The sequence below is a fragment of the Salarias fasciatus genome, chromosome 2 (genome assembly GCF_902148845.1).
Source record: "Salarias fasciatus chromosome 2, fSalaFa1.1, whole genome shotgun sequence".
Classification (NCBI taxonomy): domain Eukaryota; kingdom Metazoa; phylum Chordata; class Actinopteri; order Blenniiformes; family Blenniidae; genus Salarias; species Salarias fasciatus.
Genome location: NC_043746.1, coordinates 16,219,813 through 16,278,032, shown reverse-complemented (window position 1 = coordinate 16,278,032; position 58,220 = coordinate 16,219,813). Strand labels below are relative to the sequence as shown.

At 44.0% G+C, this 58,220-nt stretch overlaps 6 protein-coding genes across 9 annotated transcripts; 2 read left to right on the top strand and 4 right to left on the bottom strand.

Moving 5' to 3' along the window:
- Positions 1 to 9,712: 9,712 nt before the first annotated feature.
- Positions 9,713 to 11,687, bottom strand: LOC115405066 (phospholipase A and acyltransferase 4-like). Its single transcript, XM_030114504.1, has 4 exons — positions 11,673 to 11,687; positions 11,348 to 11,456; positions 10,891 to 11,159; positions 9,713 to 9,916 (listed from the first exon to the last, which is right to left on the bottom strand). The coding sequence occupies exons 1-4, from the start codon at positions 11,685 to 11,687 to the stop codon at positions 9,713 to 9,715; spliced, it is 597 nt and encodes a 198-aa protein (XP_029970364.1).
- Positions 11,688 to 23,343: 11,656 nt separating this feature from the next.
- On the top strand, positions 23,344 to 24,602 carry LOC115405059 (uncharacterized). The gene is made up of 2 exons (XM_030114492.1): positions 23,344 to 24,466; positions 24,577 to 24,602. Exons 1-2 carry the CDS (start codon positions 23,344 to 23,346, stop codon positions 24,600 to 24,602), a joined length of 1,149 nt encoding a protein of 382 aa, XP_029970352.1.
- A 1,851-nt stretch (positions 24,603 to 26,453) lies between these two features.
- On the top strand, positions 26,454 to 41,787 carry LOC115403198 (uncharacterized). The gene is made up of 2 exons (XM_030112042.1): positions 26,454 to 26,465; positions 39,079 to 41,787. The coding sequence occupies exon 2, from the start codon at positions 40,407 to 40,409 to the stop codon at positions 41,184 to 41,186; it is 780 nt and encodes a 259-aa protein (XP_029967902.1). The 5' UTR covers positions 26,454 to 26,465; positions 39,079 to 40,406; the 3' UTR covers positions 41,187 to 41,787.
- LOC115403224 (phospholipase A and acyltransferase 3-like) lies at positions 27,379 to 34,351 on the bottom strand. Of its 4 annotated transcripts, none has more exons than XM_030112082.1 (6): positions 34,264 to 34,295; positions 33,326 to 33,486; positions 29,524 to 29,596; positions 29,235 to 29,340; positions 28,577 to 28,845; positions 27,379 to 27,858 (listed from the first exon to the last, which is right to left on the bottom strand). In XM_030112082.1, the coding sequence occupies exons 3-6, from the start codon at positions 29,536 to 29,538 to the stop codon at positions 27,733 to 27,735; spliced, it is 516 nt and encodes a 171-aa protein (XP_029967942.1). In that variant the 5' UTR covers positions 29,539 to 29,596; positions 33,326 to 33,486; positions 34,264 to 34,295; the 3' UTR covers positions 27,379 to 27,732. The 4 variants fall into 4 exon arrangements, with proteins under 4 accessions (XP_029967942.1, XP_029967950.1, XP_029967935.1 ...); XM_030112090.1 differs by having other exon boundaries at positions 33,379 to 33,486; positions 34,264 to 34,279; XM_030112075.1 differs by lacking the exon at positions 33,326 to 33,486 and having other exon boundaries at positions 34,264 to 34,351.
- Positions 41,788 to 45,757: 3,970 nt separating the features above from the next.
- On the bottom strand, positions 45,758 to 47,707 carry LOC115405051 (phospholipase A and acyltransferase 4-like). Its single transcript, XM_030114479.1, has 4 exons — positions 47,693 to 47,707; positions 47,379 to 47,487; positions 46,922 to 47,190; positions 45,758 to 45,961 (listed from the first exon to the last, which is right to left on the bottom strand). Exons 1-4 carry the CDS (start codon positions 47,705 to 47,707, stop codon positions 45,758 to 45,760), a joined length of 597 nt encoding a protein of 198 aa, XP_029970339.1.
- Positions 47,708 to 52,046: 4,339 nt separating this feature from the next.
- On the bottom strand, positions 52,047 to 53,953 carry LOC115405041 (phospholipase A and acyltransferase 4-like). Its single transcript, XM_030114468.1, has 4 exons — positions 53,939 to 53,953; positions 53,623 to 53,728; positions 52,892 to 53,151; positions 52,047 to 52,272 (listed from the first exon to the last, which is right to left on the bottom strand). The coding sequence occupies exons 1-4, from the start codon at positions 53,951 to 53,953 to the stop codon at positions 52,093 to 52,095; spliced, it is 561 nt and encodes a 186-aa protein (XP_029970328.1). The 3' UTR covers positions 52,047 to 52,092.
- Positions 53,954 to 58,220: the final 4,267 nt, after the last annotated feature.

Below are 58,220 nucleotides of genomic sequence, written 5' to 3'. Positions count from 1 at the left end.
TGGTCTGGGTTAAGGTTTCAGTTAAGAGTTAGGGGTTAGATATGAATGGAAATCAATGGTAGGTCCCCACAAGGTGGGGAAGAGCAGGGAAGGGGATGGGGACGGGAGGGTTTTGGCGGTTGTGACACCCTGGATCTTGGGGTGCATGGCTGGAATGCTGGGGAGGGTGCTGGCCTGGGGCATGTAGCTGCCCGTGTGGTCCGGTTCTCCTGGGTATGGTCATAGCACCTCTGTCTGAGTGGGTGAGGTTGGCTCTTGGGCCTTGGGCTCTTGACTCTGCCCGGCCTGGGCGTCCAGTGCCTCGGGGGGGCGGGACCTGCCGGTCTTGGCTCCCTGGGGCCCGGGTCCCATGGCCGCCGAGGGCTCCGGCTGGGGCCTTCCTTTGCCCCCTTCTGGACCGGTGCATGGGCCTCTGCCTGTAGGAGTGGCTTGGATCCAGGCTCTGGGATGGCCACCAAAGGGCCCTGCTGAGGGCCTCTCTTGCCTGCTTCTGGTCTTCTCAGGGGACAGAGGTCGTATATGCATGATCACTGTCACATTTGCATGATCACATTGATTTTTAATCCTTTTCATATTCTGCATGTGGACTTGTTTACTTGGTTACCTTGTTTTCTTGTGGTGGGTCAGATTAATGGCTATCTGTGGTAGGCCTCTCCTGATGTTCTTGTGTAATTTCATACCTGGATTCTCAGTTTGCACACCCTAGTTCACCACCAGCTATATTCTCCAACAAATGTCAGTAGGATGCTGACATATCTTTACGCAGGTGCAGTCGCCGGTCGTCTAGAGCAAGGGTCAGCAACCTTTTTGTCATAGACTGCCAGTTTAAAATTTTCTCATCAATGTGTGTGCCATTATCTACTAAAACGCAAGTTAACACAAAATACAAAAAGATTTCCAACATACCTGGAAATTTATTCCATTTTGATAAAGCACATACAATCATATCTTTAAAGATTTTTCTGTTATTAACTCCAAAAGTGCTTTCATAAACTTTGTGCTTTGTGCTCTGCCTGCTGATGTTTCAAATTGACTGGTGCCCGTGTTAACTTGTGACCAATAGATGGCTGAGACTTGTGGTCGTTCTGGCGAACGTCGGTTATTGACAGTTACAGTGAATGTATACGTTTAGAGTCTTTTGTGAGTCTTACTTTAACAACTGGTGTTGTCAACATGCATTTACACAGAATTCCGCCGTCACTCGTTAACACGGGAACCAGTTAACGCATAACACCGGCGGCGCGATTGCTCGTATTCTGCTATGGAGCTCTTTGAACAACTCGCTTTTGTGCGATTTGCTTCCATCTCGCCTCTCTGGTGTTTTTTCTCTCGGGGTTTTTATTTAAAAAAGTGTTTTTCAACTCACCTTCGTGTTCTTCTACTTGACTGTCCTGCTTCCCGTTTACTGCATACGTCATCACGTCACTACGTACGAGGGAACGCATGCGGAGCAAATAATCCCCCGGTTTTTTCTGCTCCGCTGTTAGGCGGCGTTTATGTGAGACATGGAGCGGATTATCAATCATGTACAGCACCTCGTACAATTGGCTCCAAAATACAATCCGCTTCGAGTGAAACCGATCCATTCGGGTGTTTATGACACATCCGTTCCCCCTATCAGTCATTATATGGGGCGCATGTACACGTACCGAGTGTAAATGCCAGGCGTGCCACCCGTGGCACGCGTGCCAAGGGTTGCCGACCCCTGGTCCAGAGTGTCAATATTAATTAAAAGACCATCATATCTTTGCACTTTCTTCCTTCTCTTCACTCCTTTTTTTTTTTTTTTTTTGTTGCTGTTTGCTTTTCTGCTCACTTGTTTGTTTCTTTCATTTTCTGTTTATTCACCTGTTTTTCTGTCCCCCTGTCAGGTCCAGCAATATCACGCATCAGTAGTCAAAATCAATAAAATAATTTAACAAAGCATGTTAACAAGAGGAGTGTACTGGTCTCACCAGTGGATGGGTTACCCAGTTAATTAAACACAGGGCTCAATAACGCCAGGTAAGCCGGGACTTGTATTGGTGGTTTACTGAACTTCAGTGTGAAACTGTGACAAACATAAAAGCACATATACATGAGGTGAGTATACGCTATATACAGTGGCGTATTTAGCACTGGGCCCTCATGCAGAATTCTTACATGTGCCCCCAATGCCAGAAATTATACATTTTTCAGTCAAAGAAAAACACTCTCAGATGAAGGTAAAAAAAAAAAAAAACGCCAATAAAAGTCAAATATCTGTCAGTCATTACAAAATGCTCTTGTGTGGAAAAAAAAAGAGAAGAAAAAAGAAAAGACGATGAGCATTACAGCTCAGTTTCCTAACACAATGTGGTGACGGCACACCAGAGCAACAGATTAAAAGCTCTTTATCATTTAAATACACAACAGCTCTGCCTGTCTCTGCTTATCTTACAGCTGCACCTTCCTGGCTTTTATCTCTGCAAATTTGTTTGTCAGGGTCCGGGCGGCATGAGGCTGAGCCAGTGTCTGCCAATGACAATCTTGGTCTCTTGAGTACAGGAACTACTTGTGTTACTGTTGCTCCTCTGGGGTGTAGAGGGCAACGTGATGTGTGAACGACCCGGCTTTGTCTCAATCAATCTGTGATGAAGAAAAGAGATCGCACGCACAATGAAGCTGGGTTTAATTCACACAGGAATTAGTTCTTCCTCAACATACATCAGCAACAACAATGATCCAGATAACTGCTAAATGACCTTAAAGAGTCCAAAAGTCCATGTGGCCATAGCTTACAAAACTAGACTAAACATCATCAAAATACATTACAATTTCAAAACATATCATAACATCATGAACTTCAATACATTTTCTTTTAAACCACAATCATTTGATCATCAACAATTAATTACTCTTTTTAAACAGATTTTATATACAATGATTTTAAATTGTACAGTATTTATATTTTTAACAAATCAATGAAATCATATTTAACCAAAATCACCATGCTTCAATATCATGAACTAAGCATACGAGGCAGCAACAGCAGTCAATATTCAAATGGCTGTTCTGTATTTAATACAGTTTCAATAGCAGTACTGGTATTTTGCCATAAACCATAAAATATGCACATTCAGGGACATATAAAACCCAGTTACATGCGTATTGTATGAAAAAACTTCCATAAAATGTTCTCAAATAATGTTCTCATGTGGTTCTTTGCACCAATACTGGTCTGGAGTAACTTATCTCCATGTTGCAGATCCCTCATGCTTCACCAGTTAGCTTAGCAGGTTAGCTTCCAACACGGTTCATGTCACTCAAAACACTGACACTTCATTTTACTCTGCCTACTGAACACAATATTATCTCGAACATGTCACAAACCAGATAATATGCCTTATATGAGTGAACTTAGAGTATTTACCAACCTGTGATGAAGAAAAGAGATCGCACGCACAATGAAGCTGGGTTTAATTCACACAGGAATTAGTTCTTCCTCTGTGGTGCTTCCTCCTATCAACATCAGTGCGCGATACGCGCCATCTACTGGGTATCATGGGGATCGCATCTCACTCAACAGAGCTGAAATTTGAACCACTGAGTACATGAAATTAAACAAAAAGTTTTATGGGGTGTCTGCTTTTAACACACCTTTTTAGAGAACCATTTCCATCTTTGAACAAACTTACTTATTCTATCTTTTAACAACTATTTTCAAGCCTCTACATTACACCACTGTTGAAATGTAAGAAATAAAAAATTACAACCAAATTACGGTTTCATTTGGGTCCACCCTCGTATTCTTACAGACATTCCGTCTTAACAAACCATGAAGGTGGACAGAGAAAGGAAAAAAACACAAAAAAACATTTCCTCCACAGCATAACTGTGTATACTGCATTCAAGTCAGGTGACACGGTGACACTTAGATCAGCAAGAGTCGATCTGAATCGTGCCATCAGGGTAGCAAAGCGCACCCACAGCCAGAAGATCCAGGGCTTCTTCCATGACCCCAGTAACACCAGACAGCTGTGGCAGGGCATCAGGACTGTCACTGACTACAAAACAGCAACTCCCCCTCTACAAGGGGCATTGGCTTCCTCAATGAGCTCAATAACTTCTTCGGAAGGCTTGAAGCCCTCAATCACACCCCTGCGAGGAAAGCCATCCCCCTCTCCAATGAGCAGGCACTGAGACTTGAATTCCAGGCTGTTTTGATAACCCTGGGGAAAGTGAAAGTGCGAAAAGCGGCAGGCCCTGATAACATCCCTGGACGAGTGGTCAGGGGAATGTGCTGATCAGCTGGCCCGGGTACTCACTGACATCTTCAACACCTCACTGGACCAGGCTGTTGTCCCCCCATGTTTCAAGTCTTCCACCATCAACCCAGTGCCAAAGAAGCCTGCTGTCTCCTGTCTGAACGACTTTCGCCCCGTTGCACTCACTTCCATCTTCATGAAGTGCTTTGAAAGGGTGATTAAGGACTTCATCATTTCTAAACTCCCTCCATCATTTGACCCGTTCCAGTTTGCATACCGGCCTAACCGCTCCACAGAGGATGCCATCTCCTCTGCCTTCCACGTCAGCCTGGAGCAACTGAAGAAGAGAAACACTCATGGGCGAATGCTATTCCTGGACTTCAGTTCAGCATTCTACACCATCATCCCCCAGCGTCTGGTTCACAAACGGGCTCCCCTGGACTTTAGAACCCCCCTGTGTAACCGGCTGCTGGACTTCCTCACCAACAGAACCCAGTCTGTACGGGTGGGCAGCAACATCTTCAATGTCATCTCCTTGAGCACTGGCTCCCCACAGGACTGCGTCCTGAGCTCCCTGCTGTTCACCCTGATGCCTCATGACTGTCGTCCCAAATTCAGCACCAACCATATCCTGAAGTATGCGGACGACAGGGAGGAGGTGAGACACCTGGAGGACTGGTGCGAGGTGAACAACCTGTTTCTGAACATCAACAAAACAAAGGAGATCATTGTTGACTTCAGGAGATCTTGACCCAGCCACACACCACTACTCATCAACAACACAGCAGTGGAAGTTGTCGAGAACGTCAAGTTCCTGGGGGTGCACATCACAGACAACCTCAGCTGGTCTCTTCACATTACATCTCAGTCCAAGAAAGCACAGCAAAGCCTGCGCTTCCTGTGCCGACTAAGAGAGCCTCCCTCCCCTCTCCCATCCTCTCCACTTTCTACAGAGGGACCATTTAGAGACTGCTGACCAGCGGCATCTCCGTCTGGTCCGGGAGCTGAAGGCTGCAGACTGGAAATCTCTGCAGAGAGTGGTGAGGACGGCAGAGAAGATCATCGGCTCACCACTCCCCTCCATTCAGGACATTTCACACAGACGCTGCTTAGCCAGAGCGCATCGGATCTCCTCGGAATCCTCCCACCCTCACCATGGACTGTTCTCCCTGCTGGCGTACGGCAGAAGACAACCAGATTTATCAATAGCTTCTTCCCCCTGGCCATCAGACTGGACACTGTTGGTGCAACATTCATGTAATAGCCTATTTGTGCCACTCATATCACCTCTTCCCTGGGCTCTGTGCAATATTTCATTGTTTTTAGTTAAAGACTGATCTTTCTCATTTAACAGAGCAATATTGTTTACTTTTTGTAAAAATTTCATTAACTAGTCATAGATAATTTTTAACTGATAGTGTTAATCAATCATGTGCATATCCCTGTCTTCATACCTGTTTTCGACTCTATTTATTTTTTGAAACTAAAGCATTCTCTATTTTTATTTATCTAGTGTTGTTAAAAACTGAGGAAGCCAAATGCAACAAAATGTTATTCCTCAGTGTACTGCTGTGTAGTGTGAAATGACAAATAAAGGAAGTCTAAGTCTAAGTCCTTAACTGTCATTTGGTCTCCGTGTTACAGTCACTTCTGTTCTCAACGATGTAATGGCGTGGCGTAATGCTGAGACCGAAAAAGCAACCCCACCGCAATAAGCTCCTCTTGGAGGAGCAAATCTGTTTGTCACACAACAGCAGCCAGACCTCCATTCTGCTGCTTCGATGCTGGACAGGACAGGTTAAAGAAAATAAATAAATAAATTACTAAATTAATTTCAAAAATAAATAAATAAATGGATCATCAATAGAGCACCTGGTGAATCATGCAGGAAAGGAAAAAGAATGAGCAGTTCAGAGTCATAAAACAATGAGAAAGTGTAAAAAGACTAGTTCACAGAAATATTTTCTTAAATCGAAAGACAGTTTTGTAAATTCAGAAGGCACAAAATAAAAAAAAAAATAAAAAGGCCGGTGGGTCACCGTAGACTTACAGCAACTTTTTATTTATACTTCATATGTATGTTTATTACATGAAGGTTTTACATATCGAAAAGTTTTTTCACAATCTGAAATACATTATCAGCCACCATCTGAATTTCAAACTCAAAGATTTCAACTTGCCACTTTCACAGAAAACACTATTTGTCAGTCTCACTTTGTGCTCTGAGAATGGAAGGACTTTGTCCCAAATCACCCAGTTAAAGACAAATGAAGGTAAACATGACAATATTTGTGCTGGATTGTAGATAGTTGGAAATTATTCAAACAGTGTCATAAGTGACATTTTGCTGATGATCTGGTAGTTCATCTTCTCTGAGGAGGTGACGCTGAGCTTTGGATCAGTGTGTGGTTTGATCCTCTTTTTTGCTTTTTCTTGACACAGAGCTAGCCACATTCAGGCTGACCACAGCGGTGACACCCAGAGCAGCAGCACCGTAAATCGACAATCCTAACGGGCTTATGAAGAGCACCAATGTGATTACGACTGCCTTCAGTACCTGCACAGAGAAACAGCCATATTTCAGTCACCAACCAGGACATCATGGAGAACTCACTTTACATTCAGAGATTTGTGTCATTATGTACCGTATTTTCCACACTATAAGGCTCACCTTATTATTAGCCGCACCGTCAATGAATGTCTTTTTTAAAAACTTTTTTCATATGTAGGGGGCACTACATTATAAGGCATATAGAATAGACAACCCAGTCTCACGGAAATTCGTGCTATGAGCCACGTACATTAATCTATTGAATTGCGTCGCGTCCAGGTGCAACGCTTTGCACAGTTTTTTCGTGTCCCACGCCTCTCTTTTTAAACTAATACATTTCAATGAGAGTCACCTGGTCATGCCTCCCTCACATTAAACAATGTATATACTAGAGGTGTCCCCGACTAAGAATTTCCATAGTCGAATCTGATTCGTCTGATTCTGCCAACAGTCGACTGATAGTCGAATCTATCATCTTGTTTGGCGGAGCGGGGGGAGCCGCAGGGGCCGCGGAGCATGCCTACACAGGGCGTCGGAGCAGTGCAGCACAGTGCAGAGCAGTGCTCACAAGGTACGAAGAATAATAAAAAAAATAAATAAATAAATAAATAAAAAAAAAAGCAGTGCAGCCAGGTAAAACAACACTTATTTTTTTCCCTACACACTGAAACACAGACTGGAACAAAGTGTCGGTGACTCTAAACATCAAACAAATGAAGTATAGTTCAAATGACCAGAACCAAACCCACTTCTAACAAACGGGCTAAAGCATGTCATTTATTTATATCTAAAATCTCTGCAGATAAGCTCACATTTTTTGACTAAACAATTTCTCACATTATCTGCTCAAATTAAATGAAATAGGCTTAACTGCACTGTGTCGGTCCGTTTCGCAGCGCAACATCCATGCAAAAACAAACACTAAATTAAATAGAATTAGCCTTTTAGATAAATAAAAATAATAATATAATAATAACCTAAAATGTTACAATTAAACGAAATAAAAGCATCAGCATTAAAAATGAGAATTGAGTAACAGAACCGTCTTTTATTAGCCCAATTATCTGGCTACTTACCCGTTTAAGGTGGAAAGCCATGTTGTTGTGAAGTGATATGAAAGGACACAATCTGCATTTGACTATTTTTGGATCATTTTTGACTTGGTCTGAAGTTCTGTTTTTTTCTGACATTTTGAGCCTTTTAAAGTTCAGCCAAATCACCACCGAGATGCTTCTCTGTGACGGAGCTCTGCGCAAAATCGGATTGTGCCACTCACCATGGTGGTTCATCCACAAACAGTGAATAGATAGAGTATTGAATAAAAGTACAAGTTAAGTAAATTTTTCCACAGTGTATTTGATAGGCTAACATGTATATCAAATAGGCTTTATATCATGTTTATTTGGAAAAAACAAGCAATTCTATGTAAAATCAGTCATTCAGCACCCCCATACAGCTGTGATGGAATGGTCCTCGTTTAATAACCGCATTTTTTCGATGCTTCGACTGCGTGATTGGTAGTCGAATCAGGCCCCTTTGAACAATCATCGAATCGTCGACTATCTGAGGACAACCCTCGTATATACTATTGTTTCTTTTATTCAAGACACTCAGATAATAGCCAGTTTTACTGTCCACACTAACGGTGTGTTTCCACCGAACGCGACGCGAATTTTTCGCGCGATGAGATTACATACAAGGTCAATGTATTGACGTAATTGTCGCTCAATCTCGAGCGAGCGGCCGGCAGTGAGCGTTTCCAGCAAAGAATACACTCGCCCGTAGACTTGCACTGACACTCGCACACTCGGGTTGAAAAAAAAGAACCCAACCTGTTGGGTTAAATAACCCAAAAAAGGGGTTCGTCCTTTTCTGAACCAGCAGTTGGGTTAAACTGGGTTATTTTTTAACCCAACTGTTTTTAGTGTGCAAGGCAAGCGGCAAGCGGCGAGCGGCGTACCCGATTTCATTTGTTCACCGCTTCTAATGGAAACATGGCGTCAGCCTGAAGTAGCACTGGAACCGGTCGTCCGGACGCAGCTCCTGCAGAAGACGGTGGAACTCACCGAGTTCAGACCGCCTCCGTAGGGCAGCATGCATCCAGAAGCGATGCAGGCCCCCCGGCCGCAGCTGGAGCTGACTTCCCCATGCTAAAAACAGAGCAGCGATGGTGGTGGGCGGAGCCATCTCAATCTCAATTTGTAAAAGCACTTCTCATATTCATAAAAGTAACGCAAAGTGCTGAACAGTAAAAACAGTCATAAAAACAAAAAAGAACAAAAACTGCACCATCGATCTGTATGCGCGTGCGCGCACACACACACACACACACACACACACACACAAACACACACACACACACACACACACACACGCAGACAGCCGGGTGCACACATGGGACAAACATCAGAAGACTCCTGTCCACTGCTGCTGTGCAAGAGACGGTGAAGAGGAGGGTTGTGATGTTTCTGCAGCGGCAGCGAGTGGCAGTGCAAGTCGACGGGCGCGCGGATTTTTCGCTGGAAACGCTCGCCGCCGGCCACCCCCCCGCGTCATCGCTCGCCGTCCACCGCCCACCACTCAAGATTGAGCGACAATCACGTCACTGCATTGATTTTGTATGTAATCTCATCGCACAAAAAATTTGCGTCCGGTGGAAACACACCGTAAAGGTAACTTGAAAGATGTGTGCAGCCACACCATAGATATATATACAAACACTGGATGGCTCATGCGCACTGTAACCCAATGGGGACTAACATCATCACATGGCGGCCATCTTGGTACAGGGCCGCTCACTCACTCATCACATTAATGTCAATGGAGCGTCAACTTTGAAATAGCTATAGATTGCTCAATTTTCAATCGATTTTCAAACGACTTACAACGACGAACATGCAGCGCAGTACGGCCACGACTGGTGTAACACACTTGATCACCGGGGTCCAGCCAGCTGCTTCATCTCCTGAGTGAAGTCCCCCACCGACAGCTCAGCCGCGGCCGGCCAGCCGCTCCCCGCTTCGGAGCGGGTGGGCTGCCGGTCTGCCGGCTGGCCGCTCCCCACGTCAGGCGGCTGCTTGTAAAGGAGCTTCTGCTGGCTGGGCTGTGCAGCCACGCACCGTGCTCCCCAGTTGGGAGACTGGAGGATAAATTGTGTGATTATGGTGACTGACAGGTTAGAGGTGGAGAATGTGTCTGAAGGTTCGTGTTTGCCGTTTTGTTTGAACTAGCTAGCTTAGCTACAAGCCAGCAGGGCTTGTTCGCTCATGTGATCAGGCCACAAGAATTATGGGAACTGTAGTCAAACAACACAACTGACAACCGGGTGATCTTTATTGCCGTATTTCCCTCAAAAAAGGCGCACCAGATTATAAGGCGCAATGTTGGTTTTTGAGAAAATTAGAGGCTTTTAGGTGCGCCTTATAGTGCGGAAAATGCAGTATATGTATGTATGTAATGTATGTATGCATACAGTCTGAAAGACACACAACATCCTGATGATATTGAAGGTTTCACATCAGCCAAATGTGTTACTTCACATGAAATGTTGAGTTTTTCTTCCATCCATTATCAACTGCATATCCAGGGCTCTGCGACACGGCCCCAGCACTGTGAGCAGGGATGTCCAGTCTTCCCTGTCCCAGGACGCTTCTTGTAGCTCTTCTAGTTGGATCGTGAAGCGTTCCCAGGCCAGCCGAGACCCGAGGTCTTCCCCGGAGCCTCCTGCCGGTGGGGCCCCCCAGGGAGGTGTCCAGGAGACGTCCTAAAAAGATGCCCGAGCCACCACAGCTGACTCCTCTCGATGTGGAGAAGTAGCAGCTCTACTCCCAGCTCCTCAAGTTATCTCTAAGCCCAGCCACCTTCCCAAGGAAGCTCATCTGGGGTGCAGTATGGATTTTTGTGGCAGCCGTCGGCAGAATACCCAGCAACCCGATCCCCAGACACAGAGACTGGCTCTTGGGAGGAGTTTCACATTTAAAGCAATATATCATTTTCAGCAAGTTCAACAAGGTATATTTCTTCTGGAAAAAGAAATTATCCCTCCACTCAGACAACCCAGCTCCACCAGGCCAATCTGTATCCAACATAAATAACCATTTCATGATTTCCTACCTGCCGGGACTTTGGCTTGCCGTAGCGCAGCCCAGTGGCAAAATGTTCACAGTTGCTACTGGAGACGTCGTACGTCACCTTTTTGCCCACCAGAGCACAGGCATCTTTCACAATGTCATCCACCGGCCGGGGTCTGTATTTATTGTCCAGGATGTTGTTGACTCTCCACTTGTTGGTTCCAACTACGTCCTGCAGCTTCTCTTTGTAAACCAGGCCGTTCTTATTCGGAACAGACGACAAATTCTTGGAACTGGAACCCGGGACATCAGCTGAGGATAAATATGATGGAAAGACTGAATAAAAAAATGCTTTATCCTTCTATTGATTAAACACTGAGGGATACTTTGCATTTTGAGCAGTTTAGGATGACAAATTATGGAAAGGTACATGCGCTGTCAGTAAATAAGGACTGTGAGACAGATAGTTTTTTGTTCCAGATTCTGGATTTGGGACTCACAGGCTGCTGTCAAGTGAACAACGTAGCCATCACCAACATACACGGCCCAGTGCTCATAGGGGCCGCGAAAGATCTCAATCAGGTCCCCAGGCTCTGGTTTCTGATTGTACTTGGAATGGAAGACAAAACAGACTGTTTGACTTTGCAACAGACTTTGTTTGGTGCCACCTTCTACATATTTAATCTACTCAGACCATCTGATGTCGTCTAGACAAAGACAATGAAATATACCAGGAGCTTTTTTACTGATTATATAATCAATTACAGCTCCAAAGTGCAAAAAAACAACAAAGTTAATAGATAGAAAAAAGAGAGACCTCCTCACCAGTGTTGGGGCCATGTTTTTCTTTATTTCGTTCTGGAAACTTTATATTCGACTGACTCTGTGACTTTCAGTCCCTACAAAAACAAATATTAGGACACAGCAATATTTCATCTTTGAAATTAATATTTTCATCATTTTTGAACAACTTTAATTAACAAAACTTAGTATTTAAAGAGTGATGTATATTCTGTCGTCAGTGTGCACTGTTTGCATGGAGGTAACAGAAACAAGTCCAGCACCTCGTGTCGGGTCACTGCTGTGGATCGCTGAGCCCGAAATGCTCCGGCTGCGTCAGGAAGGACACCTGAGGTAAAAGATGATAATCATCAAATCTTTTGGTCACGTGTTTATTCGCACTCATTGTAATATTCTCACTACGGTCCAGTAGTTCTGTAATGAATAATGAATGTGAGGCAGTCACTGTTTGGCCCTGCCCCCATTTGGATCGTTCTGCCGTAGCAACCCGGACCTGTACATTTTGTAATACACCACCAACATTGGTGTTGTCTGGTTGTCAGCCAGCTTACACATTATGTCAGTTGATTCTCTTAATTTCCTCACATATCTAAAAAAAAATAGTGTGCAAAAATGAATCATTGTGTTCATGCATTCTAAAGAGAGAGGGATTGTGTCAAACTCTTTTCTCAGAATGAAATGATTTCCTGTCATGTAATGTTTATCCCAACCCTCCTTAAACACTGATGCCCCTGAAGAATTCAGAGGCAGGTCAGGGCTTGGTATAACACACATTGATGTTAGAAGCCAGTTAACCAAGTTAGATCAAATCAAAAAATTGGATTCAGTCCACAAACATGAGCTGTGGTTACATGGACCAAAATTATTCATGTTAAGTGCAGACCTGATTAAATTTGCACCATATAAACACTTCAGTCTGATCACATTTGCACCATCCAATTGAAACCTTGATCAGAAAGGATGGGTGGTGTAGCTGGGGTTTGATCTCATCGTAGCTTATGTAAACAGCACATGGGGTTATTTCCTGCAGTCAGAGCTTTGTGCACGTCCGTCACATTGGCTCACCTGACGTCATGACTTAACTGCGTGCACACACAAAATAGCGTCCCGTACTTGTCACTTCCTGATTATACTTTGCACTAAGAGAAGGTATCTTGAATGTTGCACTTTCAAAAATAATGCAAAAAGGACAGAATTTTTTATTCTGGTGGGTTCCAGGGGAAAGCTGATTGTGAGATTTTGTGCTCATGCACAAACATCACAGTGCAAGGCATTATGGGACTGATCCACTGAAATCAATTGAGCCATGTCTAGGTCCATTTAAATTGGCACGCCAGCTGTCATATAGAGGAAAAGCTCTGGTTGCCCATAACTTTTTTGTCGCCTCTGCTCTTTGGCACTGGTTCAACTGTTTTGATTCCACCAAGGAGCCTGGTAGAGGACATTCACAGGGTCATTGCGGACTTCTTCTTGTCACGGAAACACTGAGTTTGGGCTGCAGTCTTCTATCTGCCTGTGGCTGAAGGAGGACAGGGGCTCCTTGACATCCAGTCAAAGATGGCCTCTTTTCAACTGCAGGCTAACCCTGGCCCGATTAATACAGCTTGTCTGCTGCTGAGGAGAGCTGAACGCCTGGGATACAACAAACAGCTGTTCCTGCCACAGCGTGATGCAGACCTCGCTGGGCTGGCACTGTTCTATAGCTCCATGATAGAGGCATGGAGGATTTTCAAGGCCCAGTGTACCCTGGATTAAAGTTCTGGTATGTGGGTGTTTGAAGAACAACTTTCTACAGATTCAGACATCTCAATCTGACAGTCTGAAAAAATTATAAAAATAGGAATGACAGCATGAAAAAAAAATGTGTCAACAAATAAATACATGAAAAAAGGTCAGGTGAAAATACAATACAGAAACATATAATTTGGAAAAAAGAAAAAGTAAACTAAAACAATACAGAAATAAATGTAGGCATCAAAATTAATGGGGAAAGAAATAAAAAAAAATCACCAAATAAATAAATACACTGAAGTGAAAATGACAAAATAAATATATTTTTTCAGTCACATTTTATAGAATTTCTCATAAAAAAAAAACTATTTTGTATGATTTGTTGGCACATACATTTATATACTCACCCATTTGAATATTTCTGTATTTATCTTTAATTATGGCAGTTTCGATCCTCCACATCCAATGTGGTTTTCTTTAAAAAATACAATCAGCTATGCTCCTTTTCATTTTCACAAATCCAAAGAAGGTTTCACAAATCAGGCACAGTGTTTTGATGAATGTTTAACATCTTTAGAATAATCAGATGTTGAAAGCCCAACGTCTGAAACCCACAGCTGTCCTGGAGAACACAGCTTCACCACATTCATCCACAGCAGAGTTTCAGAGTGTCTTACCTTTTGTGGGAGTCAGACCTTGTTGGAGGAGCGTGAGTCAGATCGTGTCTGTATGATGCTGCACCCCAATATCGTGTCTTCAGCGGATGAGACAGCGCTTCAGGGCTCCACCCTGAGGACGGCGCTTTAGCGCCCCCTGTTGAGCCATAGTTGAATAACCGGAGACCGCACCATCAGGACCGCTCGGTGAGGGCCATGCTTTTTATAAATAGTAAGACAACTAAATAATATGTAATACATATATGTGTAACATATCAAAGTTATTTTTTAAAAAAAATTAAATGAAGTTATTTTTACCAAAATGTCTTGTTCACTTGGTTTCTAAGACTGCCATTTGAAGAAACTATGTAAATCATATACGTGTCATTAACAGCTAAAATGTTAATTGCATCATATGTTGTCATCTGTACATTTCAAACAAGGTAGTTTAAACAACTGAAAAGAGGTGGGTGATAATAGTAGTCTGCATGTGGTGGGGGGCAAAGGAAGTTGAAACTGAGAGCTTCTTTTCAACTTTGCTTGCCTTTCTCATCGCCTTGGATTCACTTTCTTACTTAAAGGGGAACGGTCGTTTTTACAATCTGGACCTTATTTCACATTCATAACAACAACATTTACACACCCGTTTGACTTTCGTGTGAATTGCAGTTGGTTCGGAGATAATTAGATGCTCCCATATCCATATAACGGCAGCGGGCGGGGCACCGACATGCAGCCGTTACAGACGCTCTTTTCTCTTATGTTTGCTGTGGTGTGGTAGATACATGTAAATTTGTTAAGTCGGCATCACTTAACGCTATTGGGAAGTCTGTAAACCGGCTAGATTGAGCAACTCTCCGGGAACTCTGAAGTGATGATGTCATCACACTGCGCCGTGGCGCACATTCACTCTGCTTGTTTACATGGGAGTAGCGTCTCTGCTCTGCAGTCAGACCACGGCATCTCCATCGGCTTTTTTAGGCAGTCAGAGTTTATTTTCAGCTGGTTGTAACTGTGGTACAATGGTCCGAGTGTGCATATATCCTGGTTGTGAAAGTAAAATGACCAGCTGGACGTCACTGAGCTCACAGGCTCCCACTGCGTGACCGGGATTTATTGAAGCTATGGCTAATAGCGCTCAACATGGACCCCAGCATCAAAGTTCAAACTTTTCGACGTTTGGATTATCGGGTGTGTAGTGCCCACTTCACATCTGTGGACTTCTTCCCAGTTCAGGAAAGAAATGAAGGCCAGAAGATCCAGAGAATGAACCTCAAAAAGAATGCCATTCCAGCGGCTGCAGGAGGAGAGCAGGTCGAGGTAACAAGACGCTAATGCTATTCATTTTTTTCTTTACTAATGTCTAGAGGCTGGGATGTTTACTGTTTAGTTCATTTGAGCAACAACAAAGGATGATACAAGTATATCTGTCAATGACAAGAGTTGTACATAAAAAGTACAATATTATGTACACTGTTGCTCAAAAGGAGTAGGGACAAGTTAATAACACTCTAGCCAATTCTAGACATTAGTAAAGAAAAAAATGAATAGCCTTAGCATCACGTTACCTCGACCTGTTCTCCTCCTGCAGCCGCTGGAATGGCATTGTTTTTGAGGTTCATTCTCTGGATCTTCTGGTCTTCATTTCTTTCCTGAACTGGGAAGAAGTCCACAGATGTGAAGTGGGCACTACACACCCGATAATCCAAACGTCGTAAAGTTTGAACTTTGATGCTGGGGTCCATGTTGAGCGCTATTAGCCATAGCTTCAATAAATCCCGTCACGAAGTGGGAGCCTGTGAGCTCAGTGACGTCCAGCTTGTCATTTTACTTTCAGAACCAGGATATATGCACACTCGGACCATTGTACCAAAGTTACAACCAGCTGAAAATAATCTCTGACTGCCTAAAAAAGCCGATCGAGATGCCGTGGTCTGACTGCAGTGCAGAGACGCTACTCCCATGTAAACAAACACAGTGCGCCACGGCGCAGTGTGATGACATCATCACTTCAGAGCTCCCGGAGATTTGCTCAATCTAGACGGTTTACAGATTTCCCAATAGCGCTAAGTGATGCCGACTTAATAAATTTACATGTATCTACCACACCACAGCAAACATAAGAGAAAAGAGCGTCTGTAACGGCTGCATTTCGGTGCCCCGCCCGCTGCCGTTATATGGATATGGGAGCATCTAATTATCTCCGAACCCACTGCAAATCACACGAAAGTCAAACGGGTGAGTAAATGTTGTTGTTATGAATGTGAAATAAGGTTCAGATTGTAAAAACGACCGTTCCCCTTTAAATTCCAACAAATTTGAGGGAAAACGTGTGAATTGTGGGTTGTTGCTTGGGGGAGGTTTGGTTCAGAAGGTCGCTGGTTCGATCCCAGCTGACACCATTAGAGTTTTTCACGATTGTCAACACGTTTCTCAATACAATAACGGCTTTCTCAATGCTGCACACACAAAACTGAAAACTCCACACACAAAACGCTAAACCTGACACTCCCTTTGCAAGAACACTCTTGCCATCAAATCTCTACATTGTGTTCATAAAATGGAACTCATGTTTTCATTTGCTACACACAGTCATATTTTCCAGTGACACGTACCATTCATTGAGCACACACAACTAAGCTTTTGCTGCACACTACCAAGCATTTACAGCACATTGTAGTGCAAAATTGGGAAATAAGATATTTCTCCTTTTGTAAAAATGACTCTGTGTAGCCTATAGTTTTTTTCATAAAAAAATATTAAAACTTAAAACAGCACACAAATATGCAGCCAATAACTAGGGCTGCACAATTAATTGAATTTTGATCATGATCACGATTTTGGCTGCTGCGATTAAATTTAGATGATCGTCGCGATTTTTAAATTGAGAAAAACGGACTCTGTTGCGTGTCAAATCAAGCACTTTTTTAATCCAACAATCAGCCAACCACCAGGGGGCGACCTGAGCCGTGTAGCTCCTGCTGCCTTCAGGGACACTCCGTAAAAGTAGCTGCTGATGGACGCCACTGCAGTGTCTCAGTCAGCTGTTAGCTTAGTTGTTAGCCACTAGCTGGCTTTGAACGATTCCTTCATGCTCAAACATCAGTCGATGGAACGCATCTCAACTTCTGTACCGGTGGAAAGAAGATGTAAACGCTGAGCGTCTCGGACAGAACGGGAAAAGCTGTTATTGACGGACAGTTCAGGATGTGAGCGGCGTAGCAGCGGCTTGGAGAGAAAGAGGGAATCATTGTTCTGGTAGGTTTCATTTCTGGGTTTAGCGTGGCTGTTTACTGTTCTCTTGTTGTTTTATCTTCATCTTGTTGTTCAGTGGTCATCGTGTTGCTCTCAGGGGTTAGATAGAATGCAGCAAGTGACGGTCGTTCAGCTGTGAGGCGTTCAGGTTCCAAAGTCATAATCCGGCTCTTTTCAGAACAGAGGTCCGGTCAAACGTTTGTAAAAACTCACAGTCGGCGCGTCTGTATGTTCGTTTCTAAGGGAAAGCGATCGTTCACAACATTGACATGGTTCTAAATAGTTGTTTAGATTCTAATTAAAACATCTTCTATTGTGTGCGCATGCACACCAGACTTCACTGAAGTGCTGAAGACGCACATCTTCAATTCGACACTTGTTTGTTTAAAAAAAAAAGTGCAATAAAAAGGTATGTTTTACATAACATAATGAATAATCGTGATGAATAATCGTGATTACAATATTGACAAAAATAATCGTGATTATCATTTTGGCCATAATCGTGCAGCCCTACCAATAACGTTTTATTTTTGTACATGATTGAGGAATCATGCCTTCGGTTTCTGTCAGGCCAGAGGGCTTCGTCCACATCACAGGCGATGTTCTCCCTATCGAGACATCTCTGGAAGAACCGCCTTGACTGGCGCATGAATCCCTGAATGGAGTCGAGGCTGACGTTAAGGCTCCTTCCATGGCCTGGACCAGTGGGACCTGGTTCTGGGGGTTTTGCTCATACACCTTCCACCTCCAAGCAGAGAAGAACTGCTTTATGGGGTTGAGGAATGGAGAGTACAGCGAAAGGAGTACAGTAACACCGTAAAGTGTGGCTGGTCCTGGAACCACTGACGTACAAGCAGAGCCTGGTGGAAACTCACACTGTCCCCGATGACAACATCCTTACAGTTTTTTCAATTGCTAAAACACGTTTTTCATATCTGTATGTTTTTTTCAAAACTGCACACACAAAACTCCAAACATCACACACAAGATGCTAAACCCTTACATCCCCTTGCAAAACAACTCTGCTGTCAAATCTCTTAACATGTTCACAAAATGGAACTCGTGTTTTCATTTGGCAAGTGCAGTCATTTTTTCACATGACACACACGAACCATTCAATGAATAAACACAACTAAGCTTTTGGCTTAACACTACCAAGCATGTGCAGAAAACTGGAGAGTAAAACTGAAAACACAATTACAGAAATGGAACAAACTGAATTGCGTAATGACAATGCCCCCTTCTCCCATAGAACAATAACATCTCACAAAACATCACAACTCAGGCCCACCGACAGGGGGGACAGACAGGTGTGTTGTCCCGGGCCCAGGGTTGGGGTGGGGGGCCCAGAATTAAAGGCGGGGGGCCCAGCCAGCACCCCCCCCCCCCCCCGATTCCCAATCCAATGGTCGTGACTAGGTCCAACTAACATTATGTTGTCCCGGGCCCAGGCAAAGCTGTCAGCTGGCCTGTCACAAATCTTCAGACAAAAGTTTTTATTTTTAAACGGTGGCAGCTGCCGCTCCTGCCAGCAGTTGCCAGTACTGTACTGACCTCTCCCGTTACGTCCAGCCAGTTCTGCTGGCAGCTGCCGCTCCCGCCAGTAGTTGCCAGTAATTTACTGACCTGCCTTCTTCCCTCATGCCAGTTTTGCTGTCCCCTCACCTCACAAGTCAGTACAGCCATAGACCGCCAGTGTTCAATTTTCCACCATATTGAAGCCCCCTGCAGGCAGAGGTCAGTAACTACAGGTCAGCTCCATTCAACCCTATGGGTAAGCAGCCGCTGAAGCCCCCTGTAGGCAGAGGTCAGTAACTACAGGTCAGCTCCATTCAACCCTATCGGTGAGCAGCCGCTGAAGCCCCCTGCAGGCAGAGGTCACTAACTACAGGTCAGGTCAGCTCCATTCAACCCCTATGGGTTACTCACTCACATCTTGAACCCTTAAACATATGGCCTCGGTCTTTAAACTGGCCAGGTGACAGCAACATTGCCTGTCACTGACTCAACAAACTCATTTTTTTCCACTGGTCGCTCATTTCGGCTATATTTTTTCATCCATTGCCAGTGTTATCATAAAGTCAGCTTGTCTACTGTCTTCAGGTGGGTCAGCTGACAGTTTTCGCTAACTTAGGCACAATTAGCTCAGATGGGAACGTCGCGGAGCTCTTCTCTCCAGCAGAGAGGCACTTTGGCTGGGCCTCGGCCGTCACGTCATGTGGGCGTCTGACTTCCAGGGCCGAGTTGGTCCGAGTCAGGGCTGAGGTGGGTAAATGGCCCGGAGCTTGCTCCACGGAGTCTCCGGAAGTCTCCAGGCCGGCCTGGCCTTGGTGCGCGCGGGAACCCGCCGTGTTCCGCCTGGATGTCTCTCCTCACCGAGGGTCTCCAGAGGTCTCCAGGCCGGCCTGGCCGCACTGTGTGTGGGCCGCAGTGCGCGCGGGGACCCGCTGCATTCCACCTGGATGTCTCTCCTCACCGAGACTTCCGGGTCCTCCCGGCGAGGGGAGAGACCCAGCCGTGCACGATGTGGCACATTCAGTCACTCTTTGTAGCAGAGAACAAATAAGTTTGAAGTAAGTTCATTTAAGCTGTGAAGGACAATGCATAAGTTCAAGTTGAATATAATCCCAGTTTAAATCAAAGAAAACCTAAGCTATCCCTAAAATGGCTGAATCTAAAGAAAGTCAGCAAGACATTACAGGAAACAAGGAAGTTATAGAGGTACAGCAGCAGTCTAAAACTCCTGATGAGGATACCTCAGATACAAGCTCAGATGAAGAGACTAAAGGTGCTGCAGAGGAAGTGGTTAGAAGAAGTCAAAGAAGTCGAAAGCTTACAGAAAAGGGTCAAGAGCTTCAAGATGATAAAGTTAAAAGGCTTCAGCAGCGCTTTGTAACTGCTTACAGTAAATGGAAATCTATCATTAAGGAAGCTAAAAAGGCACTTGTTGGAAGTTCATCTACTGAAGTTATAAAGGATCACATGGCCAAGATTAACACTGCTTCAACAGATGTTAAACAAATGTATGAAGACTTGAGAGCTGTGTTTGTTCCTGATGGAGAAACCCGTCGTCGTGTAGACACCTGTTTTGCTGTTACATAAAAGGTTTTGGTGCATGCTCGGAATCTTCATGAAGGTCAAGGGTCACAAGAGGAGACAAAGCAATAGCCCACGAATTCTTCTATGCTTTCATCTTCAGTGTCAAAATCCAACCGATACTCCAAAGCTCCAAAGTCTACTCGAGCGTCAAGTAAGTCAAGTAGATCAAGTGGATCTGCTGTTAAGAAACAAGAAGCAGCAGCAGAGTTAGCTGCAACGGAAGCTACAATGAAGGTTTTACAAGAAATGGAATGTGAGAAACAAGAACTTGAAGCACTCGAAGCTGAAGACAGAAAGAAGCTTGCACTACAAGAAGCAGAAGATGCAAGAAAAAAGGCGTTACAGGAGAAACTATGCAGATTGAGAAGTTGGAGACTCTTAAAAGGATGAAAGCTGCACAAGCAAAACTGCAGGTTTATGAACAAGAAGTCAGCTCTGATGACGAGATATCAGATATGTTACATAATAACGTGTCTGTACAGGAGACATCTGCACATAACACAAGAGGTTGTACAGCGAAGCAATCATCATTACAAAGAGTCACACATGTACACCCATCTGCTACTTCTCAAGAAGATAGCACTACAACTCTAGCAAGAGCAATAGCAGAGTCCATAAGTGCAAGTCGTCTTCCAGTACCCGAGCCTTCCGTTTTTAGTGGAGACCCACTGAAATATAAAGACTGGAAGATGTCCTTCCAAACACTGATAGATAGAAAGAACATTCCAGTAAATGAGAAAATCTACTATCTTCGCAAGTATGTCGGTGGACCTGCAAAGAAGGCCATTGAAGGTTACTTCCTGTTAGGAACAGGGGCAGCCTATTATGCAGCATGGGATATCTTGGAAGAAAGATATGGAAGGTCTTTTGTAGTTGCTAAAGCCTTCAGAGATAGACTTTCTTCATGGCCAAAGATAGGACCCAAAGACAGTCTTGAGTTAAGAGAGTTTGCAGACTTTCTGAAAGGTTGTGAAACAGCAATGTCAGAGATTACAAGTCTTGAAGTTCTCAATGACTGTGGCGAAAATCAAAAGATGCTTTCTAAGCTCCCTGATTGGTTAACGGCCAGATGGAACAGAAGGGTAATTGAAGTTGAAGAGGAAAGTCAATCATTCCCTAGCTTCAGTGAATTTGTACATTTTGTAACCAGAGAAGCCAAAATAGCGTGTAACCCTATTACCTCCTTTCATGCTCTGAAGTCTAGTGATAGTGGTGAAAGGATGAAGACACCGAAGAATCAGAAAGTTGGTGCACGAGTGCTGGCAAGCACTTCTGAAGAAAAGACAGATAGCAAAGTGTGCATGTTTTGTGAGAAGTCAAACCATAGCATTCACAACTGTCGAAGGTTTATGGAAAAGCCAACCCCTGAAAGAGTCAAGTTTGTACAAAGTAACAAACTATGTTTTGGATGTTTGAAGGCAGGACATCAGTCAAAGAACTGCATCAAGAGACATGTCTGTGATACATGTAAACGGAAGCACCCAACCTGTTTACACGAAGATCGTGCAAAGGAGGATGTAAAGAAGAAACAGGGAGATGACAAACAAAAGGAGAGTGTGAAACACCCAAAGGAAGGGGAAAGGTCGAAGGAAAACCCAGATCGTACAGAAGCTACTGACACCACAAAGGAAGCAACATCTAACAGCGCTGTACAGGAAATGAGCAACACTCACACCTCTACAGTTATTCCAGTGTGGTTGTCTACAACAAGCAATCCAGAGAATGAAATCCTGATGTATGCACTCTTGGATAACCAAAGTGACACTACTTTCATCTTGCGAGAAAAGACAGACATTCTGGACACACAGAAGGAGCCTGTACAGCTCAAACTCTCAACAATGACATCCAAAAGTACAGTTATTCCAAGCCGAAGGTTAAGTGGGTTACAAGTGAGAGGGTTTTATACCTCAAAGAAAATCCTTCTCCCAGTAACATACGAAAGAGAGTTCATTCCTGTGAATCCAAGTCACATCCCAACACCAAAGACAGCAAGAGCATGGCCTTATTTACAGCATCTTGCTGAAGAGATTGCTCCTTTAATCAAATGTGATGTTGGTCTGCTCATAGGGTACAACTGCTCGCAAGCACTTTTGCCACGAGAAGTTGTGTCAGGCAAGGATAATGAACCATTTGCTCAAAGAACAGACCTCGGCTGGAGTATAGTTGGCTGTGTAAATCCTTGTGTCGACTATGGTGATGCAATCGGAAGCAGTCACAAGATTGTTGTAAAAGGAGTGACACCTTCAAATCAGTCATCTGCTGATCTGCAAACTGAAGTTCGATACATATGTCGAACACAAGTGAAGGAGGTAATAATCACACCTCCCGATGTGTTAAAGAGGCTTGAATCTGATTTCAGCGAGAGAACAGCAGAGAATGATAATTTCTCCCAAGAAGATCTGCGGTTCCTATCAATAATGGAAAAGGGAATCAAAATCAATGAAAGTGGTCACTGTGAGATGCCACTGCCATTTAAGGAAGACAGACCGAGTCTGCCAGACAACAAGAAATGTGCAAGTCACCGTCTGAGATGTCTGAAGACGAAATTTGAAACGGATAAGCAATATAAAACAGACTACACACTGTTTATGTGTGAAACAATAAATCATGGAGACGCAGAAAAGGTTCCAGCCAACGAACTGGACAAGAAGCCCGTTTGGTATATTCCACACCATGGGGTGTATCACCCACAGAAACCGGGAAAAATACGGGTCGTGTTTGACTGCTCAGCAAAGTGTCAAGGTGAGTCCCTAAATGACCATCTGCTCACCGGGCCAGAGTTGACAAATTCTTTAATTAGAGTTCTTTGTCGGTTTCGCGAGGGTCCAATAGCAGTCATGTGTGACATTGAACGAATGTTTCATCAGTTTCATGTCAGAAAGGAAGATCAGGACTATTTAAGGTTTCTTTGGTGGGATAATGGAGATGTCCACGCTGAACCCTCAGTCTACAGGATGAAAGTTCACCTCTTCGGGGCAGCGTCATCGCCTGGCTGTGCAAACTACGGCCTCAAGCACATTGCCGCCCAAGGACAAGGTCACTTCAGTGAAGCAGCCATCGATTTCATTGAAAGAAATTTCTACGTAGATGATGGCTTAATAAGTGTGTCAACAGAAGAAGAAGCTATTCATTTAATCAGTGAGGCGAGACAGTTGTGCAGTACTGGCAAACTACGAATCCATAAGTTTGTTTCCAACTCCCAAAGAGTACTTGCATCGCTTCCTGAAGAAGAATGTGCAGAAACAGTAAGGAAGAAAGACTTAGACTTGGGTGAGCCACAGATCGAGAGAGCTCTGGGAGTCAAATGGTGCGTCACCTCAGATCAGTTCCAGTTCAGAGTAGTCGTAAGTGAACGTCCGGTCTCTAGAAGAGGAATCTTATCAACAGTGGCATCCATCATTGACCCTTTCGGCTTTGTGGCACCTTTCATTTTGCTTGGAAAGCAAATTCTCCGACAACTATGTCGAGAAAACATTGGATGGGACGAACCATTATCTGATGATCTTCGTTCTCGGTGGGAGTCATGGCTCTTGGATCTACAAAATCTGGCTGATGTCAAGATCCAGCGATGCTACATGCCAGAAGATTTCACAGAGGTTCAAAGACAAGAGCTTCATCACTTTTGTGATGCAAGTGTCACAGGGTATGGAGAATGCACCTACCTGAGAGCAATCAGTGTGACAGGACAAGTCCACGTTTCCCTAGTTATGGGTAAAGCCAGAGTTGCCCCCACAAAAGTCACTATAGTTCCAAGACTTGAACTGTCAGCAGCCGTCGTGGCAGTCCGCACAAGTGACTTGCTCAGGAAGGAGTTACAAATGGAAAATGTTCAAGAGTTCTTCTGGACAGACTCAAGTGTAGTTCTGTCTTACATTACCAATGAGGCCAGACGATTCCACATTTTTGTGGCAAATCGAGTCCAGCGCATCAAAGAAACCACTGATCCAAGTCAGTGGAGACATGTGACATCTGAAGAGAACCCTGCCGATCACGCCTCAAGGGGTCTTAAGGCAAAAGAGCTCATTGTGTCCAACTGGCTCAAGGGTCCAGAATTTCTATGGCAAGAGGAACTTCCAAGTAAAGAGACTATGGTGGGAGACCTTGCTGTGGATGACCCAGAAGTTTGCAAGGTTATTGTACACAAAATCTCCGCTACAAAGACCTCACTGCTTGATCGTTTCCTAAAGTTCTCCAGCTGGATGAAGCTAGTTAAAGCTATAGCCAGACTCATACGACGTGTCAAGGAACTTAAAGGTGTGGTCAGGGCCGGCCCGGGCTTCAGAGGCGCCCTAGGCGAGCCCGAGACGAGCGCCCCTTGGGAGCGTGTTTTTCGAGCGGTCCCGACATTTGTTGAGCGGGGGGGGGGGATGCGCTGAGGAGCGATGCCGAACAATACCGATCAGTGCCGGGCAGCGCCAAGGACGAGGAGCGCAGTGCGTCGGACCGCTGCACAGCGGGGCACACGGAACACAGAGCGTTGTGGCGCCCCTTGTACGACCGCGGCGCCCCCCTCGGGACGTGGCGCCCTAGGCGGCCGCCTAGTTCGCCTATGCCTAGAGCCGGCCCTGGGTGTGGTTCAAAGGAGCAATGAGGCTACAAGTCTTAAAGAAAGAACAGATGCTGAAATTCTCATCATAAGCATGGTCCAAAGGGAAGCCTTTGCTAAGGAGATCAAAGGTATTCAAGACAAGAAATCAATATCCAAAGACAAAGCAAGCAGGTTATACAGATTGGATCCTTTCCTGGATGACCAAGGAATCCTCAGGGTGGGAGGTCGTCTGCAGCACGCTGCTTTGCATAAACATGTCAAGCATCCAGCAATCTTACCAAGTACCAGCCATGTATCTCAGTTACTGATCAAGCACCATCATCAACAAATGGAACATCAAGGGCGTGGCATGACGATCAATGAGCTGCGATCAAATGGTATCTGGATACTTGGATGCAGTAATGCTGTGGCTTCATGTATCTACAAGTGTGTGAAGTGCAGGAAGTTTCGCAGGAGCACTGAAGATCAGAAAATGTCAGACCTGCCGTGTGAACGCATGGAAGCAACTCCTCCTTTTACCTATTGCGGGATGGATTGCTTTGGTCCATTTTTGGTCAAAGAGGGAAGAAAGGAGTTGAAGCGCTATGGTTTGTTATTTACATGCCTCTGCTCTCGTGCAGTTCATATTGAACTACTTGACGATTTAACAACAGATGCATTTATAAATGCTCTTCGTACTTTCATTGCCATCAGAGGAAAAGTCAGACAGCTTCGATCTGATCAGGGCACTAATTTTGTAGGTGCAAGACGTGAGTTCCTGCAGGCTTTGAAAGAAATGTATCAAGAATGCCTAAAGCAACTGGGCTGTGAATTTGTCTTGAACCCTCCATCTGCCAGCCATATGGGTGGAGTCTGGGAAAGACAGATCCGCACTATAAGAAGTGTGCTTACGTCCATTCTGGACCGGTCATCTCAAAGACTTGATAGTTCCTCTTTGCGAACTTACTTCTATGAAGTAATGGCAATCATAAACAGCAGGCCTTTAACAGCACACTTACTCAACGATCCAACTGGGCCGCAGCCTCTCACGCCAAATCACATACTTACGATGAAGTCATCAGTCGTGATGCCACCGCCTGGAGACTTTGTGAAAGCAGATGTTTATCTCCGCAAGAGATGGCGAAGAGTGCAATATCTGACCAATGAGTTCTGGTCTAGATGGAGAAGAGAGTATCTGTTGAACCTGCAACAGCAACAAAAGTGGCACAAAACACAGCGAAATGCAAGAATTGGTGACATTGTGATTGTGCAAGATGACAATGCACAAAGGAATGTGTGGAAGTTGGCTAAGGTCACTGATGTTTACCCAAGTCAAGATGGATGTGTGAGGACACTCCAACTGCTGATGAGTGACTCTACCCTTGATGACAAAGGAAAGCGCCTGACCAAACCAAACTATTTAGTAAGGCCTGTTCACAAGACTGTTACTTTGCTTGAAGCTGACTAATTTAAGTTGTTGTATAAATAACAGAGAGATTTAAGATGAAAGTTACTTCTGCATTTTAAGTTTATTAAGGGAAATCACCAGTGATTTGGTGGGAGTGTAACTGCCAGCAGAAGCAGTTTAATAAATACACAATTTCATAATTTCATTTCATAATTTGACAATGATTGAAGGTCAGTAATAAATAAATAGTTAGAATCTTATTTTAGGATTAATGTTAAAGAGTTCATTAAAATGTGGAACTAAAGTTCCTAGTTCCCAGTAGGAGGATTTATGTTGATGCTCATATGCAGAAGAGCATGCAGAAAAAGCATGAAGAAGAGCACCTAAGAGAGAGAAGAGAGGGATAGCTGTGGAGTTTGTTTCCTGATGATGCGGTTTCATGAAGGTTTTTTGATCCCCTCGACCGGGCCAATGAGGTAAAATGTTTTTCTTTGTGTGAAGTATTTTATTTTGTATAATGTTGCTGTTATTTCCTAATTGTGTTCATGTGATGGCTGCATGATCGTTTTTGAAGCCCATATTATACTTCTTGAGTGGCAAATATTGTAAATCAGTTATATATCTTGTTATGTGTTTTATTGTAGTTTTCACAGCTCAATAAACGCCCGTATACAGAATACCATTGAGCTCGTCTTTTCAACTCGAGGGGAGCAACACAATGAATGTAAATTATAGAGATGCAACCTGCTCATTAAAATGATTACAAATGCAACAATTTCAACTAAAACTATCTGTTGATCTTCCACTAACAGGGAATGTGAGACAGGCATGAGACAGGTTAGTTTTACACTTCTGATGTGTTGTTGAAACAGTAATGTTTCTGTAAAGCAGGGGGAAAACAGTAATAAAAGGATCATCAATACAGCACTCTGTAAGTCATTCAGGAAAGAGAAAAGAGTGAGCACAGTTCAGAGTCATGAAACAATGAGGAAGTGTAAAAAGACTGGTTCGCAAAAGACATTTCTGTAAATAAAGAATAAAAAGACTGGAGGGTCACCATGGAGCTACAGCAACTTTTTATTTATACTTTATATGTATGATTATTACATGAAGGTTTCATACATAGAAAAACTTTTCACAATCTAAATTACATTATTAGCCACCATCTGAAATTGAAACTCAAACATTTGAACGAGGTACTTTCATAGAAAAAAGTATTTGTCAATCTCACTTTGTTCTCTGAGAATAGAAGGACTTTGTCCCAAATCACCCAGCTAAAGACAGATGAAGGTAAACATGATAATATTTCTGCTGGATTATAGATACTTTTAAGTTATTCAAGCAGTGGTATCAGTGACACTTTGCTGATGTGCATCAGTGTGTGGCTTTGTCCTCTTTTAAGCTGTTTCATGACAACGAGCCACTCCACTTTAGGACACGGTAAGCTATGACACCCACAGTCATGACAGCGGCTCCGCCCCATCCCAACGGGCTTGCCGCAACGATTCCTATGGCACCGAAAGTCAGCAATGCCTGCACAGAGAATCAAGCATATTTCAGTCACCATGCAGGACGTCATGGAAAACTCACTTCACAACATTCAGAAATTAGTGTCATTATGCATAATACAGTCTGAAAAACTGTTGTTTTTTTTCCCCCACAAACATTTTGAGTTTTACTTCCATCCATCCATCCATTATCAACTGCTTATCCGGGGCTCTGCGACCCGGCCCCAGCAGTGTGAGCATTGATGTCCAGTCTTCCCTGTCCCCAGACACTTCTTCCAGCTCTTTCAGGTGGATCCTGAGGCGTTTCCAGACCAGCCGAGAGCCGAGGTCTTCCTGCCAGGAGGGCATACCCGGAACACCCCCCCCCCCCCCCCAGGGAGATGTCCAGGAGCCATTCTAAACATGCCTGAGCCACCTCAGCTGGCTCCTCTCGATGTGGAGGAGTAGTGGTTCTACTCTCAGCTCCTCAAGCTATCTCTAAGCCCAGCCACCCTCCCAAGGAAGCTCATCTAGGGTGCAGTGTTGATCGGGTGGCAGCTGACAGCAGGATACCCGGCAACCCGATCCCCGGACACAGAGACTGGTTCTTGGGAGGAATTTTACATCTAAAGCAATATTTTATTTTTAACAAGTTCAACAAGGTATATTTCTTCCGGAAAAAAATTTTATCTCTCCACTCAGACAAACCAGCTCCAACAGGCCAATCTGTGTCCAACATAAGTAACTGTTTCATCATTTCCTACCTGCAGGGACAGTGGTCTGCCGTAGCGCAGCTTAGTGGCAAAATGTTCACAGTTGCTCTTGGAGACGTGGTACGACATCTCTTTGCCCACCAGAGCACAGGCATCTTTCACAATGTCATCCACCGGCCGGGGCCTGGACGTCTTGTCCAGGATGTTGTTGACTGTCCAGTCGTCTGTTCCAGCTACGTCCTGCAGCTTCTCTTTCTTCACCAGGGCCTTCTTATTCGGAGCAGATGAAAAACTGTTGGAACTGGAACCCGGGCCATCAGCTGGGGACAAATATGATGGAAAGACTGAATTAAAAAATCGTTTATTCTTCTATTGAGGAAACACTGAGGGATATTTTGCATTTTGAGCAGTTTAAGATGACAAATCATGTAAAGGAAATTAAAGGGTGTGGACCCCCACACCAGAGGTAGAGGGCAGATGTTTTGCGTATGAAGTTATGTTTGGTGAAAAAACGTTTTGATCGTTGTAAAAGTGAAATTCATAGTTGTGTATAGTGAGTCATTTAGGGGAACTGGTGTGTGTGTGTGTGTGTGTGTGTGTGTGTGTGTGTGTGTGTGTGTGTGTGTGTGTGTGTGTGTGTGTGTGTGTTGCCAGTAAATGACTGTGTGATAGAGGGTCTTTTGTTCCACATTCTGGATTTGGGACTCACAGGCTCCTGTCAAGTGAACAACGTAACCACCGCCAACATACACGGCCCAGTGCTGATAGGCGATTCGAAAGAACTCAATCAGGTCCCCAGGCTGTGGATTCTGGTTCTGCTTGGAATGAAAGACAAAACAGATTGTTGGGCTTTGCAACACTTTGTTTGGCACCAACTTCTACATAGGACCAACATAGGAATACAGGAGTTTTTCACTGATTATAGAACCACTTACAGCTCCAAAGTGCAACAAAACAATGAAGTTATAAGATGTAAAAAATAAGAGTGATCTCCTCACCAGTGTTGGGGCCATTTTGTCTTTATTTTGTTCTGTAAACTTTATACTTGACTGACTCGATGACTTTCAGTCCCTGCAAAAACAAATATTAGATTATGTCAGTTGCTTCACTTAATTTCCTCAAATATTTTCCAAAAAAATTCAATGTGCAAAAATGAATTACTGTGTTCATACATTCTAAAGAGAGAGGGATTGTGTCAAAATCCTTTCTGAGAATGAAAAGTTTTCCTGTCACATAATATTGATCTCAACCCAGGGAACCTCCTTAACAACACTGATACCCCTGAAGAATTCAGAGGCAGGTCAGGGCTTGGTACACACTGAGCATTTTTTGGTCTAAAAGACATCTAAATGTTTCTTAGACGTCTAGTCTAAAATTGGTCTACCAGCAGTCTAAAAATTAAAGTTTTTTAGCCGTCTACGCTTAGACCAGTGTTGCCAACTTAGCGACTTTGTCGCCATATTTAGTGAGTTTTCAGACCCCTCTAGGGACTTTTTTTTCAAAAAGAAGCAACTAGCGACAAATTTAGAGACTTTTTCTGGTGCTCAGGACGTCTCGTTGCTGTCCTCAATGAGCAGCGGGTGCTGCCGTGAGCCCCTCCCCCGTCCCAAAGCACTCACAAGCGGTCAGTGTCACGCAGCGCTCCCTGCTGCAGTCAGAGCAGAGAGCAGACCCACACCGCTCCGCCTCCACACTTTAAATGAATAGAGTGTGCGCAAATCCGGCGCTGCTCCCATCCTGGGTCAGAGAGCGGAATGGACATGTTAAATGTTTCTTCACTGTCACACTTTTGTCAGTTCATTTGTATTCTAAACATATTGAGGGTGTTATTAGCTCACTTTTTGCTTCACCCACGATGTTATTCCTCTCTCCTACAGCATCCATTACAATTACATGCAAATTGCCAATTATGCACATTAGGTGATGATGTCATCTAGCGACTTCTGGCGACTTTTAGGACAGCCAATAGCGACTTTTCTTACTGGGCAGTTGGCAACACTGGCTCAGACGTCTTTTAGACGTCTAAGCATTAGCCGTCTTTTTGCCGTCTGCGTCTGTACGCCTCGTCTCATCTTAGATGTTTAAATAACCATTAATATACGTCAATTTGTAGACGTCTAAACTTAGACATTTATCAGACGTTCATTTATACACCAAATGTATATGCCTCTTTTGATCTTTGAAGTTTAAATAACCGCTAATGAACGTCTATTGTATAAATTTAGACGTTTGCTAGACGTTTACTTTTGTTCCAAATTTAAATCCCTTACAGAAACCACTCGTCTTATAGATGTCTATTAAACGCATTATTAAGATATTCTAATAATATTATTAGAATATTATTAGTTCAAGACTTCAGGAATTTGAATTCTATTCTAGATTTAACAGGAAGCCAGTGAAGGGAAGCTAATATTGGGGTGATATGATCTCTCCTGCTGGTTCTTGAGAGAACTCTTGCTGCAGCGTTTTGAACGAGTTGGAGACTTTTTAGGCAGTTATTGGGGCCCCTGATAACAAGGAATTACAGCAGTCTACTCTGTAGGTAACAAATGCATGGATTAATTTCTCAGCATTGCTTTGAGTCAGCATGTTCCTGATTTTAGAAATATTACGCAGGTGAAAGAAGGAGGTCCTGCAGACCTGTTTAATGTGGGAGTTGAAGGATAAGTCTTGGTCAAAGATCACTCCCAGGTTCCTCACAGTGTTACTGGGAGTTAGAGCAACACCATCTAGGGTTGGTATTTAATTAGATAATTTTTCTCTCAGGTGTTTTGGGCCAAATAAAATTAATTCTGTTTTATTTGAATTTAGGAGGAGAAAATTATGACTCGTCCAGTTTTTTATGCCTTTTGGATCTTTCTGCAGTAGAGACCCAGATCTGTACATTTTGTAATTCACCACCAATGTTGGTGTTTTCTGGTTGTCAGCCAGTTTACACATTATTTCAGTTGCTTCACTTAATTTCCTCAAATATTTTCCAACAACATTAATGTGCAAAAATTAATTACTGTGTTCATACATTCCAAAGAGAGGAGGAATTGTGTCAAAATGTTTTCTCAGAGTGAAATGTTTTTCTGTCACATAATATTGATCTCAACCATGGGAGCCTCCTTAACAACACTGATACCCCTGAAGAATTCAGAGGCAGGTCAGGGCTTGGTATAACACACATGTAACACATGTAACATGTATGTTATGTAACCCGGTTTGGATTTTAGTTCATGTTATCCAAAATGTGCATTAAGTAATTTAAAAATGTAGTTAAAAGTCTATGGGTTGAAAGAGTTAAAATTTATTGATGTGAAGAAGTGATGAAGTTAATTTGTTTAAAAAAAAAAATAAGAGCAAGAGAGATGATTTTGGTTATTGTTTTCAATGAAAAATGTCATTTAAAATGTTCATGTGTTTGTGTAAAAATATATTTAAAACTGTTTGCAAAAATGACCACTGAATGTCCATGATTATGTTTTGTTTTTATTATTTTATTGACTAATTGAACGAGTTGAGAGGTGAGATGGGTGGAGTCAGGAAGTGAAACAGGAAGAGAAGGGAGAGGAGGACACGAGGCAAGGACGGCCTGGAGATGCGTGGCCGTGGAAGGGGAAGAAAAGTCGGTAAAACACCGAACTTTTGAGCTTTCTGTAGATGTCCGCCGAGAAACAACAAGTTACTCGCACACGGATGTTTATGGTGAATGAGAGTGGTTGTTCCTGAGTCGGGAGGACCGTGTGAAGACTCTTCGTGCTGGCAGCTACGGGCCAGTCAAAATGAGGGGCTCGGCGCCACTGGTTGGACTCATGGAGGTTCGCCTGCTCGGCGGATCGTTTAGCGTGTTGTCCTGCCTCTCCAGCTGTGAACCGTGAGTCTACGGGCGACGAGGACTGCCTTAAGCGTCTGCACACAGTATCGCACCGAGGACGGTCCTCCCTCGTTGTGTTTGGAGTCGCGCTGCAGCGCGGAAGGACGCCATCTTGACTGTAGCGTTAAGTCGATCTTTTTTCTTTTTTCTGCATCGCGCTGAAGCGCAATCCAGCCGTGTTTTTCTTTTTTCTCGGCTGCACCGCACTCAAGTTATTTTCTTCAGGCCTGCAACGTGAGTTAATTTACTGGGTACCCACATTTCAGAGTGGTTGGTTTTGATTTCAATATAACGGACAGTAGATTTATTTTTTTCTTTGATTTGGAAACTGATAGTGATTTCTTTGTGTGGTCATTGAACTCTGTTTGGTTGGAGTGATTCCTTCATGGAAAAAACTGAGAAAAGAGACATTTAAGTGTTTGAAAACATTTAATTTGGGGCTGATTGTATTTTGTTTGACTTTAATTTTTCTAATACTTTCCATTATTTTAGTAAATACTTGACAGTTCAATTATTGTGTCATTATTGTGTGTGAAAAGGTGTTATTTGGCCGATTATTCATAATTTGGGGAAATTTAAGTGTATCTGAAAGAGTATTAAGTAACCATAGGATACAAGAAGATTCATTATTTTAAAGAACTCGGGAGCGCACTCCACTATTTGGTCAGATCACCTAGGGGGCGCTACAGTTAGAAACCTCAGTCCACAAACATGAGCTGTGGTTACATGGACCAAAATTATTCATGTTAAATGCAGACCTGATTAAATTTGCACCATATAAACACTTCAATCTGATCACATTTGCACCATCCGATTGAAACCTTGATCAGAGCGGATGGGGTGGTGTAGTTGGGTTTTGATCTGATCGTAGCTCATGTAAACAGCACATGGGGTTATTTCCTGCAGTCAGAGCTTTGTGCACGTCTGTCACATCGTCTCACCTGACGATGTGACACGGTCTACAGCCACGGATTGACATGTCTGTTTCTCTTACAAGCGTCGTAGGAGGGAGACGAGACCGCATTAGCCTGCTGTCCCCTTTAGTGCAGCAGCCTAAAGAAGGCCACAGTCCAGCTTCTCTGTGTTCACAGGCTGTTCCTCCCTGAACTCAAGGAACACATGAGAAAAAAGTCCAGGAGAAGCTGTTTGCTGAGTCATATGCGTCATGGTACCTACACACCAGTATGACAACAGCGTAGATCATGTTACAGTTGATTAGCCAATGGGCAAGAAGCTGACCCCAAACCCCGCCCCCTCATTTACATATTGACGCAGAAAGAAATTATGTGTGGGGGAAAAAACTAGAGGAAGAAAATCCAAAACTTGAAATAATAAATATGTAAATGTGACAGTTAGTTTAAAAAAAAAAGTAAACAAATAAATCAATGAATAAAATGTCAGATGAAGATAAAATACAAAAACAATAATTGAGAGAAAAGTGAAAATAAAACAATACAGAAATAAATACAGGCATCAAAATCAATGAGGAAAGAAATTTTAAAAATCACCAAATAAATAGACTGAAGCGAAAATGACAAAATAAATATATACTTTCAGTCACATTTTATAGTTTTTCTCATGAAAAAAAATACTTTGTATGATTTATTGGCACATAAATTTATATATTGACCCATTTGAATATTTCTGTTTTTATCTTTAATTATGTTAGTTTGGGTCCTTCATATCCAACGTGGTCTTCTTTTAAAAAATACAGTCAACATGCTCCATTTTTATTTTCACAAATCCAAAGAAGGTTTCACAAATCAGACACAGTGTTTTGATGAATGTTTAACATCTTTAGAATAATCAGCTGAAATCCACAGCTGTCCTGGAGAACACAGTTTCACCACATTCACAGCAGAGTTTCAAAGTGCCTTACCTTTTCTGGGTATCAGACCTTGTTTGAGGAACGTGTCTGTACGCTGCTGCGCATGAGCTCACGTTCATATCGAGGTGCAACTTATGTGGAAAAGAGACTATCAGTAGTCTGCATGTGGTGGGGGGAGGGGTCAAAGGAAGAAGGAGGAGGAAACAGAGCTTCTTTCAACTTTGCGTGCCTTTCTCATCGACTTAGGTTCACTTTCATATTTAAATTCAAATAAATTTGAGGCAAAACGTGTGAATTGCGGGTTGTTGCTGTTGGAAGGTTTGGTTCAGAAGGTCGCTGGTTCGATCCCAGCTGACACCACTAATATCTGGTGAGGATTGTTTGAGGAGCTGTTGTTGAACTTTGAGATACATCTAACTTTGGTGTAAAGTAGGAGTGGTTTGTCATAAATATATTGTTGACTGGTCAGACCTGCAATAAAACAGCTTTTATGTATTTGCTATTCACAAAGTTATTTAAGCATTTTTTAAGCTTTTCTAACTGTGATGATACTCTTTCAAACAAGAAGACCAGTTTGATCAATTATGAAATGGTTTTGAATACGAGTTCCCTATATGTTGTTTTTAGCTTGACTTCACAAAAGTCTGTGTCTGTGTGACTTTTCTACAGATATTTATGTGAAAAACAACCCGAAAGCATTGCTGCTGAAATAAAGGGCAGATTTATTGAAAAATACAAATATATTACTGGGGTATGACACAAAGAGACGTTGGTGCTCACTCTGTACAACAGAATAAGGGTTATAAACTATTTTATGACAACTAGATACAACACAATTAAAAAAATATATAAAAATGTCATTGAAAATTTGTGCTATAATTGTTTCAAACTATCAAAAAAAACAGCAACAGAGACACAAATCATCAGTTAACACAGCTAATGATCAGTCTGCTCGGATACCAAACATATCTCACTCTGGTGTCACTCTGTCTCTCTTCTGAGACCGGATCAGTCTGAAATCCAGCCTGTCAGCCATATTCAGTTGGTCTACCTTGGTCTCAGTAGAGGAGATGGAGTTTATTCTGCAACCACCTGAGTTACATCTCAGAATCTGACCTATAAAGTAATAACTGTCAACATCTCAGACTTTGCAGCTCTCTTGTGTATGCCAGCACCCGTGAGCCGCTATCTGCACACAGGGCAGTACAGCTTCACTTTCCACAGGTGAGGCAGCATCCATGAGAAGAGCTGGAGGTGAAAAAGCACTCTGCAGTAGGAGCCTGCTGGTAAATAAGAGCAGGCTCTGGTGGCATGCACCATCACTTCAGGTCTACACATATTCTTTGGTTTTTGCAGACGACAGTGGAAATCCATCTGTGGTCCTGAGCAGGAATGTTTGGGTTCATCTCTGCTGGGAGCCAGCAAGGCCCCGAACCTGGAGGAGTCTCCACATCTCCTGCTGGAGTGTGTCAGAGAGTGCTGGAGTGTGGAGAGCTTGGAGGGAGCAGTCAGAGGTGGAGCAGAGGATGGGACGCATGCAGAGGTCACAGAGGTCAGTGTGGAGGACAGTGGGATGAGAGAAGCTGAGGAGACGAGCCTGATGCTTCCTGGTTGTTTCAAAAGAGCACTATGAAGACATCATGATGAAGATCAAATGATTATTTAAGTTGTGCTGTGAAGGATTTATAGGAGGGTCTCTAGTGTGGATTTGTGAGTGGCTGGGTGAGCACAGTGTTTTTGAACGCTTCGTGCCTTGTTCATTGATCTAGTAGTTGAAATTCAGAAGTAAGAAAAGTAATAAGGAATTTATCCATCAAATTTAATTGTAAATGCTTAATCACTCACACTGATGATGAAGCTGAGCTCGTTTTTCTGAAAATCGTCAAAGAGATCCTGTTAATTTGATCCAGAAACATTTGGATAACAACATTACATCTCATGAAATTCAGAAAATATCACGCTCAGATAGAACATTCCATCTCTCGCTCTGATTATCGAGTTGAACTGAGATGTTTTCTCTGTGAGAGCTCGAAAAACTGAGGCAGAACTTCACTGACTGGTTCTATTTACAGTAAAAAGATTAAAACAAAGCAGCGCCACATCGAACATTAGCAGAAATTTAAAACCGATGTTTTGCATGTACCAAGTTTGTGTAATGAAAAAAAGAAACACTTGTCTACAAAAGCAATAGAAAACCGGGTTTGAATGTAAAATTTAACTACATGTAGTTGTTTAACTTAAAGGTGCATTAAGGAGTTTTACAACCTTAAAAATACTTATTTTCCACCATAAATATGTTACACATTTTTAATGATGTGTACAATGTGCCCTGACATATTCATTGCAAGTACCTCTAACAGCGCTAAATTGTCACTTGAAAGTTGCAGTGCCGTGCGGCACCAGTTTTTTTGGGGGGGAGAATTTGAAAGGAATGACGTAATGCACGCTCCGGCTGGTTAGGTTTCATTATGTCCGCCATTACTCTGCCAGATGCTTAGTGAGCAACAACTGAGCAGGATCTTCCAGAAAGTAAGAAAAGACTGGCTTCCAGCACTGCCACAGCTCCAGCACAGACTCCACCAGGTAAAAGAAACTTAAATCTTACTTGAGCGCTTCTAAACGAGTTAAGACGGAGTCCCCCTCTTCCGTGCACGCGAGCCACAGGGACGAGTTTTTCACTAAGCTGCGTTACGCCCAAGGCCTGCAGGGGGCGCTGTTTCGCATAAAACGTGCAAACTCCTTAAGGCACCTTTAATGTTGTGAACAAAGTTCCAAATTCAGAACTGTCGGGAACTTAATGTCCCCACAACCACAGGAAAACCAAAAGAAATGTCATTTGTGGGACCTCATTTGGGTCCCCATGAGAGAAAGTAGTGTTTTCTTGGCCATGTTGTTGTTACTGAAAAAAGTAAAAGTGTAAAAACATTTCTTTAGGGTTGTTTTGGTCTGGGTTAAGGTTTCAGTTAAGAGTTAGGGGTTAGATATGAATGGAAATCAATGGTAGGTCCCCACAAGGTGGGACGGAACAGGGAAGGGGACGGGGACGGGAGGGTTTTAGCGGTTGTGACACCCTGGATCTTGGGGTGCATGGCTGGAATGCTGGGGAGGGTGCTGGCCTGGGGCATGTAGCCGCCCGTGTGGTCCGGTTCTCCTGGGTATGGTCATGGCACCTCTGTCTGAGTGGGTGAGGTTGGCTCTTAGGCTTTGGGCTCTTGACTCTGCCCGGCCTAGGGGTCCAGTGCCTCGGGGGGGCGGGACCTGCCGGTCTTGGCTCCCTGGGGCCCGGGTCCCGTGGCCGCTGAGGGCTCCGGCTGGGGCCTTCCTTTGCCCCCTTCTGGACCGGTGCGTGGGCGTCTGCCTGTGGGAGTGGCTTGGATCCAGGCTCTGGGATGGCCACCAAAGGGCCCTGCTGAGGGCCTCTCTTGCCTGCTTCTGGTCTTCTCAGGGGACAGAGGTCGTATATGCATGATCACTGTCACATTTGCATGATCACATTGATTTTTAATCCTTTTCATATTCTGCATGTGGACTTGTTTACTTGGTTACCTTGTTTTCTTGTGGTGGGTCAGATTAATGGCTATCTGTGGCAGGCCTCTCCTGATGCTCTTGTGTAATTTCATACCTGGATTCTCAGTTTGCACACCCTAGTTCACTACCAGCTATATTCTCCAACAAATGTCAGTAGGATGCTGACATATCTTTACGCAGGTGCAGTAGCCGGTCGTCTAGAGCAAGGGTCAGCAACCTTTTTGTCATGGACTGCCAGCTTAAAATTTTCTCATCAATGTGTGTGCCATTATCAACTAAAACGCAAGTTAACACAAAATACAAAAAGATTTCCAACATACCTGGAAATTTATTCCATTTTGATAAAGCACATACAATCATATCTTTAAAGATTTTTCTGTTATTAACTCCAAAAGTGCTTTCATAAACTTTGTGCTTTGTGCTCTGCCTGCTGATGTTTCAAATTGACTGGTGCCCGTGTTAACTTGTGACCAATAGATGGCTGAGACTTGTGGTCGTTCTGGCGAACGTCGGTTATTGACAGTTACAGTGAATGTATACGTTTAGAGTCTTTTGTGAGTCTTACTTTAACAACTGGTGTTGTCAACATGCATTTACACAGAATTCCGCCGTCACTCGTTAACACGGGAACCAGTTAACGCATAACACCGGCGGCGCGATTGCTCGTATTCTGCTATGGAGCTCTTTGAACAACTCGCTTTTGCGCGATTTGCTTCCATCTCGCCTCTCCGGTGTTTTTTCTCTGTGTTTTTCAGCTCACCTTCGTGTTCTTCTACTTGACCGTCCTGCTTCCTGTTTACTGCATGCGTCATCATGTCACTACGTACGAGGGAACGCATGCGGAACAAATAATGCCCCGGTTTTTTCTGCTCCGCTGTTAGGCGGCGTTTATGTGAGACACGGAGCGAATTATCAATCGTGTACACCACCTCGTACAATTGGCTCCGAAATACAATCCGCTTCGAGTGAAACCGATCCATTCGGGTGTTTATGACACATCCGTTCCCCCTATCAGTCATTATATGGGGCGCATGTACACGTACCGAGTGTAAATGCCAGGCGTGCCACCCGTGGCACGCGTGCCAAGGGTTGCCGACCCCTGGTCCAGAGTGTCAATATTAATTAAAAGACCATCATATCGTTGCACTTTCTTCCTTCTCTTCACTCCTTTTTTTTTTTTTTTTTTTTTGCTGTTGTTTGCTTTTCTGCTCACTTGTTTGTTTCTTTCATTTTCTGGCTATTCACCTGTTTTTCTGTCCCCCTGTCAGGTCCAGCAATATCACGTATCAGTAGTCAAAATCAATAAAATAATTTAAAAAAGCATGTTAACAAGAGGAGTGTACTGGTCTCACCAGTGGATGGGTTACCCAGTTAATTAAACACAGGGCTCAATAACACCAGGGAAGCCGGGACTTGTATTGGTGGTTTACTGAACTTCAGTGTGAAACTGTGACAAACATAAAAGCACATATACATGAGGTGAGTATACGCTATATACAGTGGCGTATTTAGCACTGGGCCCTCATGCAGAATTCTTACATGTGCCCCCAATGCCAGAAATTATACATTTTTCAGTCAAAGAAAAATACTCTCAGATGAAGGTAAAAAAAAAAAAAAAAATGCCAATAAAAGTCAAATATCTGTCAGTCATTACAAAATGCTCTTGTGTGGAAAAAAAAGAGAAGAAAAAAGAAAAGACGATGAGCATTACAGCTCAGTTTCCTAACACAATGTGGTGACGGCACACCAGAACAACAGATTAAAAGCTCTTTATCATTTAAATACACAACAGCTCTGCCTGTCTCTGCTTATCTTACAGCTGCACCTTCCTGGCTTTTATCTCTGCAAATTTGTTTGTCAGGGTCCGGGCGGCATGAGGCTGAGCCAGTGTCTGCCAGTGACAATCTTGGTCTCTTGAGTACAGGAACTACTTGTGTTACACCACTGTTGAAATATAAGAAATAAAAAATTACAACCAAATTACGGTTTCATTTAGGTCCACCCTCGTATTCTTACAGACATTCCGTCTTAACAAACCATGAAGGTGGACAGAGAAAGGAAAAAAACACAAAAAAACATTTCCTCCACAGCATAACTGTGTATATACTGCATTCAAGTCAGGTGACACGGTGGCACTTAGATCAGCAAGAGTCGATCTGAATCGTGCCATCAGGGTAGCAAAGCGCACCCGCAGCCAGAAGATCCAGGGCTTCTTCCATGACCTGAGTAACACCAGACAGCTGTGGCAGGGCATCAGGACTGTCACTGACTACAAAACAACATCTCCCCCTCTACAAGGGGCATCGGCTTCCTCAATGAGCTCAATAACTTCTTCGGAAGGTTTGAAGCCCTCAACCACACCCCTGCGAGGAAAGCCATCCCCCTCTCCAATGAGCAGGCACTGAGACTTGAATTCCAGGCTGTTTTGATAACCCTGGGGAAAGTGAAAGTGCGAAAAGCGGCAGGCCCTGATAACATCCCTGGACGAGTGGTCAGGGGAATGTGCTGATCAGCTGGCCCGGGTACTCACTGACATCTTCAACACCTCACTGGACCAGGCTGTTGTCCCCCCATGTTTCAAGTCTTCCACCATCAACCCAGTGCCAAAGAAACCTGCTGTCTTCTGTCTGAACGACTTTCGCCCCGTTGCACTCACTTCCATCTTCATGAAGTGCTTCGAAAGGGTGATTAAGGACTTCATCATTTCTAAACTCCCTCCATCATTTGACCTGTTCCAGTTTGCATACCGGCCTAACCGCTCCACAGAGGATGCCATCTCCTCTGCCCTCCACGTCAGCCTGGAGCAACTGGAGAAGAGAAACACTCATGTGCGAATGCTATTCCTGGACTTCAGTTCAGCATTCTACACCATCATCCCCCAGCGTCTGGTTCACAAACTGGCTCCCCTGGACTTTAGAACCCCCCTGTGTAACCAGCTGCTGGACTTCCTCACCAACAGAACCCAGTCTGTACGGGTGGGCAGCAACATCTTCAATGTCATCTCCTTGAGCACTGGCTCCCCACAGGACTGCGTCCTGAGCTCCCTGCTGTTCACCCTGATGCCTCATGACTGTCGTCCCAAATTCAGCACCAACCATATCCTGAAGTATGCGGACGACAGGGAGGAGGTGAGACACCTGGAGGACTGGTGCGAGGTGAACAACCTGTTTCTGAACATCAGCAAAACAAAGGAGATCATTGTTGACTTCAGGAGATCTCGGCCCAGCCACACACCACTACTCATCAACAACACAGCAGTGGAAGTTGTCGAGAACATCAAGTTCCTGGGGGTGCACATCACAGACAACCTCAGCTGGTCTCTTCACATTACATCTCAGGCCAGGAAAGCACAGCAACGCCTGCGCTTCCTGTGCCGACTAAGAGAGCCTCCCTCCCCTCTCCCATCCTCTCCACTTTCTACAGAGGGACCATTGAGAGCCTGCTGACCAGCGGCATCTCTGTCTGGTCCGGGAGCTGAAGGCTGCAGACTGGAAATCTCTGCAGAGAGTGGTGAGGACGGCAGAGAAGATCATCGGCTCACCACTCCCCTCCATTCAGGACATTTCACACAGACGCTGCTTAGCCAGAGCGCATCGGATCTCCTCGGAATCCTCCCACCCTCACCATGGACTGTTCTCCCTGCTGGCGTACGGCAGAAGACAACCAGATTTATCAATAGCTTCTTCCCCCTGGCCATCAGACTGGACACTGTTGGTGCAACATTCATGTAATAGCCTATTTGTGCCACTCATATCACCGCTTCCCTGGGCTCTGTGCAATATTTCATTGTTTTTAGTTAAAGACTGATCTTTCTCATTTAACAGAGCAATATTGTTTACTTTTTGTAAAAATTTCATTAACTAGTCATAGATAATTTTTAACTGGTAGTGTTAATCAATCATGTGCATATCCCTGTCTTCATACCTGTTTTCGACTCTATTTATTTTTTGATACTAAAGCATTCTCTATTTTTATTTATCTAGTGTTGTTAAAAACTGAGGAAGCCAAATGCAACAAAATGTCATTCCTCAGTGCACTGCTGTGTAGTGTGAAATGACAAATAAAGGAAGTCTAAGTCTAAGTCCATAACTGTCATTTGGTCTCCGTGTTACAGTCACTTCTGTTCTCAACGATGTAATGGCGTGACGTAATGCTGAGACCGAAAAAGCAACCCCACCGCAATAAGCTCCTCTTGGAGGAGCAAATCTGTTGGTCACACAACAGCAGCCAGACCTCCATTCTGCTGCTTCGATGCTGGACAGGACAGGTTAAAGAAAATAAATAAATAAATTACTAAATTAATTTCAAAAATAAATAAATAAATGGATCATCAATAGAGCACCTGGTGAATCATGCAGGAAAGGAAAAAGAATGAGCAGTTCAGAGTCATAAAACAATGAGAAAGTGTAAAAAGACTAGTTCACAGAAATATTTTCTTAAATCGAAAGACAGTTTTGTAAATTCAGAAGGCACAAAATAAAAAAAAAAAATAAAAAGGCCGGTGGGTCACCGTAGACTTACAGCAACTTTTTATTTATACTTCATATGTATGTTTATTACATAAAGGTTTTACATATCGAAAAGTTTTTTCACAATCTGAAATACATTATCAGCCACCATCTGAATTTCAAACTCAAAGATTTCAACTTGCCACTTTCACAGAAAACACTATTTGTCAGTCTCACTTTGTGCTCTGAGAATGGAAGGACTTTGTCCCAAATCACCCAGTTAAAGACAAATGAAGGTAAACATGACAATATTTGTGCTGGATTGTAGATAGTTGGAAATTATTCAAACAGTGTCATAAGTGACATTTTGCTGATGATCTGGTAGTTCATCTTCTCTGAGGAGGTGACGCTGAGCTTTGGATCAGTGTGTGGTTTGGTCCTCTTTTTTGCTTTTTCTTGACACAGAGCTAGCCACATTCAGGCTGACCACAGCGGTGACACCCAGAGCAGCAGCACCGTAAATCGACAATCCTAACGGGCTTATGAAGAGCGCCAATGTGATTACGACTGCCTTCAGTACCTGCACAGAGAAACAGCCATATTTCAGTCACCAACCAGGACATCATGGAGAACTCACTTTACATTCAGAGATTTGTGTCATTATGTACCGTATTTTCCACACTATAAGGCTCACCTTATTATTAGCCGCACCGTCAATGAATGTCTTTTTTAAAAACTTTTTTCATATGTAGGGCGCACCACATTATAAGGCACATAGAATAGACAACCCAGTCTCACGGAAATTCGTGCTATGAGCCACGTACATTAATCTATTGAATTGCGTCGCGTCCAGGTGCAACGCTTTGCACAGTTTTTTCGTGTCCCACGCCTCTCTTTTTAAACTAATACATTTCAATGAGAGTCACCTGGTCATGCCTCCCTCACATTAAATAATGTATATACTAGAGGTGTCCCCGACTAAGAATTTCCATAGTTGAATCTGATTCGTCCGATTCTGCCAACAGTCGACTGATAGTCGAATCTATCATCTTGTTTGGCGGAGCAGGGGGAGCCGCAGGAGCCGCGGAGCATGCCTACACAGGGCGTCGGAGCAGTGCAGCACAGTGCAGAGCGGTGCTCACAAGGTACACGGAGCGTCGGCACGCCTATGCCTACAGCCAGCCCTGATTGCACGAAGAATAATAAAACAAAAAATAAATAAATAAATAAATAAATAAATAAATAAAAAAAAGCAGTGCAGCCAGGTAAAACAACACTTATTTTTTTTCCCTACACACTGAAACACAGACTGGAACAAAGTGTCGGTGACTCTAAACATCAAACAAATGAAGTATAGTTCAAATGACCAGAACCAAACCCACTTCTAACAAACGGGCTAAAGCATGTCATTTATTTATATCTAAAATCTCTGCAGATAAGCTCACATTTTTTGGCTAAACAATTTCTCACATTATCTGCTCAAATTAAATGAAATAGGCTTAACTGCACTGTGTCGGTCCGTTTCGCAGCACAACATCCATGCAAAAACAAACACTAAATTAAATAGAATTAGCCTTTTAGATAAATAAAAATAATAATATAATAATAACCTAAAATGTTACAATTAAACGAAATAAAAGCATCAGCATTAAAAATGAGAATTGAGTAACAGAACCGTCTTTTATTAGCCCAATTATCTGGCTACTTACCCGTTTAAGGTGGAAAGCCATGTTGTTGTGAAGTGATATGAAAGGACACAATCTGCATTTGACTATTTTTGGATCATTTTTGACTTGGTCTGAAGTTCTGTTTTTTTTCTGACATTTTGAGCCTTTTAAAGTTCAGCCAAATCACCACCGAGATGCTTCTCTGTGACGGAGCTCTGCGCAAAATCGGATTGTGCCACTCACCATGGTGGTTCATCCACAAACAGTGAATAGATAGAGTATTGAATAAAAGTACAAGTTAAGTAAATTTTTCCACAGTGTATTTGATAGGCTAACATGTATATCAAATAGGCTTTATATCATGTTTATTTGGAAAAAACAAGCAATTCTATGTAAAATCAGTCATTCAGCACCCCCATACAGCTGTGATGGAATGGTCCTCGTTTAATAACCGCATTTTTTCGATGCTTCGACTGCGTGATTGGTAGTCGAATCAGGCCCCTTTGAACGAATCATCGAATCGTCGACTATCTGAGGACAACCCTCGTATATACTATTGTTTCTTTTATTCAAGACACTCAGATAATAGCCAGTTTTACTGTCCACACTAACGGTGTGTTTCCACCGAACGCGACGCGAATTTTTCGCGCGATGAGATTACATACAAGGTCAATGTATTGACGTAATTGTCGCTCAATCTCGAGCGAGCGGCCGGCAGTGAGCGTTTCCAGCAAAGAATACACTCGCCCGTAGACTTGCACTGACACTCGCACACTCGGGTTGAAAAAAAAGAACCCAACCTGTTGGGTTAAATAACCCAAAAAAGGGGTTCGTCCTTTTCTGAACCAGCAGTTGGGTTAAACTGGGTTATTTTTTAACCCAACTGTTTTTAGTGTGCAAGGCAAGCGGCGAGCGGCGTGCCCGATTTCATTTGTTCACCGCTTCTAATGGAAACATGGCGTCAGCCTGAAGTAGCACTGGAACCGGTCGTCCGGACGCAGCTCCTGCAGAAGACGGTGGAACTCACCGAGTTCAGACCGCCTCCGTAGGGCAGCATGCATCCAGAAGCGATGCAGGCCCCCCGGCCGCAGCTGGAGCTGACTTCCCCATGCTAAAAACAGAGCAGCGATGGTGGTGGGCGGAGCCATCTCAATCTCAATTTGTAAAAGCACTTCTCATATTCATAAAAGTAACGCAAAGTGCTGAACAGTAAAAACAGTCATAAAAACAAAAAAGAACAAAAACTGCACCATCGATCTGTATGCGCGTGCGCGCACACACACACACACACACACACACACACACACACACACACACACACACACACACACACACACACACGCAGACAGCCGGGTGCACACATGGGACAAACATCAGAAGACTCCTGTCCACTGCTGCTGTGCAAGAGACGGTGAAGAGGAGGGTTGTGATGTTTCTGCAGCGGCAGTGAGTGGCAGTGCAAGTCGACGGGCGCGCGGATTTTTCGCTGGAAACGCTCGCCGCCGGCCACCCCCCCGCGTCATCGCTCGCCGTCCACCGCCCACCACTCAAGATTGAGCGACAATCACGTCACTGCATTGATTTTGTATGTAATCTCATCGCACAAAAAATTTGCGTCCGGTGGAAACACACCGTAAAGGTAACTTGAAAGATGTGTGCAGCCACACCATAGATATATATACAAACACTGGATGGCTCATGCGCACTGTAACCCAATGGGGACTAACATCATCACATGGCGGCCATCTTGGTACAGGGCCGCTCACTCACTCATCACATTAATGTCAATGGAGCGTCAACTTTGAAATAGCTATAGATTGCTCAATTTTCAATCGATTTTCAAACGACTTACAACGACGAACATGCAGCACAGTACGGCCACGACTGGTGTAACACACTTGATCACCGGGGTCCAGCCAGCTGCTTCATCTCCTGAGTGAAGTCCCCCACCGACAGCTCAGCCGCGGCCGGCCAGCCGCTCCCCGCTTCGGAGCGGGCGGACTGCCGGTCTGCCAGCTGGCCGCTCCCCACGTCAGGCGGCTGCTTGTAAAGGAGCTTCTGCTGGCTGGGCTGTGCAGCCGCGCACCGTGCTCCCCAGTCGGGAGACTGGAGGATAAATTGTGTGATTATGGTGACTGACAGGTTAGAGGTGGAGAATGTGTCTGAAGCTTCGTGTTTGCCGTTTTGTTTGAACTAGCTAGCTTAGCTACAAGCCAGCAGGGCTTGTTCGCTCATGTGATCAGGCCACAAGAATTATAGGAACTGTAGTCAAACAACACAACTGATAACCGGGTGATCTTTATTACCGTATTTCCCTCAAAAAAGGCGCACCAGATTATAAGGCGCACTGTTGGTTTTTGAGAAAATTAGAGGCTTTTAGGTGCGCCTTATAGTGCGGAAAATGCGTTATATGTATGTATGTAATGTATGTATGCATACAGTCTGAAAAACACACAACATCCTGATGATATTGAAGGTTTCACATCAGCCAAATGTATTACTTCACATGAAATGTTGAGTTTTTCTTCCATCCATTATCAACTGCATATCCAGGGCTCTGCGACACGGCCCCAACAGTGTGAGCAGGGATGTCCAGTCTTCCCTGTCCGAAGACGCTTCTTGCAGCTCTTCTAGATGGATCGTGAAGCGTTCCCAGGCCAGCCAAGACCCGAGGTCTTCCCTGGAGCCTCCTGCCGGTGGGGCCCCCCAGGGAGGTGTCCAGGAGACGTCCTAAAAAGATGCCCGAGCCACCACAGCTGGCTCCTCTCGATGTGGAGGAGTAGCGGCTCTACTCCCAGCTCCTCAAGCTATCTCTAAGCCCAGCCACCCTCCCAACGAAGCTCATCTGGGGTGCAGTGTAGATTTTTGTGGCAGCCGTCGGCAGGATACCCGGCAACCCGATCCCCAGACACAGAGACTGGCTCTTGGGAGGAGTTTCACATTTAAAGCAATATATCATTTTCAGCAAGTTCAACAAGGAAAAAGAATTTATCCCTCCACTCAGACAACCCAGCTCCACCAGGCCAATCTGTATCCAACATAAATAACCATTTCATGATTTCCTACCTGCCGGGACTTTGGCTTGCCGTAGAGCAGCCCAGTGGCAAAATGTTCACAGTTGCTACTGGAGACGTCGTACGTCACCTTTATGCCCACCAGAGCACAGGCATCTTTCACAATGTCATCCACCGGCCGGGGTCTGTATTTATTGTCCAGGATGTTGTTGACTCTCCACATGTTGGTTCCAACTACATCCTGCAGCTTCTCTTTGTAAACCAGGCCGTTCTTATTCGGAACAGACGACAAATTCTTGGAACTGGAACCCGGGACATCAGCTGAGGATAAATATGATGGAAAGACTGAATAAAAAAATGCTTTATCCTTCTATTGATTAAACACTGAGGGATACTTTGCATTTTGAGCAGTTTAGGATGACAAATTATGGAAAGGTACATGCGCTGTCAGTAAATAAGGACTGTGAGACAGATAGTTTTTTGTTCCAGATTCTGGATTTGGGACTCACAGGCTGCTGTCAAGTGAACAACGTAGCCATCACCAACATACACGGCCCAGTGCTCATAGGGGCCGCGAAAGATCTCAATCAGGTCCCCAGGCTCTGGATTCTGATTGTACTTGGAATGAAAGACAAAACAGACTGTTTGACTTTGCAACAGACTTTGTTCAGACATATTTAATCTACTCAGACCATCTGATGTAGTCTAGACAAAGACAATGAAATATACCAGGAGTTTTTTTACTGATTATATAACCAATTACAGCTCCAAAGTGCAAAAAAACAACAAAGTTAATAGATAGAAAAAAGAGAGACCTCCTCACCAATGTTGGGGCCATGTTTTTCTTTATTTCGTTCTGGAAACTTTATATTCGAGTGACTCGGTGACTTTCAGTCCCTACAAAAACAAATATTAGGACACAGCAAGATTTCATCTTTGAAATTAATATTTTCATCATTTTTTAGCTACTTTAATTAACAAAACTTAGTATTTAAAGAGTGATGTATATTCTGTCGTCGGTGTGCACTGTTTTCATGGAGGTAACAGAAACAAGTCCAGCACCTCGTGTCGGGTCACTGCTGTGGATCGCTGAGCCCGAAATGCTCCGGCTGCGTCAGGAAGGACACCTGAGGTAAAAGTTGAGAATCATCAAATCTTTTGGTCACGTGTTTATTCGCACTCATTGTAATATTCTCACTACGGTCCAGTAGTTCTGTAATGAATAATGAATGTGAGGTGGTCACTGTTTGGCCCTGCCCCCATTTGGATCTTTCTGCCGTAGCAACCCGGACCTGTACATTTTGTAATACACCACCAACGTTGGTGTTGTCTGGTTTTCAGCCAGCTTACACATTATATCAGTTGCTTCTCTTAATTTCCTCACATATTTAAAAAAAAATAGTGTGCAAAAATGAATCATTGTGTTCATGCATTCTAAAGAGAGAGGGATTGTGTCAAAATCTTTTCTCAGAATGAAATGATTTCCTGTCATGTAATGTTTATCCCAAACCTCCTTAAACACTGATGCCCCTGAAGAATTCAGAGGCAGGTCAGGGCTTGGTATAACACACATTGATGTTAGAAGCCTGTTAACCAAGTTAGATCAAATCAAAAAATTGGATTCAGTCCACAAACATGAGCTGTGGTTACATGGACCAAAATTATTCATGTTAAATGCAGACCTGATTAAATTTGCACCATATAAACACTTCAGTCTGATCACATTTGCACCATCCAATTGAAACCTTGATCAGAAAGGATGGGTGGTGTAGCTGGGGTTTGATCTCATCGTAGCTTATGTAAACAGCACATGGGGTTATTTCCTGCAGTCAGAGCTTTGTGCACGTCCGTCACATTGGCTCACCTGACGTCATGACTTAACTGCGTGCACACACAAAATAGCGTCCCGTACTTGTCACTTCCTGATTATACTTTGCACTAAGAGAAGGTATCTTGAATGTTGCACTTTCAAAAATAATGCAAAAAGGACAGAATTTTTTATTCTGGTGGGTTCCAGGGGAAAGCTGGTTGTGAGATTTTGTGCTCATGCACAAACATCACAGTGCAAGGCATTATGGGACTGATCCACTGAAATCAATTGAGCCATTTCTAGGTCCATTTAAATTGGCACGCCATCTGTCATATAGAGGAAAAGCTCTGGTTGCCCATAACTTTGTCGCCTCTGCTCTTTGGCACTGGTTCAACTGTTTTGATTCCACCAAGGAGCCTGGTAGAGGACATTCACAGGGTCATTGCGGACTTCTTCTTGTCACGGAAACACTGAGTTCGGGCTGCAGTCCTCTATCTGCCTGTGGCTGAAGGAGGACAGGGGCTCCTTGACATCCAGTCAAAGATTGCCTCTTTTCAACTGCAGGCTAACCCTGGCCCGATTAATACAGCTTGTCTGCTGCTGAGGAGAGCTGAACGCCTAGGATACAACAAACAGCTGTTCCTGCCACAGCGTGATGCAAACCTCGCTGGGCTGGCACTGTTCTATTGCTCCATGCTAGAGGCATGGAGGATTTTCAAGGCCCAGTGTACCCTGGATTAAAGTTCTGGTTTGTGGGTGTTTGAAGAACAACTTTCTACAGATTCAGACATCTCAATCTGACAGTCTGAAAAATTATAAAAATAGGAATGACAGCATGAAAAAAAAATTGTCAACAAATAAATAAATGAAAAAAGGTCAGATGAAAATACAATACAGAAACATATAATTTGGAGAAAAGAAAAAGTAAACTAAAACAATACAGAAATAAATGTAGGCATCAAAATTAATGAGGAAAGAAATAAAAAAAACACCACCAAATAAATAAATAGACTGAAGTGAAAATGACAAAATAAATATATTTTTTCAGTCACATTTTATAGATTTTCTCATGAAAAAAAACTATTTTGTATGATTTGGTGGCACATACATTTATATACTCACCCATTTGAATATTTCTGTATTTATCTTTAATTATAGCAGTTTCGATCCTCCATATCCAATGTGGTTTTCTTTAAAAAATACAATCAACTATGCTCCTTTTTCATTTTCACAAATCCAAAGAAGGTTTCACAAATCAGACACAGTGTTTTGATGAATGTTTAACATCTTTAGAATAATCAGATGTTGAAAGCCCAACGTCTGAAACCCACAGCTGTCCTGGAGAACACAGCTTCACCACATTCATCCACAGCAGAGTTTCAAAGTGTCTTACCTTTTGTGGGAGTCAGACCTTGTTGAAGGATCGTGTCTCAGATCGTGTCTGTATGATGCTGCATCCCAATAACGTGTCTGCAGCGGATGAGACGGCACTTCAGGGCTCCACCCTGAGGATGGCGCTTTAGCGCCCCCTGTTGATCCATAGTTGAATAAGGACCGCTCGGTGAGGGCCATGCTTTTCATAAATAGTAAGACAACTAAATAATATGTAATACATATATGTGTAACATATCAGTGGCAAACATATCAATGCGTGTCTTATGAATTGAGTGTGAAGAAATACATCAATCTGGATTTATTTCTGTGATTTGACTGCTAGATGTTGCTATTCCCGCGAGATCTTGTGTTCTCGCAATACTGACCAATGACGTATAGAATTAATTAGTAATTCTATACTTCATTGATACTGACAGTCCCGCTCTCCGGATCAATGGTTTTCAGTGTTGCCAGGTGTACGATAATTATCGTATTTGTACGATAATTTTGCCCTCTGTACGATGTACGATTAATAATGCCAAAAAAGGCAAAATATACGATAATTTGACCATTCCGTTAAAGTGTGGTTGTAATTGGTTCAGCCTGTCGCAACGGTCTGTCGGATTTTTTTTTTTTTTTTTTTTTTGTGAACCTTGAAGGCATCTTTTTCCATGTGACAAGTTTCAAGCCAATCATGCTTTTCTAATGGTGCATTCACACCAGACACGAGTAGCAAGTAGCAGCTCGTGTTGGAGGCGGTCGGGTCGGCTTGTGCAAAAAACGTTGCTGCTTTGGTCTGAAGGCAGCTCGTTGCATTGTTTTACACAGAATCCACATTATGTAGCATGTGAACAATTCTGAAGTAAAAACTATCAGCTAATGTTTTTTATTTGATGATTGAAAAAGGTGCTGCTTCCTTTTGTTTCATTGCTTTTCAGTCAACTTTATTGAACAAAAGTTGTTTTTAAGCCAGTTAACGTTATTGATCCAGTGATATTTTTTGTTAGTCTCAAGCTGACAGAGAAAATGAAATGTCAAGAAAAGGATGTAGAAATAACTTTTATGTATTTACTACATGTGGCTGAACGGCCTCATAAAGCAGTTGAAACTTTTAGTATTTTTAGTAAATTTTATTAAATTTTGACTGCTTCCTGTTTTTGTTCTGGGATATTTTCCAGCATGTCAGTAACAACAGAGCCAAATCTCGTTTTTAGGCTCCTTGTGGGTCATTTTCTTTTTCTTTATTTTCTATGTTTTGTAATCTCTTCAAAATAATGAAATTACCAATTAAAATGTGTCTATTGCACATTACTGAATGCAGACCAACAAAAGCAAATTATTGCGATGCAACCTGTTCACTAAATTGATTACAAATGTTATTTTTTTTTTCTTTGTTAAAAAAAAATGTAAAAAAATTCAATGCAACAATTTTCAGCTAAAACTATCTATTGATCTTCCACTAATAGGGAATGTGAGCTGGGTTCAGACTGTCCTGAGACAGGTTAGTTTTACTCTACAGTAAAGTTTCTGTATGAACAGCAGGGAAAAACAGTGACGGATCATCAATAGAGCACCTGGTGAATCATGCAGGAAAGAAAAAGAGTGAGCCCAGTTCAGAGTCATGAAACAATGAGAAGGTATAAAAAGACTGGTTCGCAAAAGACATTGTTTTAATTCAGAAGGCACAAAATAAAGATAAAAAGGCTGGAGGGTCACCGTGGAACTACAGCAACTTTTTATTTCTACTTCATATGTGTGCTTATATGCAGATTTTGCACACAGAAAACTTCTTTCACAATCTGATAAAACATTATTAGCCACCATCTGAATTTCAAACTCAAACATTTGAACGAGGCACTTTTATTGAAAACAGTATTTGTCAATCTCACTTTTGTTCTCTGAGAATAGAATGACTTTGTCCCAATTCAACCAGCTAAAGACTGATGAAGGTAAACATGACAATATTTCTGCTGGATTATAAATATTTGTAAGATATTTAGGCAGTGGTATCAGTGACACTTGGCTGAAGATCTGGGAGTTCAGCTTCTCTGAGGAGTCGACGCTGGGCTTTGCATCAGTGTGTGGCTTTGTCTTCTTTTTTTTTTGTTCCTTGACATCGAGCCAGCCAGCTTCAGGACACGGTGAGCTATGGCATCCACAGCCATTGCGGTGGCCAGTCCCAACGGGTTTAGCACACTCAAATAGAATGCCGTCACTACCTACACAGAGAAACAAGCATATTTCAGTCACCAAGCAGGACGTCATGGAGAACTCACTTCACAACATTCAGAAATTAATGTCATTATGCATAATACAGTCTGAAAAAGAGATGTTTTTATTCCCCACACAACCATTTTGAGTTTTACTTCCATCCATCCATCCTTTATCAACTGCATATCCAGGGCTCTGCGACCCGGCCCCAGCAGTGTGAGCAGGGATGTCCAGTCTTCCCTGTCCCCAGACACTTCTTCCAGCTCTTTCAGGTGGATCCTGAGGCGTTTCCAGACCAGCCGAGATCAGAGGTCTTCCCCGGAGCCTCCTGCATGGGGGAGTAGCGGCTCTACTCCCAGCTCCTCAAGCTATCTCTAAGCCCAGCCACCCTCCCAAGGAAGCTCATCTAGGGTGCAGTGTGGATCGGGTGGCAGCTGACAGCAGGATACCCGGCAACCCGATCCCCGGACACAGAGACTGGCTCTGGGAGGAGTTTCACATCTAAAGCAATATTTTATTTTCAATAAGCTGAGGTATATTTCTTCAAGTTTCTCTCTCCACTCAGACAAACCAGCTCAAACAGGCCAATCTGTGTCCAACATAAGTAACCGTTTCATGATTTCCTACCTGCTGGGACTCTGCCTTGCCGTAGCGCAGCTCAGTGGCAAAATGTTCACAGTTCCTTGTGGCGATGCCGTACGGCAGCTCTTGGCCCTCCCGAGCACAGGCCTCTCTCACGATGACATCCACCGGCCGCGGTCTGTACTTCTTGTCCAGGATGTTGTTGACTTTCCACTCATCTGTTCCAACTGCGTCCTGCAGCTTCTCTTTCTTCACCAGGGCCTTCTTATTCGGAGGAGACGACAAACCATTGGGACTGGAACCACCTGGGGACAAATATGATGGAAAGACTGAATAAAAAAAATGCTTCATCCTTCTATTGAGGAAACACCGAGGGATATTTTGCATTTTGAGCAGTTTAAGATGACAAATTAAAGGAAATTAAAAGGGTGTGGACCCCCACACCGGACATAGAGGGAGGATGATTGTTTTGAACATTGTAAAAGTGAAATTCTTACTTGTGTATAGTGAGTCATTCAGGGCAGGCCGGGGAGTGAAACTGGTGTGTGTGTGTGTGTGTGTGTGTGTGTGTGTGTGTGTGTGTGTGTGTGTGTGTGTGTGTGTGTCTGTGTGTGTGTGTGTGTGTGGGTGTCTGTGTGTCTGTGTGTCTGTGTGTGTGTCTGTGTCTGTGTCTGTGTCTGTGTCTGTGTCTGTGTCTGTGTGTGTGTGTGTGTGTGTGTGTGTGTGTGTGTGTGTGTGTGTGTGTTTTTGAGAGACATTTTTGATTTGGGACTCACAGGCTGCCGTCAAATGAACAACATAGCCATCACCAACATACACGGCCCAGTGCTGATAGCCTCCACGAGAGATCTCAATCAGGTCCCCAGGCTCTGGATTCTTGGACTGACAGACAAAACAGACTGTTTGACTTTGCAACAGGCTTTGTTTGATGCCACCTTCTACATATTTAATCTACTCAGACCATCTGATGTAGTCTAGACAAAGACAATGAAATATACCAGGAGTTTTTTTACTGATTATATAACCAATTCCAGCTCCAAAGTGCTACAAAACAACAAAGTTATTGGATGGAAATGAGAGTGATCTCCTCACCGATTTTGTACCCATGTTTGTCTTTATTTTGTTCTGTAAACTGTATATTCGACTGGCTCGATGACTTTCAGTTCCTGCAAAAACAAATATTAGCACACAACAAGATTTCATTTTTGAAATTAATATTTTCATCAGTTTCGAACTAATTGATTAAATTAAGCTCAGTATTTAAAGAGTGATATATATTCTGTCATCAGTGTGCTCTGTTTACATGGAGGTAACAGAAACAAGTCCAGCACCTCGTGTCGGGTCACTGCTCTAAATTGTTGAGCCCAAACTGCTCCGGCTGCGTCAGGAAGGACACCTGAGGTAAAAGATGAGAATTATCAAACCTTTTGGTCACACTTTTACTTGTACTATTTGTAACATTCTCACTATGGTCCAGTTCTGTCATTAATAACGAACGTGAGGTGGTCACTGTTTGGCGCTGCCCCCATTTGGACCTTTCTGCCGTAGCGACTCGGACCTGTACATTTTGTAATACACCAACAATGTTGGTGTTGTCTGGTTGTCAGCCAGCTTACACAATTTGTCAGTTGCTTCACTTAAAGGTGCCTTAAGGAGTTTGCACGTTTTATGCGAAACAGCGCCCCCTGCAGGCCTTAGGCGTAATGCAGCTTAGTGAAAAACTCGTCCCTGTGGCTCCCGTGCACGGAAGAGGGGGACTCCGTCTTCGCTCGTTTAGAAGCGCTCAAGTAAGATTTAAGTTTCTTTTACCTGGTGTAGTCTGTGCTGGAGCTGTGGCAGTGCCAGAAGCCAGTCTTTTCTTAATTTCTGGAAGCTCCTGCTCAGTTGTTGCTCACTAAGCATCTGGCGGAGTAATGGCGGACAAAGCGAAACTGAACAAGCCGGAGCGCGCATTACGTCATTCCTTTCAAATTCTCCCCAAAAAAACTCTGGTGCCGGACCGGCACTGCAACTTTCAAGTGACAATTTAGTGCTGTTAGAGGTACTTGCAATTAATATGTCAGGGCACATTGTACACATCATTAAAAATGTGTAACATATTTATGGTGGAAAATAAGTATTTTTAAGGTTGTAAAACTCCTTAATGCACCTTTAATTTCCTCACATATTTAAAAAAAAATGAATGTGCAGAAATTAATCATTGTGTTCATACTTTCTAAAGATTGTGTCCGAATCTTTTCTCAGAATGAAATGATTTCCTGTCACAAAATATTGATCCCAACCTTCCTAACAACACTGATGCCCCAGAAGAATTCAGAGGCAGGTCAGGGCTTGGTATAACACTCATTAATGTTAGAAGCCTGTTACCAAAGTTACATCAAATCATAAATTGGATTCGGTCCACAAACATGAGCTGTGGTTACATGAACCAAAATTATTCATGTTAAATGCAGACCTGATTAAATTTGCACCATATAAACACTTCAGTCTGATCACATTTGCATCATCCGATTGAAACCTTGATCAGAGAGGATGGGTGGTGTAGCTGGGGTTTGATCTGATCGTAGCTCATGTAAACAGCACATGGGGTTATTGCCTACATTCAGAGCTTTGTGCACGTCTGTCACATTGGCTCACCTGACGTCATGACTTAACTGCGTGCACACACAAAATAGCGTCCCGTACTTGTCACTTCCTGATTATACTTTGCACTAAGAGAAGGTATCTTGAATGTTGCACTTTCAAAAATAATGCAAAAAGGACAGAATTTTTTATTCTGGTGGGTTCCAGGGGAAAGCTGGTTGTGAGATTTTGTGCTCATGCACAAACATCACAGTGCAAGGCATTATGGGACTGATCCACTGAAATTGGATGGATATGAAAGTTTTAGTATGTGGGTGTTTGAAGAACAACTTTCTATTGACTCAGACATCGCAATCTGACAGCCTGAAATAATTATAAAAATAGGAATCCATCCATCCATCCATCCATCTTCAGCCGCTTATCTGGGGCCGGGTCGCGGGGGCAGCAGTCTCAGCAGGGATGCCCAGACTTCCCTGTCCCCAGACACTTCCTCCAGCTCTTCCGGGAGGATCCCAAGGCATTCCCAGGCCAGCCGAGAGACATAGTCTCTCCAGCGTGTCCTGGGTCTTCCCCGGGGTCTCCTCCCGGTGGGACATGCCCGGAAAACCTCCCCAGGGAGGCGTCCAGGAGGCATCCTGAACAGATGCCCGAGCCACCTCAGCTGGCCCCTCTCAATGTGGAGGAGAAGCGGCTCTACTCTGAGCTCCTCCCTGGTGACTGAGCTCCTCACCCTATCTCTAAAGGAGCGCCCAGCCACCCTACGGAGGAAGCTCATTTCGGCCGCTTGCATCCGGGATCTTGTCCTTTCGGTCATGACCCAAAGCTCATGACCATAGGTGAGGGTGGGAACGTAGATTGACCGGTAAATCGAGAGCTTCGCCTTTCGGCTCAGCTCCCTCTTCACCACAACGGACCGATACAACGACTGCATCACTGCAGACGCTGCACCGATCCGCCTGTCAATCTCACGCTCCATCCGTCCCCCACTCGTGAACAAGACCCCAAGATACTTAAACTCCTCCACCTGGGCTAGGGTCTCTCTACCTACCTGGAGAGGGCAAGCCACCTTGTTCCGGTCGAGGACCATGGCCTCGGATTTGGAGGTGCTGATCCTCATTCCTGTCGCTTCACACTCGGCTGCGAACCGCCCCAGTGCATGCTGTAGGTCCTGGTTCGATGAAGCCAACAGGACAACATCATCTGCAAAAAGCAGAGATGAAATCCTGTGGTCCCCGAACCGGACCCCCTCCGACCCCTGGCTGCACCTAGAAATTCTGTCCATAAAAATGATGAACAGAACCGGTGACAAAGGGCAGCCCTGCCGGAGTCCAACATGCACCGGGAACAGGTCCGACTTACTGCCGGCAATGCGGACCAGACTCCTACTCCGGTCATACAAAGAACGGACGGCCCTTAACAGGGGGCCCCGGACTCCGTATTCCCGGAGCACCCCCCACAAGACACCACGAGGGACGCGGTCGAATGCCTTCTCCAAGTCCACAAAACATATGTGGACTGGTTGGGCAAACTCCCATGAACCCTTGAGCACCCTATGGAGGGTATAGAGCTGGTCCACTGTTCCACGACCAGGACGAAAACCGCATTGTTCCTCCTGGATCCGAGGTTCGACTATCGGTCGGATCCTCTTCTCCAGTACCCTGGAATAGACTTTCCCGGGGAGGCTGAGAAGTGTGATCCCCCTATAGTTGGAGCACACCCTCCGGTCCCCCTTTTTAAACAGGGGGACCACCACCCCGGTCTGCCAATCCAGAGGCACTGTCCCCGACTGCCACGCGATGTTGCAGAGACGTGTCAACCAAGACAGTCCCTGCACATCCAGAGACTTGAGGTACTCAGGGCGAATCTCATCCACCCCCGGTGCCTTGCCACCGAGGAGCTTACCAACCACCTCGGTGACTTCAGCTTGGGTGATGGACGAGTCCACCTCTGAGACCTCAGCCTCTGCTTCCTCCACAGAAGACGTGGCAACAGGATTGAGGAGGTCCTCGAAGTATTCCTTCCACCGTCCTGTGATATCCCCAGTTGAGGTCAGCAACTCCCCACCTCCACTGTAAACAGTGTTGGCGGAGACCTGCTTTCCCCTCCTGAGGCGCCAGACGGTTTGCCAGAATTTCTTCGAGGCTGACCGATAGTCCTCCTCCATGGCCTCCCCGAACTCCTCCCAGACCCGAGTTTTTGCCTCCACAACCGCTCGGACTGCAGTTCGCTTGGCCTGCCGGTACCCGTCAGCTGCTTCGGGAGTCCCATGAGCCAGCAAGGCTCGATAGGGCTCCTTCTTCAGCTTGACGGCAGCCCTCACCTCCGGTGTCCACCACCGGGTTCGGGGGTTGCCACCACGACAGGCACCAGAGACCTTACGACCACAGCTCCGGGCAGCTGCTTCGACAATGGAGGTGGAGAACATGGTCCACTCGGACTCAATGTCTCCAACCTCCCTCGGGACATGAGAGAAGCTCTCCCGGAGGTGGGAGTTGAAAACCATGCTGACAGAGGCTTCCACCAGACGTTCCCAACAGACCCTCACAATACGTTTGGGTCTGCCAAGTCTGTCCGGTTTTCTCCTCCGCCAGCGAATCCAACTCACCACCAGGTGGTGATCGGTCAACAGCTCTGCTCCTCTCTTCGCCCGAGTGTCCAAAACACGCGGCCGAAGGTCAGATGACACGACAACAAAGTCGATCATCGACCTCCGCCCTAGGGTGTCCTGGTGCCAAGTGCACTTATGGACACCCCTGTGCTCGAACATGGTGTTCGTTATGGACAAACTGTG

Coding starts and splice junctions, on each gene's coding strand:
- LOC115403224 (XM_030112075.1), bottom strand. Junction 28,846..29,234: donor TGTTCACTTGACAGGAGCCT/GTGAGTCCCAAA, acceptor ATTTGTCCCCAG/CTGATGGCCCGGGTTCCAGT. Junction 27,859..28,576: donor GCAGACCACTGTCCCTGCAG/GTAGGAAATGAT, acceptor TTCTCTGTGCAG/GCATTGCTGACTTTCGGTGC.
- LOC115403198 (XM_030112042.1), top strand. CDS start 40,407: ATGAAGTGCTTCGAAAGGGTGATTAAGGACTTCATCATTTCTAAACTC.
- LOC115405059 (XM_030114492.1), top strand. CDS start 23,344: ATGAAAGTTCACCTCTTCGGGGCAGCGTCATCGCCTGGCTGTGCAAAC. Junction 24,467..24,576: donor ATGGCAAGAGGAACTTCCAA/GTAAAGAGACTA, acceptor CGTTTCCTAAAG/TTCTCCAGCTGGATGAAGCT.
- LOC115405051 (XM_030114479.1), bottom strand. Junction 47,191..47,378: donor TGTTCACTTGACAGCAGCCT/GTGAGTCCCAAA, acceptor ATTTATCCTCAG/CTGATGTCCCGGGTTCCAGT. Junction 45,962..46,921: donor GCAAGCCAAAGTCCCGGCAG/GTAGGAAATCAT, acceptor TTTATCCTCCAG/TCTCCCGACTGGGGAGCACG.
- LOC115405066 (XM_030114504.1), bottom strand. Junction 11,160..11,347: donor TGTTCACTTGACAGCAGCCT/GTGAGTCCCAAA, acceptor ATTTATCCTCAG/CTGATGTCCCGGGTTCCAGT. Junction 9,917..10,890: donor GCAAGCCAAAGTCCCGGCAG/GTAGGAAATCAT, acceptor TTTATCCTCCAG/TCTCCCAACTGGGGAGCACG.
- LOC115405041 (XM_030114468.1), bottom strand. Junction 53,152..53,622: donor TGTTCATTTGACGGCAGCCT/GTGAGTCCCAAA, acceptor ATTTGTCCCCAG/GTGGTTCCAGTCCCAATGGT. Junction 52,273..52,891: donor GCAAGGCAGAGTCCCAGCAG/GTAGGAAATCAT, acceptor TTCTCTGTGTAG/GTAGTGACGGCATTCTATTT.